The sequence below is a fragment of the Rhea pennata genome, chromosome 7, assembly GCF_028389875.1.
Source record: "Rhea pennata isolate bPtePen1 chromosome 7, bPtePen1.pri, whole genome shotgun sequence".
NCBI lineage: Eukaryota > Metazoa > Chordata > Aves > Rheiformes > Rheidae > Rhea > Rhea pennata.
The window spans coordinates 20,020,816-20,092,904 of record NC_084669.1 but is presented as its reverse complement, the minus strand read 5'-3'; the positions used below and the strand labels follow the sequence as shown (position 1 = coordinate 20,092,904).

General features: G+C 37.6%; 2 protein-coding genes across 8 annotated transcripts; both read right to left on the bottom strand.

The window, feature by feature from the left end:
* Positions 1-5,562: 5,562 nt before the first annotated feature.
* LOC134142881 (bone morphogenetic protein 2-like) lies at positions 5,563-13,305 on the bottom strand. Its single transcript, XM_062580447.1, has 7 exons — positions 13,298-13,305; positions 12,472-12,669; positions 11,852-12,093; positions 11,447-11,586; positions 9,865-9,981; positions 8,483-8,684; positions 5,563-7,272 (listed from the first exon to the last, which is right to left on the bottom strand). The coding sequence occupies exons 1-7, from the start codon at positions 13,303-13,305 to the stop codon at positions 6,821-6,823; spliced, it is 1,359 nt and encodes a 452-aa protein (XP_062436431.1). The 3' UTR covers positions 5,563-6,820.
* A 5,393-nt stretch (positions 13,306-18,698) lies between these two features.
* Positions 18,699-68,644, bottom strand: ERCC6 (ERCC excision repair 6, chromatin remodeling factor). Of its 7 annotated transcripts, XM_062580354.1 has the most exons (22): positions 68,599-68,644; positions 67,961-68,189; positions 66,606-67,039; positions 64,605-64,725; positions 62,289-62,397; positions 59,600-60,350; positions 49,596-49,712; positions 44,441-44,599; positions 42,109-42,244; positions 34,014-34,184; positions 33,435-33,611; positions 31,900-32,016; positions 30,374-30,469; positions 28,299-28,517; positions 27,345-27,455; positions 26,718-26,837; positions 25,733-25,827; positions 23,714-23,859; positions 22,900-23,625; positions 22,135-22,336; positions 21,726-21,804; positions 18,699-21,246 (listed from the first exon to the last, which is right to left on the bottom strand). In XM_062580354.1, the coding sequence occupies exons 3-22, from the start codon at positions 67,034-67,036 to the stop codon at positions 20,812-20,814; spliced, it is 4,518 nt and encodes a 1,505-aa protein (XP_062436338.1). In that variant the 5' UTR covers positions 67,037-67,039; positions 67,961-68,189; positions 68,599-68,644; the 3' UTR covers positions 18,699-20,811. The 7 variants fall into 7 exon arrangements, with proteins under 7 accessions (XP_062436338.1, XP_062436337.1, XP_062436340.1 ...); XM_062580353.1 differs by lacking the exon at positions 68,599-68,644 and having other exon boundaries at positions 67,961-68,301; XM_062580356.1 differs by lacking the exon at positions 68,599-68,644 and having other exon boundaries at positions 62,289-62,388; positions 67,961-68,301.
* Between the last annotated feature and the right edge of the window lie 3,445 nt (positions 68,645-72,089).

Here is a 72,089-nt window from a genome sequence, read left to right as displayed (position 1 = left end):
CAGAGGAAAAGCATTTCCTGCCAGTCCTGCCCAGTATCAAACAAACTGAAGAGCCTGCCACAGGTAGGTCAGCCTGGAGAAAGGAATCTAAGTGGGGACCAAATTACCGTCCATCCTCAGCGATGTAAAGAGTGGGAGTGGCTACAAAGAAGAAGAAGCCGGACTCTTCAGAGAGGTGCGCAGTGAAGGGGTGACTGACAACAGTCCCAAGCTGCAGTGAAGGAAATTCTGATTAGGCATACGGAAAGAAATTTTCACACTGGGAGCGGGTGAGCACTGGAACAGGGCTCCACAGAGGCTTTTGGGTCTCCACCCTTGGAGATTCATACTTCAGCCATTCAGGGCCCTGAGCATGACTTTGAAATCAACCCGGATTTGAGCAGAAAGTTGGGCTGGATGAGCTCCAGAGGTTCTTTCCAACCTTAATTTTTCTATGAATCCATTCCTGAGTAGTTTTTGATAAATCAAGCATAAGTGTATTTTATGAAAGTCAAACTAAATCAGTTCTTCCTTTCCCTAGACCTGCTGCATAATCCTGTTCTTTTTTGTGGTATATAAAGCAAAAGTTTCAATAAATAAATGGAAACAATTTCCAGAGAGGTATTGGCTTATCTAGTTAGTTTAGATATAAAGAATTGAGTATCTAACATGCTTAAAGCACAATTTTTTAAACAGAGGTGATGCCTTAGAAAATGTCTGTCCTCTTCTGTCAAGAAACCAGGATTTTAATGCCTATCCCTCCATCCTTTTTTCTCACATTGTCATCTATTTTAATACTGATTTTTGTCCTACTGGAATCTTGACACCTTTCACTGGTAAGCTTGGGTTCCAATAGTAAAATGGAAGTCTCAAAAGTGTCAGTGGAGACCTAGAATTCATTGCTTATTCTGAAAATTTTGATCTTTTGTTTCCAGTAGCTCTTTGGACTGTAGGTCTTTCTGCAATAGTTGTATGGGTAACATACATATGAGTAGTTTTTATTTCAAGTTTGAATTTGTGTCTTGAAGCCAGAAGCTTTTCCTGTCAGGAAAGCTGGACCAATGCTGAATTTGATGGGGAATCTTAGATACGTTTTTGGAAATCATATTGATATTTTTTTTTTGTCTATGTCTTTTGAGGACATAGTTTCATGACTACCAACATTGGCTTAGCAAATTCAGTAGCAAATTTGACGTGGACTAAGTATGGGCAAAGAATTGTACTTCTTTCAAGCTAGCTGAATCACACAGTACACAGTCTATATTGACTTTTAAGTTTATATACTGGTTTTATGCTGCCTGACAATTCTATCTAACTGAAAGCTCAAAGTTAAAAAACAAGATTTTTTTGAGCAGATCTGTAAAATCACTTTTTGCTAAAAGGCAGTTTTCCTAGTTGCAAGCAAAACTTGCAGCTCTTGTTTTTCACACAAGAAAACGCAGACTGTGATCTAGCTCTGAATTAGGGCAGTTAGTATCTGTATGAATCTATACCTGCACATATCCTTGTGACAACGGAAATTTAACAGACCCTCTTATTCTGTGAATGGCTTCTAGTAATAAACCTGGGAGGAAGAAAGAAAACGTTTAATCAGCTGCTTTAAGGCACAATTGTCTCATTCACCTAAGGTCAATTCACACCTGCTAACTACTCTGCCTGGAGGTGAACTGCACTCAACACCAGCAGGGGACAAACTGCCTAGGTGTGACTTATTTTTGCACAAAGCCATTGAAATGCATCCCCTGGATGTGGCAATGTTCTCAAATTAACCCTGAGTGCTCCACCTCACTTACAGGTAAGTGGCATCATCCTTCAGGAAGCAGTTTAGGATGAACCAAGAGGGAGGGTGCCTCTGTATCAACATGAATGTCTATGCCTATGTTCACATGCACGTATTTAAGAAAGGACAACATGCAAAAATATTTATGTGTACATATTTACAAATGGGTGCATGTAGGACCTTAAAGGAACTGGAGAGTTCAACGTCTGTGAGAAGGCCCTTGGACATATGATAGACACTCAGCTTCTCTCCTCTTTTCGGGAGACAAAGCTCCAGCACTATGAACCAAATATTACCTTCTGCAGTTCTTTCAAGTAAAGCACATACTTGCCACTTTTACTGCAAGGAGCATGAGGCTGTAACCATAATAACTACCTCAGTCTGCCTGGAAACAACTCAGATCCTTCCTGAGTGGATGCCTGATGCTGAACATCATTTTCAAGGCCCACAGAGTACAGAGAATAGAGCATAGGCCTGTCGGTTGGTTACAGCACTGCATGTACACCAGCTTCCTCAAGCAGCATGTTTAACCTAGCCTCCCCCTCACAAAGGAAATCACCCTTGACCAGTTCCCCCAGACCAATCTCTTCTGCCTTAGCAGCCACCAGGACATCCCCAGCATCCCAGGACACCCCTTTCCCCTCACTTCAGTGACAAGGAGCATGTTTCCATTATTTGCATTACAAGGAGTGCCACAAAAATCCCTTAAAACTAATGTCTCTACAAGCAGGAGACCTGTGGAAGTCTGATGTTTTGTGGATTTATGCCCCTTTTGCCTTTAGCTCTCCCTCACAACATACTCAGGTCCCACCTACATCCCACTGGAATACTGCCTTGGCTTATAGGTTTTGTGCTCTCCCCACTCCATGCATTAATTAGTATGATCACTCACACCTGACAAACCCAGCTCTCTCTACTCACAAATCTGGGCCAAAATCCGTACTACAGGATAGGGCATAGCCCTACAACTTTACCATATGGCTGGATTCTCTTGCTAGGCACTGACTGAGTCTTGCAGCCTCTGAAAGCCTGCTTTCCATGAGCCTGTGGGATTAAAGAGCAAAATGTGTGATTTACCAGAGGAAAATAGCAGAAATCACATTGATGCTGTGCAGCAGAGATGATGCAAAGACTCAGTCTGGGAGAGACCTGGTCAGCAGCCCCGAGCGTGCAGCTGAACGCATGCAGCATGCCACTCCCAGCCATGACTTTAATATGGAGATCTCCTCTGTTTACCTCTGAATTTCAGTCTCCTGGGTGTAGATAGCTCATGGTGGTCCCCTGTATATAAAATTTGTAGTTGTTCCCTTTATTTTCTACTATTTACAGGGTGAGATCTTCAGGACTGGGTATGTCCCTAATTGGCATCTGCACAGCATCTATCCCAATGGGGTTTTGCTATCGCTCTTGCTTTCTCTTGCTGCTGTTGTGATATAAAAAGGAACAATAATGGACAACCTGACTGCATCACTGGTCCTTTTCCAGACTGTCCATTCTGAAGACTATTCACTCCAAAACCCTAGCTGTTGTTTTTGCATGTCATCTGAATGTACGGTGCTGCAATTAAATCAAGACTCCAAAGTGCAGCATTTCTTATTTGTGTATTCTTATTTATTCTAGTTAAACAATAGCAAGAAAATGCACCTTCATCCTAAAAAGAAAGAAAAAGGAAAAAAGCAAGACCTGACTTGTGCTTAATCGTTATTCTAATTACAAGTCCTGGTGTAGTGTAAATTTTTTCCCTTGGCATTATTATGAACCTCATTTCCTTACAAAGTCCAGGATAAACAATTCCAATATATTTTGTTTTAATTATCAGAGTTTAATGGGGCATAATGAGACTATGTTGAGTGGCGCAGAAAAAAATAATAATTTAATGTGTGCAAAACTACTGAGTGCTTCTAGCTTCTAGCATATTTCACCTATTGTGGTGCAGCACTCTGTTAGCTAATATTCAATGTGCCCATTATTTATTTATTAATTATACCTGCTTTTCAATGGAAAAGTCTGCCTTTTTTCTGGCATCTGAAACAAGAGGAAATCTATTAAGATAGCTTGGAAAAAATGGGTAATTCTCTGAGCTGGGCAGTGAAGGATGTAGCAGATTCGTAGCTCACGGTGCTAGAAGAAGCATTTGTTGTGTGGCAGACATGAGACTGGAGCGTGTTGGATGCAGAAGCTGCAACAGCCAGGACCTTCCAAATACAGTCCTTCTCCCAACATTACTTCACAGAGAAAACTTCAGGCTTCAGTTCATAGGATCCCTACTAAAACAAGCATAGATAACATCAGTTGAAGTCACTATCCAGAAATTACCTTGCCTGGACTCTCACTGTAGACAAATTTTCCCAGTTTCAAGCTATGGTTCCTACAAACTTAAAATATCACAGACATTTTTTGCAGTAAAAGGGAAATACAGCAAACCAGCAACCTGGAAGATAAATCAGTAAGGTGAGATTATGACCGTTTACTCCTTTCAAGTCTCTTTGCCACCAGCACTGAATCCAGTGGCTAGGAGTGGCTGATGGCCCCATTAACTGAAGTATTTAGCACTACCCAGCAGCTACTAGGCTTGTATTTCACTAGGGTGGCTATATATTCTTTTTTTTTTTTTTTTTTTTCCTTCTTTCTACACTGAAATTTTACCAAGGCAAAGAAAGATTTTGGCTATTTGCCAGGGAATCCTGGCCACTAGGCAGTGTGGTCAGCACTGCAATGATGGGTTGCTCTGCAGGAAGGCTAAACGCTCTGGTCCTCTCGTGCAGGGCACATATAGCAGGTCTGAAACTTTCAGAAGCACTTCATTCTCTGTTCCCGTCTTGCATGGCTCACACACACACAGGTGCACCAGGGGTCAGCTGGATGGAAATACAGAAGCCCTATCACACAGTTTGATTTTTCTGGCTTGGAGGAATCAAGCCTTTTAGCTCTAACAGAGACAAGGTTTCTGAATGCTCCACTGTCTCTTCCAACCCGGACTGAGCCGAGCCCTTTGCCTTACCTGCTGTTCCTAATACCTTCAACCTGAGCAGTTGCAGTCCTCTTTGTCATTGACAGGGCTGTTCTGACTACTTAAAACAGCCTCTGTCACCTTTCAGAGAAGAAACTATGTGAGAGAAAACCCTTTTCTCCACATTCACTCATGCATATTTGCACACCATCCTTTATAACTCTTGTCTTGCTCAGGCTTCTCGACCTCGCACTGTTCCAGGCTGTATACCCAAGTAAGTACATCTGGCCTACTCATACAGGATACAGTTTTCCCATCCACATATTATCACCTGTGAATAACAGTATTTATTTTGTTCCTGCTTTCTAACTCACGGCATTTTTAATGAAAGCATCCCAAGATACCACAATATCTGTTCAAATGAGGCCTTACACACCAAGAAAATGGAAACAGTGTCAGGGATGTAAAGTTCACAAACACATCTGACCGTAGGTGGCTTAATCTCCATGCCTCATTCACATGACAGTTACAAGAAGCTTCAACGTGAATTTCACCTCAGGAATAATTACTGGATCCTGCCTGAAGTGAAGCTTATTTCACTCATCCATTATTTTCTGACATGGAGGTAGAAGGCTTGATTTAATGTTCACTGAAGCCATTGGGAATGACCTCTTCCGGAAAGAATTTGATCCACAACTTTAAGAAGAAAGTTCAAATACAGTGCGACAAAACAAACCAATGTTACATCATATATTTTTATTTGAAAATTAATATTTTATATTACAGATTAAGTTAATATACTCCTAATATTTGAGTTTTAAATAAAATAAATTTATTAATTACAGAAATCAGTATTTACAGAAAAACATTTACATAAATATTTTTCTGGTCCTTTTTCATCTCCTTGGAGTAAAAAATTCTCCATGAAGTTTCTACCCATGTGAGGTGTCACGTTCTGTCAGGTGTCAGCCTCCTTCAATGAGCAATGGAGGCAAGAAAGTTACAGCTTAAGTTACAGCTCAGTGAGTTGACTGAGAAACTGCTATGGGCTGGTTGCCTGCATTAAAATGTAGTAGGACATGAAGAGCTGAGGGATTCCCTGCCATGCCTGCGTCCTATGTGTCAAGGAACAATGAAAGGGAAGTATCAGTGAGTATCTCCCATCAAACTTTCCTTAGATACAGGACCAGGGCAGCATCCAGTATGTTCTCACGGACCTCCAAAGTTTGCTCTTTTTCTTCCTCCTTCTATACTATATGAGTTCCAAGCCAAGCTGAGGATCCCACTGTACAAATACACACTGAAGGATAGACTCTGCTGTCCCACGGACAACTGAACAACCACAGCAAAGCATGGTGGAAGAAAATGAATACAAGGAGGGGGACTGGTTGGCCCTTCATCACACAGAAGGACCTTCAGAAGTCAGGTTTCCTGATTCCCAGATAGCTACTAGTTGTGTGTTCCCTTGGATTTCTTAGTGATCAGGAAGTCCCACATGTACTTAAAGGGAGTAAGTCCCTCTGTATTTGGTAAGACTGCAGATAAAAAAAGTGGAACGAAGCGTGTTTCTGGCAAAAGCGTAAGTTTCAGATGGAAGAAGCCTCTGACCAGAGCTCTGTGCAAACACTCATCCTCAAAGCTCTGTGTAAGAGTATATAACCCCATTGGATCATGCAGCCAAAGCTGAATAAGGTTCTATTACTGAGAGACCTCTCGGTCTTGGCTTGCACTCCTGTCTTGGCTTAAGGCAGAAGGAGATGCCTGTTGAGATGTGTTGATATAATTAAACAAAACCTTAATTTAAATATTCACTTAATGTGTTTGGATTCTTAATAATTTCCATTTTCTCATGGCGTCCCCTGGCTCCTAGGCAGTCAAACTGCTTTCCATGCAGGTTCAGCACACCCGCTAGAGGCCTATGGCTCTTTGAAAGCCAGCCTTATATCTCTTTCACATGGCCACAGTGGCAGTAAAAGGATCTGAAGCACAGCTGAGCTTCTGGCTCTCCTGCTCCATAATCTGAAATGCCATTTCCCTCTTTATCTTCAACAGCAAATGGTGTACTCAATCCAGGTACATGTCAAATGCAGACATAAAAAAAGGACATCCTGCTAATGACATCCACACCTTGTTGCCACCATGTCTTTATAATTTTTGAGGACCACATTCTCTTTGTCATCAAAGTAGAGAAGATTGAGGGACTTCAATTCATCTGGCACACAGCAGGGTGTGCTAATATCTTGAGATAGCTTAAGTGTATGGACTATGGACTGCACTGTGGCATGGTTGGTTGCGTTTTGACTTTCCCCTAAGGGAAACAGACAGGTTCCTCTGCAATAAAATGCATTGTATCCACTTGGGTAAATAATCCATCCTGACCAGCCAATAGCACGGAAGTCAACGTAGAGTTCCCTTCGGTGACATGCTGCTATCTGGCTTTTGGTGGAAGGCAATGCAGCAGCCCGAGGTCTCCTGCTCATGCTTGTACTGCTTTTCTCACTGGTATGAGTTTGGCGAGGCACACGTAACAAAGCACTATTTCTGGCAGGGTTCAGCTCTGTTTCTGAAAGGGAGTTGTATGTTAACCTTTCTCAAAAGAAATCAATTTCTTTTCTATGCACAGTGAGTTAACTGTTCTACAAGAAAGTCTATTGCATGAATTCACATCAAAATCTTCAGAATGGATTCTAAAATGACAAACTATGAAAGTGCTGAAAGGCATGTGTATTCCATTACTATTTCAGCTGTACTTCAAACTGCCCATCCTCCCCAAAGGGGAATTCCTCTCCTTTGTGGCCAAAAAAGCTACAGCTCAGCAAAAACACAAAGCAAAAATCCCAGTACAGTATCTCGCACAGAGCTTTATACTGATTAAACCAGAATCTAGGATCACTGTAATAATTTTCATTTGAAATCAAAACTCAACAGGTCAGCCTAATTTTTTTAAAAAAATCTATTTCACCACCTAGCTCTCAATATCCATGCAAGTCTTACCTAGTTTCTTCCTGATATGCAAATGCAATCATTTACAAAAAAAAAAAAAAAAAAAAAAAAAAAAAAAAAAAAAGGAAGGAAAAAAAGCACCCAACCCCTGCCCCTCACATGAAACAGAATAGTTTTTGCCCCTCCTCTCAGCTCTTCCTCTGCATATATCAGGCTGTAAAATCCAGCCTTACTTGGTTTTATTGGAAGACCAGCAGGAGCAGTAAGAGACTGTTTTGTAATTTAAGGGATGAGGGCGTTGTCTTTGATGAAAACAGCCTCTAGTCACAATGCTAATTAGTCACTGAAGTTAAATAGGTGCTTAAAAACCAAGCCAAGGACAGAGAGGTTTAAACTGCTCATCTAACAGCCTCTTCCACTCTTGAAAACTGCACTTAATAACTCTACTTTTAGTTACATTAACAGTATTTTCACAAAGTTTTTCAGGTCACTGAGGTTTCTAGCCTAAACTGAAATTAAAATTTTCACAACAAATATATATAAAAAGATGCCTTTCCATGCCTTTCCTTTTACAACAAAATAAATCAAACTCAACTTTGAATACTTCCTGCAAATACCCCTTTTTTTGAGAGAGAGAGAGAGAGAAGCCTTAAAGGTGCTGAGTAACCTGCTAACAAGAACTGTATCAAAGAAAACTCTGGTCAGCGATGAAGCTAGACAGGGCAACACTACAAGTAAATACTGAGATGAAGTATATATCAGGTAGCAGAAGGTAACAGAAGATTAATACGTTTTTCATATTCTAAAACACAGCTGTGCTGTGAACCTACTTGTGGAAGAGGGTACAAAGCTGGAAGACCTCCGTTTGTGACTGTTTGTGAAGAGGACAAGAAGAGCATTCCTACTCTCCTGCAGAGTTCCCTGGCTCTTAGCAAACTTCACCAGGTTGTGTTCAATTCTGTTGTTGAATACATGTGTTGTAGTTATCAAAAAGCCATAGTTGGAGCTGCTGTTTCCAACCCATTTGGAAACCTGGTAATGAAAAGGAGATGAGAAAATATTGTTTCAATAATCGAATTACAGCATTAGAATTAAGGAACATTTACACTGAGAAAAGGGAACAGGCTATGAGACTTCAAGAACATACATATGTTATCACAGAAGTGAAGTGGTGGTATAGTGAAGACTGAATTAAGTTTAGTATTTAAGTCAATAATTCAACATTTAAAAATACATGTATATTTCCTGAAATTATATTTACAAAAAGAATTGTTTTTCTGATATTTTACAAATGAGTAGGAGCCTAGGAATTAAAATTAACATTTAAATTCAATCCTTCCCAGCTTTAGCCAGAACTTTATTTTCCCTGCAAATCTTAATTACAGGATAATATGAGCGGATTTTTTATACCACTAAAACTCACTTAAATCTCACACATACATGGCATTTAAAGAAATCAGATTGCAATCAAGCAAATTTACATTATCTAATTGTAATACTTGCAGGCTAATAGGTAAGGCCAGGCCATTCTCAAACAAGGCTACTGTGGCTTAAGATGCAACTCCGCCAATCAGTCAAACACTCGGATGAATCTGATCTTAAAACTTAAACAATTAAAAAACACTATCAGAGATTATATATTTAAACCTGAGATGTCATTAAAAAAAATCTGCCTGTTTGATATGAAAAGGAATTCAGATACTGATAGTTAAAGAGTTAAAGGACATCTACAAAACAAATCTTCAAACTAACAAATTATGAATTTTATGGCTGAAGTTAAAACGAAAAACAATTCAAACATGATAAATTCCCCAAACACAATGTTAAAGCACCAGAACAACCACACATCTGCTCTGTAATAATACCATGAGGATAAGAAAGAAAACCTAAAACCTACTCTTGCCCCGCAAACAATGTAATCTACTTTGGTACACACATGTTTTAATCACAGTGACATACTTGGCCTTATTTCCTTATTGACTGGGTTTTGGTTACTCAATTCGCCATGTCAGTGCTGCTAGCAACAAATAAACATTTATCTTTTAATTTAGGTAGCACCACGTGTATTTCCGAGCGTACAGAGAAAGTTTCTCTCTCTGCTGCTGCCCTGGGGCTTGGCTTGACCCAGCATAAAGGCAATGTTGGAGTTGTGAGCTGACCATTATCATAACAGATTTTGAACTAAAGGTAGAAGTCAAGTTTCTCCACTTACCGTCTGTGTGACATTGAACACTTCCCAGCCCTCTGCATACAAGGACAATAATCTTGATGCGATAAGGTGTTTTTTCTGTGGCTTGCTTCCACCCTCCAAGAGTTCATACACTTCCACCTTGAAAAGAGCAATACAACAAAACTGGAGATGAAAATAATTAGTTTTCTTTTTTTTTCCAGCAAAAAGATGAAAATCGAGATTGTACTTATTTACGCCACACCACAGCTGGAAAGTTATTCCAGAATCAAACCAGGCAAAAATCCCAACTAGGCAAAAAGTTGCTTTTAGATAGTTTAACAGAAAAATAAGTATGAGTACATACTGCTAGATATGTTCAGAGGTAGTATATTGGATCATATAAACACATGGTCTCACTCAGAATGACTACTTGTTTGCTACTATGTTACATATATTTATCTGTAAACAGTGGCCAATTTTATTACTAAGTAAGAGCTAAGCCAGCACCACAACCATGAGGAAAACTAACCCTGCCTTCTACCCATCCAGGGGACAAGCATTTATGCAACAGAGTAGTGAACTGCATCAGGAAACGGATCCAAGTAGAAATTTTAGATTTTTTTTTTCTTTTTTTTCCCTCCTCTTTGTGAGTTAGTTTTCAGGTGGATTAGGGAACTTTTGTGACTACTCAAATGCTTGTGCAAGTACAAGGGAAGAACACTGCAGGGTGGGAACAAGACACTGAGGGGTGGGGAAGGAAGAAGTATTTGTTTACTTCAATGGCTTTTACTGTCTGTGGAATGACAGCCTAATAAATAAGAGTGCATTTGTTTTCAGATTATAATGAAAATAGGAATTTTGCAGCACAGCATTTGTAGTTGCATATGGTTCCTAAACATTAAGAAAATAGTATCAAAAATAAGAATATGCCCATAGAAAAATATCCTAATCATCCTTTTCTCTTTTGAACAATTCACGCTATCTAAATGTCCTGTTACACCGTGCCTGTGCCCTCAAGTTTGCAAAAAGTCTGACTCCAGCTTTTGGCAATGGAAAAGATGAACTGAATTCCAGAGTCCTCATCCACCCTATTTTCCTAGGGATCCCTATTATTACAACTACATATATATATGTAGTTTTGTGTGTGTGTGTGTATACATACATATATATATATATATATATATGTATGTATACACACATATACACACACACACACACGCAAGTGGTGCAAGCAGACAGCATTGAATTTGGGTTTCAAAATCTCAACACTCAGAAAAGTATGGTTATGGCTTAAACTAGATTTTAGGCAAAAATGCCCTGTCAGCTTTACCAAGATAACTGTAGGTTGTGCAATGTCTTTGGTATCTTTAGGGATAGCTCACCACCACCAAATAGTGAAGAAGGACAGCATACCGCCTAACCCAAAACCTTGCATCTACTACTTTGTACGCTAGAGGCAAAGAAAGAAACTGCATTCTACTGTGAGGAGGGTAAGCAAGTAAACGAAAATACAGCAGGTTTATGTGGTAAGTGGTCGCACTCGCCACTTCCCTCATTTTCTTTCAGTATTATTAAGAATAAAAGCGCAACAAGTACTTAGTTGACAGATTATTTCTCCACTTACTTTGCAAAAGTGTTGCAAATCAGATCTCCTAACCCCGGCTTTCTTCTTCAGCTTGAAAACTCGGAATTCGGCTTTCAGCATCTGTTCGCCTTTCTCAATCGCGCTAATGTCGAAGTAAAAGTGATACTCATCTACGCGAACTGGGGGAAAAAAACATGCTTAAGGAACAATTTAAGTTCTCAGAAGATAAAATACGCTATTATGTTTTCCGCAGTAGTTATCAGATCTATTCAAAGGTGTGTTAAAACTGGCAAGAGTGGACACGAGGTGGGAAACGAGAACGGCTCCCCGCAGCGCGCCCGGGCAGATCGCTAAGCAAGCGCCACGGAGCACCTCCCCGCGTGGGAACCGCGAGGCACCGCGTTGCGGACACCGGGAACCGGCTCCCCGGCGCCCCCGGCCCACCTCGGTCCTCGAAGCTCCGCACCACGTTGCCCTGCAGCAGCCCGGGGGCGCGGGTGATGCCGTTGGCGTCCGCCACCTTGTTGAAGAGGTCCACCATGAACTGGGGCGGCTTCTTGCGGGGCAGCACGTCGGGCGGCAGCTCCTCGATGTCGAAGACCTCCCGCAGCCGCTGCAGGGCGGCCGCCAGCACCTCCTGCTGCGGGCCGGGGGCCAGCGGCAGCCCGGCCGCCGCCGGGGGCCGGCTCAGCGGCCGGGCCAGGGCCAGGGCCAGGGCCAGGGCCAGCGCCAGCCCGGGCCCCGGCCGGCGGGGCGCCATGGCCGGCTGCGGCCGCGGGGGCGCGGGGAGCCCGAGGCGCGGCCGCCGCGCTGCTGGCGCTGCCGCCGGCTGTCGGGGGCGGCGGCGGCGGCGGCGGCTCGGGCTGCCCCGCGGCCGCCCCTGCGCGCACACCCCGCGCCGGGCTCGCCCCCGGGGGGCGGCCGCGCCCCTCGCCCCGGCCATTAAGGCCCGCTAAAGGCTCGCCCGGGGTTATTTGCTTGTTTTATTTATTTATTTTTGCAAGCCTTTTGCTTTCGGCATTGCCGATGCCGGGCGCTGTTCTCTGCCACTGCCGCAATCGTACAAAACCCTCTCTGCAACTTCCAGCTTTGGGGCCTGAAGAATTCCTTCAAGGCGAGTCGTTCTTACAGCCCCGGCTACAAAGGCGGACACGGCCAGGCTGCAGGAACTGGAGTTTGTGGTTCTGCTGGAAGGCTCTACTTCAAGCCCTAAAGCTGGCCATGGCGAGGGTTTAGGAACAGAGTCCTGGTTTCTACTACCACTATGCAGCAAGAGCAGCCAAGTTTCAAAGTAATTAGAGATTGGGGGGGGGGGGGGAGAGAAAGGGAATGAGAGATAATGTGTGAACACATGCATTTTAAAAAGACTTTCAAAAGCTTAAATTATTCCCACAGTGAAACAAGCTTCCAGTAATTTATTTTTTTCCCTTGGTTGATGAAGAGATTTCTGTCGCTCCCCCCCGCCAGCATCCTGCACACTAGTCCTTTTAAGACAACCTGTCTCATAGAGAACGATTTAAAATTCTTGATCGCTCACGTGCCTTATCCCTCCGCTTGTGCTTGTGCTACATGACCCAGAGTTCCCTTTTCCCAAAGAAAGCAAAAGGAAAATAGGTTGTGTGTCAGGTAGAAATGTCTTTTAATTGGGCTCTTTTCCTTAGGCACACTATGTGAGACTAAGGAGCACTTGCACAGAGCAAGAAGCAGCTTGCGGGGAGGGAGCAAGATGGTGAAGAATTGGCTACAGCTGTTCTAATTGGCTATCTGACCCAATCTCAAATTAGCTATTTGAAGAAAAAAAAGGTGTAGTCTAGATCATTCAAACAATTCTGATGTAGGGAACTTCCTCACCTTTTGCTGCTTTAAGGCTGAAGTTCTTGGGGCACTCACTTAGCCATGGGGTTTTCAGCTCCAGACTCCCTCCTACTGCCACTCCTTCCAGCCTCCAGCTGTTGCTATAGCCTCATTGCTGAAAGAATTTTTGGATAGTTATTATTGCAGTGTTTTTTCCCCAGCACGTTAGTTTGCCATGAGGTGCAGTACAAGTGCTGGAGGAAAACAAGAAGCACCTTTGGGTTAATCAAACCACTTTAAAGAGCACTATTGCAGCGCATGAATCTGAAGTCAACTTTGATGCTCAAAAACTCAGTTGTCTTGTAAGGGTTGTAAGGTGTCTCAGGTAATGGCAGTGCTGGTTTAAGTAATGCCCATTAGTACTAGTTGCACCAGAGCATTGAAGGGGACTAGTAATATAAGGGAAATCATCACTAGACTGTTATTCAGTTATCTTAAAAGCTCTGTTTTCACTTCATATGCTCATCCTCACAATTCTACCCTGCCCTTGGGCCTCCTCATTTACTGCTAGTATCTTCCCTGCACGTATACTTCCATTCTTTCTCCCATGGTGCTGCTTCCAGACATTAATGTCTGGAAATACATAGCTAGGGTTCCCAAACAATCTTAAGTTTGCCCTCGAGGGAAAGATTTATGAAAATGTCCTCCCTGTTTAATATAAGTTGGGACCACAAACAATGAAATGCCTCAATTATACTAGTACAACTGCAGAAATTCCAGCTTACTGCTAGCCAAACATAACCCACTGAGTGCTGTGTTCTTTTATTTCATATTTCTGATTAGGCAAACAATACAATGAAAGCCTCGCTCTCTCTTTTTTCGTAAGTTTGCATGACTCACCACTTATGTAAGCCTTACACAGGAGCTGGTCTTGGCTCCAGTGATGATACTGCATGCTGATTTGCAACTAGTGCAAGGCTTCAACCTCCTTGTTCTGCACAAGCAAAAGAGAAGATTATCTCAACTTACACGTTACGAGCAGAGTAGTTCTGGGAACCCAGTAGAAGTATGGAATCTGTAGGAAACTATGATATTTAGTTAATGACGTAACTTATAGGTGAATTCTCTAAAATGTTCAGCACTGGTGTCATTTTTCTTTCTCTCAAATGAGTGTGTGGACAGGTTGGTCTATAGAATTCAAAATCATTTGGCTTTCAAGCATAGCTTATAGTTAGGAAATACACAATTCTTGCATGGTCTGTCACTTCATCTTTGATGCCATTATAATTAATACGGGACAGCAGTACTGAAATACCATGGCTATCACAAACTATTATTAGCAGACAGAGAAAAATTTATTTGGGAGCTACCATTGACCATTTCATAGCCTTAACAAATCTGGATTTAAATGAAAGTCCAACCTTGCCACACAGAGATAAAGAATATACTTCCCCTTAGTTCACTAGTGTTTGTTTCATTTTAGCACCAACAATAAAGAAACCAGTGGATAGAGGAGCCTGGAAGTTGCTTATTTCTCCCACAGCTGCCCTGACACTTCTCACACACTCGTTGCATCCAAGTTCTGTTATTCTTAGCTCAGTGACTCAGAATAGATGTCCTCTTTCCAGAAAGACTAGTTTTCTGCTCCCTCAACACAGCTTGACACACTGCAGTCTTCACTGTGGCTTTTGCAGGCTGGGAAGAAGAACACACTTGCGGCATAGCAGCTGTCTTGTTCCCATTTGAAAAAAGAAAAGACAAATGACCCATGTCAGATTTGACTTTGCTTTCAACCACAGTAGAGGCAGCAAGATTAGGATTGCCAACAAAATTTAGGAATTACTAGGGAAAGCATTATCTTCCCAGTCTCAGCTGAAGGAACACATCGTCGATACCATGTGAAGTAGGAGCGTTGACCTCACCCCAGAGCCTAGAATAGGAGTCCCTCGAGGGGCAGGTAGAGTGAGTGAGCTACTGAGTCTGTAAGAGTATATTCAGCATTTAGCTTGAACACTGGAACAGGAAAAATTATAAATGGCCCTAAGTAGCAAAGAGTGTTTTTACTATGTATCTAATATATAAATAACTTTCCCTGAGGAGATAAACTCCTGAGTGCAGACTTGCCAGCACATCCTGTCTCCAAAGCATGTGCCCTACTCAAGCCCTTCGAAAAAGTGGACTGTCAGCATTTTTTATGATAGTTTTGTGCAAAGTACGGTTGCTGAAATCATGATCCAGACAATAAGATGCTGTATTATCTCTGCTTTTCCAGCCAGTGCTTCTTTGCACTCTACCATCACTTCCTGAAGCATCTCCAAAGGCTTGAAAGCTTGCCAGCCTTCCCCAAAGACTGCGCCTTGGTTAGATGAGGAAACTGAGGGCGAACGTGGTGAAGTACCTCATCCAAGGTTACCCAGGAATTTGTAGCAGTAGAATCCATGTCTACTTTCTCTTAAAAGATCAAAATGGGTGATTACTCCACATTTTAATCCATCTCAGTGACTACGCTACCTAACTGAAAGCATAAGGAAAATTCAGGAATTAAGTATCATCTCTGCCAATACACTGAAGCCAAACTCAAATTTGGATAAAGCTGCCACGGAGTCTCTTTACATCTCATCTTCACATATCATGTGAGAAAGCACAGCCACTAGCACAAGAGAAGCTACATTGTGCTGGATTGTTTCCTCACAGATTTTATTATTATGTGCCCACTTCCTCCTTTTAAGGATGTAACAATTATGTCAGAGTAAAGTGTTAGCCTTTTGAAAGGGTATCAGTCTAAGTTACTATTTTCTCCAAGTTTGTTTTGTCAATGTAATTGGTTAAATTACCAATACCTGTGACAACTTTTCCCAAAAGATGCATTCTGTAACGGTAACTATCATGGTGCTCTTTCCAGTTACATGATGCCCACCTGGACATTTTGTTTCAATTGATAATGTCCAAAAGAGACAATGGATTTGTCTAGAAGTTATATCTTTATATTCAGGTTATTTTTTTGTGGCCGTTCTCAATGAGTAACATTTTAAGATCTAAAATTCCATCCCTCTCCATGAATGCTATCATGAAGCCTTCCCTCCTTCATTTTCACAATCGCACAAAATCTGTTCAGGAAACAGTAATACTATTGTGTATCTGCTCAGCCTTAGCAAATGCCAAACACTCTGCCTCTAGGAAGAGGCTACATACTAGTAATGGAGCATTACTGATCCTGGTAGCATGCATTCACTCCCAAACTAAGTTAGCTGGTAGATGAGGGAAAAGCCCTAGATTCAATTGCAGACTAGCATCAGTATAACCAAGAACTCATCATATATGCAACTTCCTTTACTGTTGTGATTACCAAGAACATGAAAAATTAAGACATAATCTTTTAAGATTGGCTCCTAAAGTCACTATCATTTTTTGCCGGTTTTGAAAAGCACATCTCAAAAACTCTGGAGTCTAGCCAACAGTGGAATCCACAAGGTCATTCTTTATGAAAAATCAACCAAAAGCCCATGCAACAGGCTACTTCTTTTCAATAGTACAACTCACTTGGAACTGTCCTTTCCATATAGCAATGCCAATAAACACATGGGAATTAGAGAAAATTCAGCAGTGATTGTTTCAATCATGTACATACAGCACCCCCCATTTCCATGTCCCAGAGACACATTTTTTGGTTTTGATGAAGGCTTCCATCAGAAAGCTAGTTCTTCAGGAAATAACCTAATAGGTCAGTCAGTATCAGTGGAGCTATGTTTTCAACAGCTGAGGACCTGGAAACTTCTTAGCCCTAATGACCTAGTGGCTCAAGGAAGTGAAGTGTTGAAGGGTTTTATGAACAACAACATTCCTATTGTGTTCTACTGAAAATTTTGTCCCTTCTGCTGTAGCTCCTTGTAAGGAGAATTGTACTACTAATATGACAATCAATATCAGCTGAAGTTTTAGCAAATTTGGAATCAGAAGTAGTGAAATAAAGGTGACATTAGAATGCAGGTGTCTATAGGTGACTCATCTAAAGCCAAGCCTTACAAATATAAAAGCCCCATTCTCCACATGGTATAGCCCTTTGTGAAGATGCTGAGCCACAGTTATGTTACAGATTTAGAAATGCTCCCTTCCATTTTTAATCACCATTTACCTTCATCTATCCAGTCAGCATCTTGTACTTCTTTTATGGAGGACCATTGTTTAGAAGAGTCAGATACACACATACAATCTTCAGCACAATCACTTTTCTCTAGGTTAGAATTTACACTAGGTTCTCCAGGTTAGTTATTACATCAGACATGAGTTTTATACAGCCAACCCACTCAGATGTTCAACAAATGGATGAACAAAGCAAAACAAAACATCACACACCTGGAAGAACGTGGAAGAAGGAAGGGACAGAGGGGAAAAAAAACAGAGTATCTTATTAAACAAAGCTGAAACTTGCTCCCCAACCCCTTAAAAAAAAAAGTTTATGCTTTGAAACCAGAAGAGCGAGCTATGTAAATTCTAACTTCACCTGTTGACGTAAATATCATGTTTAATTCAGCAAACAGCACCTCCAGCTGACACAACCATCTACAGAACAATCCAAGTTTTTGTTCTTTGGCACTCTAGATTTTTTTCAACCATGTTCATTTACTGAGCAGCATGGGTAATACAGTGTACTTTATACATCTGTGCACGAAATTTCCAGAGTACCATGGAGTTCTGTAGCTTTTAGTGTCTTTACAGAAAACAACATTTCAGTAGTTCTTTGTGGTATACATTTGTTTTGAAAGGCAATATGCACTGTTTCAGGCTGAAATGACTTTCCTTAATAAGATTTTGTGCATTTCTTCAACTAGATTCCTAAATTAATACCTTTATTTTGATCATCTTTATCCTCTTATTCCTAAGAAACTAAAATACAAAATACACACATTCCATGTGGAGTGATTTCTGGACTCACACACAAATTAAGTAACAACTGCTGACTATAGCACTGAATACCTGGAGATTGAGAAGGCTATAGTGAATATGTTTGTCTATGCAACATTATTAGCTGGGAATTGTTGTTTCAGACCTATTTCAAAGATATTGAGAGATATTCACTTTACACATAGGTAAAGCTGAACAAACAAATCAGATGAAGAGTGGGAGTATTCTGACTAAGAACAGGAATATTCCAGAGCAATAGAAGTAGTATTCTGGAACAAATTTTCTACTTTAAAATGTACTCCAGATATATTTCAGAATAAACACCATCTATAAATCAATCCACAAACCTTTGATCACACACACACACACACTTGAAATGAAATGCTTAAAAATATTTTCCAAGTATTATACTAACAGTTATTCAGTCTTTTCAATCTCCATGAATACTGGAAAAATCCAGTTGCTAGAATTCATAGTTTGAAGTTTCACGGAATAAAGAAAATATACTTAAACACAGGTCATAGAGCCACACCACACATGAAAAGACTGTTTCCCCAAACTACCCTATCTATTCCAGTAAGACTTCTAGAACAGATTTTTGGTTTTGTTATTTTAATAACTCCATAAAAGCCAAGGATTTATAGAAGCACATGCAAGTCCATTTACATCAAGAGACTAGTGAGAAGTTACAAACTTTCCTTAGGACAGGAACTGTATCTTTAAGACTGAAAATAGTAAATAAAAGAACACACATGAACCAACAGCTAAGGCGACAAGAACATCTTTGCTGACAGCTGAATTCCTGAATTGTTTTTTTGGGGAAAAAAAACTCAAAACCAAATAAAATTCCCTACAGCTCTGGAGAAAACCAGCAAAATGGGTTTTTTTACACTCTTCTACTGATCCATTTTAAGTCATATCAACAGATTTGCCATTTTCTAAGTATTTTTGTAATTGAAAGCTAGGTTTTTCATTTCATCTCTCTCCTGAAAGCCCTTACAAACATAAATTGGATCAGAAAAACAGATGTCAGAAAAAGGTGCAACAAATCCCATCTCCAAACTCCGCAAGGAAGAGAAGCACTCTTGGAGAGGTCTGCCCTCTCCAATTCCAGTCAGAAAAGCCAAATGCTGTGACCAGTTATTGAACCAGTGATGTATCACCTTCTGCAAATCTCTATGGATTCTTTAGCAGGAGTAAAAACAACAGGAAAAGCTCCTAGAAGAATCTTAAAGACCACTTTTCTTTAGCACGCAACACAGTTTGCATTCTTGCTTCACCACTCATCTTTCAAATTTTGTTCATACTTTCATTTGAAGTAAAAAAGAAGCTTTAATATTGAAAAAAAAAGTAGCAGCTCAGCTTTTCCCTGTAGCTTAGGGAGGAGAAGGACATTAGCCACATTTAACTGTTACTAGTTTAACTAGTTTAAGCCATACAGTAACTCATTGTTGCTGCAAATATGTGCAAGAACATCATTTTGTTCTCATCAGCTATTCTTTTTATTTATTTATTTTTGCATTTTTTTTTAACCTAGCACATCAACACCTTGAAGACAGACCCAAAAGAGTAGTCAATTTTGCTAAGTTAAGTGGATGCTTTCTTCCTTGGAAGGAAATGGGTATTAATTTACAACTTGTCTGACTGGTAGGGAGATAGAGATTTTTCCTATTTACAGAATACATATGATTTGTAACTTCTGAATGTGTTCCCATTATGCCTGTCTTGTCAGAAGTGATTATGTTCAGTGACGTATAGGGAACTCATCCCCCCTCTAACAAACTAACACCTCAGTCTTTGTCAAGGTAAAAGACTTAAGTGCTAACAGGGAATGCAGAGGTTTTCATGTCAGTTACAATGAGATCCACAAATAAATTTCACAGGATCCCACTATCAGTCCACAATGTGCAAACATCACAGTTATTGCTAGCTCAATGGTAAAAAAAGTATCGGGCAACTGCCAATGGTGTACAGGACTATAACTGAATCAATGATTATGGCTAAAATGGGTTTTCCACCATCCAGTCATTTTTCCATAATTATCCAACTTCAGAGTCATCTCAATACTCTGCCAGGCTCTCAATTTTTTGTTATTAAACTTCCATGGTAGTAAAATTATTTCCAAGCAAATTAGTCATATATGTCACACTGCATATACTAGCTTCTGGCAAAAATGAAAGCAGCAATATCAAAAGCAAATTCCCACTACCAATGCAATCTTCTTACAATGATTTTGTAATGTCAGTACAAGTGAATTTCTCTTACATAGACCACCTCTATCTTCTTATTATTCATGTTTCTTTTGGTTGTGTTGTATGCCCCATGACTATTCAAGTACCATATAGCAAATTAAGAAAAAGTTCTTGGAATTTCACAGAAATCAAGTAAGTCTTACAACCCATGGAAACATCCATGGCTCTTATTGCAATGAAAAGTCAGTACATGTGTTCATCATCCATTTATATTTTCTTTTAAAGAAAAGGCGGTGATACTTTGTATTGTTTTCACCTTGTGAGGTAGACGGCATTTTCATATAAATAGTGTAAAACGAAGTCAGCCCTGAGCCTGCAATGAGTGCTGTACCACAGACTGTTCAAGTCAATTATTAAATCATGACCATGAAATAATTCATTTTGAAAGATAAATAGTAAGTCTTTGAAAGCAGAATGTTGGCTGAGTACACGTGTAGGTCCCTTCCCTTAGCAAAGTCAGCGGAAATCTGGCTTCAGTCTCCAGACACCTTCACCACTTGGGTTCCTATGGAAGGTGCAGAGATTGCGGAGAAGTTCTCGGAAGACACAAGACTGTGCTGCCGGCAGTTTGGCCTCAAATTCCTGCAGTATTTCCTGAGTGCTAGCCTCGCCATCCACACGAGCCTGGAATGCTATGAAGTTCCGTACATCCACTAGCAATTCATCGTATTCTGTTGAAACTGGGGCTGGAGCTGGGGCTTGCTGAAGGTTCTCATCTCCCTCATTCCCTGTTCTTTGTGGTAAAATAAGGTGGTTTCTTGCCCTCATCTTTGCTAACAAAGTTGAAGAATCTAGTGCACTTGATGATGATTCTCCAGTCTCTGATTTCCCATCAAAGTGCCCATTAGAATTACTCCTCCTGTCATTTTCTTTCTTTATTGTACCTGTATCCTGCAAATAAACATATGGACTATGGAAAAAGTTGGATTTTGAGACTCACAGAATCTGTTCAGTGGAATCTACCCATGATTTTGGCTTAAACAACAAATGAGAACATACAGGAGCTACCCATCTGAAATATGTAATGAACAGGTAATATGCTCTTATCTCAGTTTGATTATACACTTTAACCCCGAGGAAGCCAAAAAAAGAAAAAAGAGGAAGAAAAAAAAAAAAAAAAAAAAAAAAAGCATGGGCTTGAAACAGGGCAAGCAGAGAATGTTGTAATTTGTGACTGCTGCATCTGATTAGATTTTATCAAGATGCCACATCAAAATAAGAAAAATCAAGTTGATGGGTTGACTAAGATTCTGGATTCTAAGGCAAGTAGGTATGGGACACATGCTCTTATTGTATAAATCAGATTTCTTGTGTATATCAAAACATTTAATTCATCAAATAGAAGAGAAATGCTAGCTCCTTTGTCTTACCTTGCACTTGCTTCCAGGTGATGCACAAGCAGAACGTGGAGAAAGCAGCATAGGGTTTCTTTTCTGACCAAACCGACTCCTAAAAACACGCAACAGAAACTTATTAAAACATCCATCAAAAAGATTAGGATATGTTTAGCAAAGACTCTGATTGGATTCTGGTTTGAGAGTTCTCAAGAACCCTCTGCCAACCTTTTCTCCTCTACTGTGCAACAGTAAAGCTTTCTTTGTATGTCAGGATGGACTAGCTGCTGGTCTTGTATGTCTTTACGTGATTATAAAATGTAAAGCACAAAACCCCACTTTGATATTTGCTACTGCAAATACCAAGTGCAAAAAAAAAAAATACAGATTTATAGCATCCTAAGGAATTTTTCTCTCTGGAAAAGCAGTGCAAAAACTGACTTACTTTATTCCTGATGGTGCACCTGAAAGACCACTTGTGCCTGTCCAGGTTGGCACACCAGAAGCAGCTCCTAAACATCGCTGTCGAGAGACTTTTAAGGCTCTTAAGGCATCCTGGGCCACTCTGTTTGCTTCCGCTTCCAACAGCACATAATCTGCACTAGCAGCTTCCATAATGGCATCATGCTTCATAACACTGTGTACCCCTAACAAAACACACAAAAAGTGAGGGGAAAAAAATACGTTAATTTACAGGACAAGGTGTAAAAATAAGTATTCACTATTTAAGTGAATGCAACAAGCACCCCTCCGAATTGTTTATATACTGCACTTCAGTACAGTCATTTCTAGTAAGAGATACTTCTTGCATCAAATGAGGAACCAACCGATAGCAAACTATTTCTAGTGTGCTGATGAGGTCATTATTCACAATAGACTTCACAATTATGCATGTAAACTGATCATTTCTATTGTCATGGATAAGAAGTGAAGCCCTCGTGTAAATAAAGTTTGATTACATCCTTATTTCCAGAAGAAACGTATTACTTCTATATCCAAAAGTGTTTCTAGAATGGTATACGTTTCTTGAACACTTTTAACAATGAACTTTTAAACTTTTCATTACAGTAACTGAAGAGATGGGTTCTATCTTTTGTACTGTAGTTTTAACCATCAAAATAAGAGAACTGTTCCTTCCCTCACCTGCTTAGTTTTATCACCTCAATTGAAATAGCCTGGCACTGTTGAATAACTGAATAACAAAGGCTACCTGATTTTTTGAAAAGTTTCTCTAAGACATAATCTTCATTTTTCTTTAGCTCTTCCTCCTTCTCTTCACTGTCCTCCTTTCTATATTGCTTTTGTTTTACTAGATGAGGAATACGCTCTCCTTCAAATTTGGCATCTTTGTGACGTTTCCTCCTCTTAGACTTATCTTTGTGGCTCTCATGTGGCAGCATATCCACCCTGTGCTTTGTTTTTGAGGTGCATTTATAATGATTTTTATCTAATCGGCCATCTTCAGGTTTAGCATCCTGCTCTTCCCAACAGACAGCTGTACCAGATGCAAGATGAAAACGTTCCTCAAAATTTACATTAGCTGCTCCATGTACTTCATCAGTTACCATGGTGCCCAGACATTCTGCATTCTCCGAAGACCCTACATTATCTGACAATGACTGGGACATAGATTTCTCAGCTTTTTCCAAGCTCTCCTCCTTGCTTTTACTCCATGAATTTATATTAGTAGTAGCTTGCGCATTATCTTTTGCATAGCTATTTTGGTCAAAGGTTTCCAAATCTCCTTTCATTTCTTCACTTGACTCTATTGCTTCAGAAGAATTTGCCATGTGCCTGGTTGAACTGGATGGCTTGCTGTACTTTCGTGAGCTGCCTTCTGTTAGATGGAGACCACCTCTGGAAGTATCATTATCAGGTGGCTTTTCAAGTTTCCGTTTCAATTGGTGTTTTGGGACTTGAACATCTGAACCAGTACCTGAGAAACGAATGAAATCAATGTCAATTTCTCAAACACTTCAAGCATTTTTGCTTTTAACAGATGGGGGAAAAAGAAACAAAAGTACCTGCAAAAATTGCACTAGTTTCTGTCCCCTGAGACACATCCGGGCTGCTCAGAGTAAAAAGTTCATAAAGATCATTGGATTTGAAAAAGCGCCTTTGCTTAGGGTCTTTCAGCACTCTGTTCGTTAAAAACTGCTTGAAGATTTGTCTAAAGATGAAAAAAAAATGTACTTTGTGTATGAAACAATGTCTATGTTTAAGTATTGAATAGGTTACTTAAACAGAAAACTGTATCAGCACAAATTTTACCCTGCAGAACAATTAAAGCAGTGGGAAGATGATGATAGTTTTCAAAAGATAATCTTGAGTTAGTAACTTTCAAACAACCCACTGAATTGTTAAACACGGGGATTTATTGCATAGCAACAATCCCTTAACACAACAGGTAACCACCATTCTGAAATGTCCTATGGGGCATCCCTTATCTACGTAATAAATAACTCCACAGCTAGAGATTCTTTTTGTCCATTAAAATTGAAATGCCTGCATAAATTACAACAAAACCATCAAAAAGCTCTTCTGAAAAAAAAAAAAAAAAAGATCTGGTTAAAATGACAACATTTAAATAGTTCAGTTGGCTGGAGAAAGGAAAAGCAGCAGAGGAGCTCAGTCTGATAGTGAGGAATATATGTCAACCATTGAAAAGAGAAATCCAAGTTAGGGTGAGAGAAAGGGGAAAACAGATTCCATCTACAGAAGGGAACAAATCTGGGGGAGAAGTAAGCTGCCAAAAGTCTGTTGGTATTGGTAAATCTATTTTTATGCCAAGCTTACACTAGATAGCTTTTGATTGCAAGTTTTCAGCACCATTTTCCTGTCCAAAAAATGTATCTTCAAATAAAGATGTAACGCAGTTCCAGGCTATTGGTCTACTGGCACCAAGCAGGAAAACTACATCCAAATCCAGCTGACAACAATTTATGTTCAAAAATAGTTTCCAGCTACCGTAATACATCCATCAGAAAACTTATAATCTGTAAGAATTAACTGAGCTTCATAGCTTCCCTGCAAGGCTGATCTCACACTTGCAGGAGGAGAACAGAGACAAAAATAGAAGACAACTTGCTTGAAGCTCAAAGTCCACTGAACTACTCTGGTAATTAACTGAATTTCTGATGTCTGTCCTGACCCTTTGAGTCCATTTCCTTGATGTGGTCAGTGTTTTTCAAATGAACATATGCCAGAGGTAATCAAGACAACTAACAGCGGATGCTCTGTGTCCATGTGGTAAAACAGATTAAAAAAAATATTCACTAAGTAAGTGCAGGTATTTCATTATTTAGAGCTTTTCATTCATCTGCATCTTCAAAGAGGCTATCCCAGTTCTAAAGAGTAATGCCTAGCCAGAGGATTCCCAGCTACATTCATTTGGAATTCATGTGAATGAAGCTAACTACTCAAAGAGTGGAATGGGAAAGCAAACAAAAAGATTTAATTGATTTAGAAATGCAAACACTTTAAGGCTTTAGCTACAGTCTAGAATAAATAACCTGACTACAAACAGCCAGCTCTTAAGGGCTTAATTCTTGCACTTCAGAACAATCTTGGAACAGAATCAAACTCTGTTGCAGAGTAGCAAATGCATGTACGTACCACTTACATCTTTATATATTCTAAGAGCAGCATAAAGAACTTGTTGATTTCAAACTGCATCTCATTGCCAAGACTCATATTCTAAACAAGAGTGTCATTCTTCTGGTCTCGGCCTCACGCTTTCCCATTTACAGTGAATTCTGGATGTGCGGGACACAAGTGCAGCTGCAGGGATTGATGAAATATGGTTGGCATGTCTGGCATTCTCAGAGCTAGAGAGGCAGCAGCACAGTCCTGTAGCTAAGAATGTAATACTAGAAGGCTGACTTCCCAACAGAAATTTTGTATTCTTTCTCTGTCATGTGCCCCATCATGACCAAAGCTGGGGTTACATACCATGTGAGCACATGTACAGGTGTGCCACTGTTATTAGACCACAAAAATTTTATTGAGCATAGGGTTGTATCCAAAGAATCAGTCCAACTGACCTGTGGTATATCTTCTCTTCAATAGTACCTGCAGTGAGAAGCCTGTACACAGTCACCTGTTTCTTTTGGCCTATTCTCCAAGCACGTTCCCGAGCCTAGAACAAAAAAGGTTGACAAGGAGCTACTGATACTATTGTTTTATATCTAGTTTGGCATTTAACAAATAGTTCAAGAAGTTACATTTGTTGTATTTCTATAGCATTAGGAAAATGAATTCAGAAACAGAGGAAAAAATATTTATTTATATTTATGTATGTAGAAAGATAAAGCTCCAATTGTACCAAAAAATCAACACAATCTCAAAGACCAAGTTGGTTTGTTAGAATTCATATCTAGGATGCTGTACTTCATACAGACTTGTTCCAAAAGAGATCTATCTCAGAAGTCACTTTTATTTAATGTGTATACTTCCTATACACTTTTCTCCCTTTTTCTTAACTGAAAACTTTCGTAGAAACATCTTGAATCAACAACTAAAATGGACCAGTGCAGTGAGACCGCACACTTGCGGATTACAAACTTGTGTAGGCCGTCTTAAGGAAATTGTTTTTTCCTCTCAAACACTTAAGCCCCATAAACTCCTAAGTGATCTGATAACCCAGAGTCCATCACACATCATCAGATAAAGAACAATTCCTCTAAGATATGTTTCCTTCTTTGGAAACATGTAGTTTATCTATTTAAAAAAATTAGACCATGTTGACTGCTTGTCTGACTGCACTCTAAACTGCATATATGAATCAACAATATTGAAGAGTGGTAAGGATAGCGTAAAAAGGATGTGGTGAGAATCGCTTATGACTGGCTTTACCATGCAAACAATCATAATGTTGAACTGCACCATAAGCGACCACTTCTGGCAACAGCAACTTAAAAGAAGATCAACATACTGCTTTAACACATAATTTATAGAGAAAAATGTCACTCTATTTTCAGTTTTATTTTTAACTTAGCCAGTAAATGGAATGTAATAACCCGAACACACCTGTGTGTCTGTACTGGGATTCCAGTCAGGATCATAAATAATAACCCGGTCAGCACCTGTCAAATTAATTCCAATGCCACCAACACGAGTTGTCAGAAGAAAGATAAATATGGACTTGTCCTATAACACAAGAGAAAACTTAATAAAACAGGAATTACCAAAGCACAAATCTGTTCTTGTTATTTCCTGGCTTCTTTTATTAAAATGTTTTAAATTTAATAAAAGAAAGGGAAAAAAGTTAATCTTCATTTACCAGTATTATTTGTAAAAATGCAACAGGAGTCAAGAGGAACATTAAGTTTCTGTGTTTACCTAACAACTCTTTTGACAAATAAAAATACTTTAGTCTAAATTTCTTTTACTGTTTTCCAGTTAAAGCTTCTTCTCATCTTGTTCAATTGTGCATTTCTTTTCTTAGCACAAAATCTAACTTAAGTATGAAGAAAAATGGTGGCTTCTTTTCCTCAAACAAGGCAAGTGGTTTCATTTCATTAAACTTCCCAGATTCATTTGTGAAAACTGAAATAACATATTTAAAAACAGGCCAAAAAGGAATGCCAAGAACCCTGAACTAAGCCCAGGTACTTTACTCATTAATAGACATGTTTGTAGGATACAACATCTCACCTCATTGTATCTTGTTATAAGGGGCTGTCTGGAAACTATTGTTGTGGTGCCATCCATCCTGAGGTAGGAATAGTTTCTATTTCTCACAAAGACTTCAAGGATCTGCAACATCTGTTATGACACAAAGAAAAAAAAATAATGAAAGAGATATAAAGACTAAGTGACTATCTGACCAAGTCATAAGAATTTCTGGTACCAACTGCACTGCCAATCGAGCAAATGAGGAAAAAAACTACAGAAAAGAAACCACAATTTGTGAAACCTCAGCAAATTAACTGATAACTGAGTTAACTGCATTAGCTTATGCAATTTAGAGAAGGAAAAAAAAAAAACTGTAGCTATTTTGCTGCTGGAGTGCAAAAGTGGAATTTTTTTATTGGGAACATGCAAGTGTTGGTAATGTTGGTGCGGGAGGTCAGGAGCTATGGTCTCAACAGTTTAACCAGGTAAGTGGTGCAGCAGTCCACAGAACCCACAGAAACAAGGTAAAGTAATGAATATTTAGGAAAGACAAAGGAAGGTCAGTGGCTGTGCTACTCACTTAAAGTACATAATTCTGAAGTCTAGCTGTGCAGTTCTATCCTTTAACGATAAAGTAGGGATAATAAATATACCAACACTGCTTCAGCCTACTATTATAAGGCTGTAACTAATACAATCTTTGAACCAGTATACTGAATGGAGACAACATATATCATAGTACAAGCGTTGTTATAATAAAGCTTACTGAACTGGCGTATTGGTCTCTAACTACTAATTACTCCAATTATTCCAAACAAAAACATTACACATTTTGGTATTTTCAGAGACACGTTATTTTTACCAGAAAGACACCACAAAGGAGCAACTGTTTCTAATTACAAATCTTTTGGGACACACACACACACACACACACACACACACACACACTCATTACTTTTAGTAACAACTAAAACTAAAACCAGTTCATCTCACCTGTCTTGACTGACTAAATAGCAATACTCTATGACCTTGCTTATGCCATATTTTTAGCAAGGACTCTACCACTATCATTTTTCCAGAACGTTTCCAATATCCAAACTGATCCGTTTCTTCCACTTCGGCATCTGGCACACCCTTTGAAGTCTTGGGACCACCAGAGAAGAGATCAGGGTGGTTGCAAATCTTTCTCAGGGCTACCAGTCCTGAGAAAATCTAAAGGACATAGGAGAAAAAAAAAATATATATATATTTTTAGACAAGAACTATCTTATCTATATGGGTTGTGGTTAAGGAAAGGAAACAGCAATGGATTAATCTAATCATCAACAAGGAGGGTGGTTTTAAGAAGAGCCAGACACTAATACTTATTTCACTGAATATTTTGGGAAAAAATCAGTACAAGACACAGTCAATGAAATTCTACATTATTTGGAATTCTATTATGACAATAAGATTAAGAGAATTCTGCAACAATTTGCAAAATTAGCAAAGGCAGTCCTTTATTGTACCTCAGTATCAAACTTTCTATTCTAAAGAATCCTCCCCCCTTAAGCATGTTATTTGAAATTAGGTTCTCCCCCCAACACACACATGCTGGTAGACAGAATCTGAGTGAAGAAATAGCTTCTGGATGGCAAGCATTCCCACTAGAATGCACAGTAACATGAGGAAAAGGTAAGTCAGCTTATTTAAACAACACATGGAGCTGAAATTGACCACTTTTAATGCCATGTTACAAGGGTTCTTTTCAATTATTCCTTAAATAGAAGTGTTATTCATTTTTCTGATATAATGGAAACTCATAGCAAGAGAACCAGTTTGAAAGAAGCAACCCTGTAATCTTCCACTGCTAGAAGCTAGATGAGTCAGCACAATTTATGGTTTAGTGCAACACATCATACAGTTCTGTTTTTTTTTTCAACTGGGATTCACTAACGCCATCATAAAACATCTAATAAAAGCATTCACATTTACTGTCCAAAATTTCCAGAACTCTAGCAAATTTGAAAGCCATCTTAGAGGAATCTCTGCAGATAGTCTTGTACAAACTGCCTTCTGAAGTTCAAGCTCCTGAAAATCATCTTCATTGGGATAACTAAAATTGCTGGCCACTTTTGAAAAATTTGACCACCATATCTGTGCAACATCAGTGTGTACGGGGGAAGAGCGTCGAAAGAGTGGTCGAGTCACCTCCTGCTCTGCATAGCACTGCAATACACATGGCTTACTAACCATAGAGCTAGCTGGAGCCACTGGGGATGGGAGAAGAGGGGAGGGAGAAGGAGGCACAGGTTAACTGGCATTCTACCATTTTTACTGCGCAACTTTCGTAAGCGTTTCAGTTCATAGTTCACAGGACATGGAAATGTGTAGTAAATGATGCATTACAATCAAGAAATATTACTTCTCCTCTTACAAGGGATCTGTATCTTGCAGCTAAAATGTGAGTGGAAAATGTCCACGAGGTCAAATGGACCAGATGAGTGAAAGGTAGGAGCCACGGAAAACAACAGGCGTTTTAGAATGTATTTCACATTACTGCTGGCACCTGGCCACAGTCATTTCAACACTTGCATCGTGAGGAGGGATACAAGAGATGTTGAAGTGACTACCCAGACAATAACAAGCAAGCCTGCTATTTGCTTTGCTATATCATGAGAATCTGTGAAATCATCTGTCACATGAAGAAGTTACCATCTCTCAGCCATCTCTCGTCATCTCTCATCATAAGAAGTTACTCTAATTCACATTTGGAGTTTGTTAAAAGCACACATACAGTAAACTACAGCAGGCCATCTAACAAGCTGTAATTTGTTCCAAGGACCACAGACATTTCAAAACCCATTCCACTTCTACTTTTGTCACCCCACTACATAGGGAATATTAACAACAAGAATTCCATAAAACAGTTTTGAGATAAAAAAGAGCACACATTCACAAGACTAGAATTGATATCAATGTGTTTGGTTCCCTTTCTGCTCAGAAACCAGCTAGAAGTATGTGAAGGTCAATTCATGACTTCATACATCGAACTCCACTTGTCATCATTGACCTTAATTAATGCCAACCTGCATGTCTCCATTGAGAATCTGGTAAACTTCTTTAGAGTCGATGAAATTTTGATAGACTTGACGTTGCTCATCTGTCAAACGACAAAACAGGACCTACCAAAAAACATAAAAACATCAAGCTGTAAACACCCGACATGGTAAGCTTTAAACTTTCACAACATGGAATATGTTGCAATGAAACTTCACAGACAGGTCTGACACACTGAAATATTAAATTAAAAGATACTACACAGAGATTATTGCAGATAAAAAAATACTGTTAGAATTTTTAGAGAATGAGCACAGTCATTAAGATCAGTTTCAGCATCTTTTCTATGTTCTTTTCCAGTTGTTAATATTTCCCTCAAATTCCTTTAATTCTGGAAGTGCTGCTATTTTCTAGTTTCAATTAAGTAACTGTGCAGTGTTTTTCTCAAAGCTTTGCTAGCAGACGCACAGGAAAGCATGTTCTGTAATGTCCCTTATAAACTGCAAATTCTCTTAGTACCTCATGGAGAAACATTAGGTTAGTACACACAATCTGTGTCATTAGCCTTTGAGCATGAGCAAATAATGATTTTTCAGACAGTCTGATGGGCTAAAATGGAACAAAATCACTTCCTCACATCCTGCAAGACACCCAACATTATGTCGTAAGTTGAACATATATAACCCTGTGACTGACAAGAAAAATCAAATTCTTTTAGTCTGCTTATGATTGCCCACTTTAGAGTAAGTAGCACAGAATCTTTCAAGTAAACTGAAATGAGATTTTGATTTAAAAAAGCACATGAGACTGCAGAGCAGAAACACAGAATCTATCCTATTTACTTACTGTCTGCCTTCAGTACCCAAGAAGAATCATTAATATGTCTACCTCTCTTTTAAAGGGAGGGTCAAAGAAGAAAAAGTGTCAGGACAGGACAAGAAAGCCTGAAGCACCTGAAAAGAATAAAAATCTAACCCTTATTACAAGTCAGTATTTGTAGGAGCTTCAGTTGCTTAGAATCATCCTCTTTTAAGTCATCCTCTCCAACTCCAACTTGAGTTGAAATATATCTTAAAAACATCTATAAATTTCAGATCAAATGACTAACATTTTGGAATCTTATTAGAATATGCAACCGAGCTAGCTTGTAATATGAACTACTGTCATGAAGTATTTTTCTACTTTTTGCTGCTCAAGTTAACCTTTTACCAGCAAACAACTCTGAAGCATCCAACAAGAGACACTCTATAGGAAACACCCCACAGACAGCTCACTTAGATGTTTATGGCCTGTGAGGGCAGCATTGTCAGGTCTATTTTATGCTTCTGCCTGCACTTTATTGTACACTTCGTTTTTAGATGGAAGCATAGCTGTATAGGCCCTACAGGACTAGAGCCATTGCTTGCTCAGAAAACAGGTGAAAAGAATAAGCAACTTAGAAGTTCTCCATCTTTTGTTAAGCAGCATTTAATCTGCTATTTGTCTGCTAAAGTCCATGAAAGATGATGGTTTGAGGAGGAAAACAGCTCAAATCTAGTAGCAAAGATAAGCAAACCTGTTCATTTTTATCTGGAAGTGAAAGGCTCATTTTTACATCAGCCTTCATTCTTCGCAGCAAGTAGGGGTTTATGGTATCTCGTAACACACATGCACATTTGTATGCGGTTTTTACCTGAAAAAGGAAGAAAAAGCACAAAATTTTATTTTGGTTCTTGGTATCAATTTCAGCAGCAGAAAAAATTCACTAATTAGCAACAGGAAAAGTCTCATAAAATGAGATACTATAAACATTTATGATTTGTGCTGATACATATTTAGTTGTTCAATACAACATAAATTGCAATAAATCTCATGTTAGCAACAACAACATTGAATATTACTCAGATACTACTAATTTACCTTTTGTAATTCAGCAGAATTTATGAAGAGAGAACAGAAATAAGAGATCTCTTGGATAGCAAGAGCTAGCCTTTTAGAGCTCCCCCTTTAAGAAACCAACCTATGAATATAAACCAAAATTCACATGGAAAGAATACTAATACATATACTGAAGATCAAAAGGAAACCTAGAGCAATGGTAGTTACTAGACAATAAGTGAAGATTAGTACCCACTTGAGACTATTAAAATATATATATATTGGTACAAGAAAATCCCCACGATCACAGAAACAAAAGGTCACTCTGGCCTTAAATGGATCATATGGTTCCATAATGGGTAATGGATGTGTGAGATGGGTATTAACTGCGCGTAATGGCTAAAAATACCTTCATTTCTCCTAACACAAAACAAAGAATACAATAAATTATTGATATGTAAAAACCAGATTGGCTATTCAATTTAGTAAATTACTAAGCCTTCAACAAGGGAAGCACTTAAATTCAAAGAGAAAATAAAACTTTAGAAATTTACATGCATAAAACATTAAAAAGAATGTTAAAATGGAAACAACTATTAGCGTTTATACAGAACTTTTAATATATATAGGCTATCACTACACAGACAATTTCTCTATCAGCTAATATGAGAAATGTTAAGGAGTAATAAATATTGAGAATCAAAACTACAAAGATGAACACACTTATTCAAAAAATATTCTAAACAATTTTTGCTTTTGAATAGTTTTTAAATAGTTTAAATATTTCTAGGCTTCTAGCTGTTATTTTAGTCTTTTTAATGGAATGGTTTCAATTTGGATTTCAGCATTACTCTACAGTATCTAAAATAATTTACTAAAGCTTGAAATTAAATAGGAATTATTCTATTTAATGGCATCAAAATATAAGATTAATCACATTTCACTACACATGCTTATTTTTACTTTAAGTCAGAGAATACTTCTAATGACTTAAATTTAAGGTTCTTGACAGGCAACAGTTGTGTATATGCTATGCCTGCAAGAAATGGTCTCATTTAGTTAGCAGTCCTCCTCACACATATGGAGGTAAATACACATGAAACTATTTATTGGATCAGTGTCTAAAACATACAATATGTGGTATATATAAAAGTCAATTTTGAAACAACATAGCAAACAGTTTCCTTTAAACAAAGTATTATCAAGTACTTAAGGCATTTTGGTCACATTTACCTGTACAGGAGAGGCATTGGAATATCCTCCCATGGTTATTGGAACAGAAAATTGTTCCATGAACACAGGCAGCGTTCCCAGTTTCCCTGGGAATACAAAGTCAAAGAGGGACCAGAGCTCCTTTAGGTTATTTTGCATTGGGGAGCCAGACAAGATGATTCGATGGGGTGTGCGAAACTATTAATAATAATAAAAAAAAAAATTTAAGTTCAATTTCATTACCAATTAATTTTCTAATTTTAAAATATGTAGCTCGATATTTCTGAAATAAGCAAGAGCTTTCAGCAGGATATTGTCCATAAACTGTTAGCAGAAACTGCACTTATTTTGCAGAACATGAACACTAACAAGCAATTTCACATTTATCCCTAATGCCAAATTATTAAACAATGTAACATTTCTGACTTTTCTCTCTATCTTAACTCTGTACATTCATACATCATAGTGATCTATGCTTCTGTTCTTTATTAAGAGTCAAACTTGGACTTTTATGATAAAGCAATACAAAGCTATTAGATCTTGAATGCCATCCCAACCCCCAAGCACTGAAAACCTTCCATTTGTTTTATGATAAAGTACCTGCTTGCATGCAAGTGTGACTGCAGCATTTGGATTTCGGATTTTGTGACCCTCATCCAAAATCACATAATGCCAATCATAGCTGTGGATGTTATCCTGCATCAGTCGAATGTATGAATAGGACGTAATTAAAATTCCATGGCATGAAGCAATTTCACGAATTAGTTTCACCTAAAATCAAAAGGTGCATATTGTCAGTAACACATTGAGATAAAAAAGAAAAATCTGTCCTAAAGAACTACAGGTTTGCTATCCAAGATATAAACAAAAACTTTGGAAAAGCAGATAATTTACTTTGCCAAGAACACAGGTCTAGACAAGACCTCTGGGACTTCGGGCTCATCCTATATTTACAGTTTCATAAACTTCATGCCTGTTTGTGTAGGAATTCACCACGGGAATGCATTAACAGTTACACAGTGATTTTTCTAAGAGTTGCATAAATTAGTTCCTGACATAGGACCTGATCCTAAACTGGCAAAATGAATGGCAGTATTAAGACCGATTTAGTGGATGCCATGTTAGAACACTTGGGCAAAATCAGAAAAGATGATGGGCTGTGAGGCAGCTTTTAGTTATATAAACATCCAACTGGAGGAAAGAAAAAAAAAGGGGGGGGGAGGTTGCTAAAGGAAGGACAGAAGCGTAGGACAACAATCATGTTTTTAAGAGATCTGCACAGTCTAAATCATCAAGAACACTTATTAGAAGTGTCTTAAAAAAAAGAGAAAAAAATCACATCAATTTCCTTCTTGTAATACTTCTTGCTATATAAAAAAACCCAGTTCTTTTGCACTTAACTGTTCTAGAATTTTTACTCTCTGATCATCACTTCCTGACAAAATCATAGCACATAATTTAAAACTGGCATCATCTTTATTTTCTCAAAAGGATACACAATCTTTACAATAATCTGTATTACAGAAGCAGTAGGATTCCTAGACAGGAACAAGCCTCCAGAGCTTAATTTTACCTGGTGCATTCCCCATAGTCTGCAAATGTGTCCTAGAGTCTCAGCAATGGTCTATCATAGAATATCATAGACACCTCTACCCAAACATTTAAGACAAATCATCTCGGGTGATTTCAAATTAAAGGCTTGTGAAATATGTAACCTCTCCTAGTTTTTGCAATTAATAGGGTATGTCTGCAATTAGACTGACTTACAGAATGCTACACTGTTGTCATTAAAAGATGTTTTGTGAAAGTGCTGCTGTTATTACAGAGACTCAAGAGACCAATCCCTCCTAGAGGGCAAACAGTGGACTAGCAGAAAACAACAGCCATAAATCACACTGTCAGGTAGCAGAGAGAACAGGAGTGAAACACAGGCACATGAAGGCCATTCACTGTAAACACACCACAGAAGAATCCTGGTCAGGATTTACTGAATCTGTAATTAATTAAAACTTCCTTCCAGCTAAATCTTTAATAAGCAAGGATTTGTGCTGACAATGAAGAAATACAACACAATTTTAACAACTAACTCTACAACATTTATTAACTATCATTTTACTGTTACAAGTTACACAGCTTTAGTTGCAGCCCTTGGAATACTTTAAATCTTTTAAAATATGGTAATAAATTTAAAGCTAAACTGGATGCACACTGTTTTGATGTTATGGCATTTCAGAACTTATGCTATTTTATCATTTATTTAGTTCACAGCGTCTATTTGGTTAGATTAAAACATGTTTTATTAGGTGTGTTGAGTACCTATCTGTAACTAGTTCTTCTCCTTTTGAAGCTACATAAATACAGTTGCTTTGAATGAAACCTACAGAAATAAGGTTTTAATTTATCCTTTTAGCAGTTAAAGTAGCTTTTTAAAGAGAATTCAAACTCTTCAATGACATTATGTATTAAAAAGGTAATATTATTAAACAAAAATGTATACATAAAAAGTGAATGTCAAGAAGTATCAGTTATCACTAGTGTACTCTCTAAACACATTTTTATCTATTTATAAAGCAAGCCTGAATCCACCAAGATATCTAGTTATTTACACAAGCACATATTACTTGTCAATCAAAAATGCATTCTTCAGCAGTCTTTTCACTATCTCAAAAACAACCATTAAGCCCAGAGAATCATAAATTCAACTTATAAAACCTCTTTACTATTTCCCCACCCTATATAAAACAATTTAAATCGCATCATGAAGAGGTTACTAAAGAACATACCACAATGTTTCATACGCAAAAGTTGCAATAAATACACAGCAAGCCCTCTAACTCTTTTTAACAGTAATGTTATTCACTGCAGCATGATAGTAAGTTTATCAGAGTTTGGTCCTTAAGACAGAAATACAGTCTTTGACTAAAATACAAGTTCTATATCCAGTTACGCCAATAATAGTAACCTTTGTAGTTATTTTCCTTATATGTAGATTAGGTAATCTACCGTGGAGGTAGAGGGCTTAAATTTCTACAAAGAAGCATGCAAAGTTATTCTCAAATAGATGGTGCTACAGATACAGTTATGAAGCAACAATTATTTCTGAAAGTTGTATTTTGCATCCAGCATTTGACCAGAATAAAGCAGCGTGAAGTTATGGCTTTATGGCTTTACAGATTGTTTCTAAACACCACCATAGAGAATCATTAGGTTCAGCAACAGTTCTTCTGAAGATGAAGAAATTAGAAGTTCAGCACTGACCTTAAAGACAAAGCCTCCCTCCATATTTTGGATGTTAAACATAGATAGCTAGTATGCTGCCTCTTAGATTCTACAGTCTATAAACTGTAATACGCAGTCAAAAATCTTGAAGTAACAGGACAAACTGTACAGAAGGCTTTTTTTCCCCCTCTACTCTTGGAGGGCTTTTTCTCTTTATCTTATGTTCTACATAAATGAAACATCATTTATGACATGCTATATTCATGTACTACTTTATTCTCTCTCATCATCAGGGGTCTTGGAGTACTTTGTAGTCGCAAGTCCCTTTAAACTAGATAAAGATTTGGGTGTAAACCGCTGTAGGGTATTAATAGCATACAATGCACCACAGGACACATTTTGACTTTGAACAAGGTTCAGCATTTGTAGGTAAGTTGACTTCATGGAGGAGAACTACCACAAATCTGATTCTTTCTACTACTTCTAGCTTAAGCATTTTTTTCATAAAAGCAGCAAATTATCTTCTCTAAACACAAAAAGGGGGAAAAAAAAGCTTGATATTTCTCACACAGCCTCAGATCTAGCTCCAAACTCTTGGAAACTTACCCAACTTGCTGTTTTATCTTCTTTCCATCACCTAAAATACCACCTATCTTTGCTTGTGGAAAGCTGGAAACCTTTAAACTACTAATCATACTTTAAGGGCTGAAATTGGAACTTAAGTGTTTATCTCCCATATTACTACATTGTCTACTAGCACTACTTCAGCAAAGGAATGAAGTAGTCTGTCTTCTGAAGCATCACATATGCTAAAAACATAGTCAAATACTATGGCAGCAGAGGTATTTATCTAAGTAGGATGCTTCAAAGACTCATCTGAAGTAGCTGACCAGACTGGTGGTCAGCCAATTCGGTGCTTACAATTTAGGGTGTTATTTCATACTATTATTGTGGAAAATCCTAAAGCTGCTTGTAAAGAAAACCAAAAATAGACTGGGAAGAAGAGGATACACTGAAGGAATGATGGCTCAGTCTTTCACTTATCACCCTGCTCAGAAATCTTTTAGTGACTTTAAAGAAATGGTAGGTGCTAGCTGATTCATATTAAAGAAGTAACTTAGCTTCCACTGTGAATCACCAATCCAGAAAAGGATGCCTACTTCAACACTGGAACATGAAGTGTGTATGGGGAGGAGAGCACAATCTCATACAAATTAATATTAAAGTATTTTTGCTTTTCTACTGCAGAGTTGAGACAGTTTGAAGGATCCAAAGCTGTGCATTTAATCAACATAATTAGTGTTTTTGAATATATAATTATCTGTAACTGCTCTTCTCTTATTTTGAGCAAAGCTACAGAAATAGTTCAGACTTCCGTTCTTTAAAATTTAGCCTTGAGTGTTACTGGTGTATAGTGGGTTTTTTTTTCATAACTGTTTCTTCTGTTTCAAAACCCTTCTCAGCCCATAGTTGCTCTGTGAATCCAGTATACATTTAAGTCACATATCAGATATTATAGCTGCAGTTTAGTTTTTCTTGTCTGAAAGCTGAGGGGGATTCAAAATTCTGCTGAGAAACAAATCAGGGTTAAATTTAGCCAGAAAATCAGATTCAGCACTCTTCAAATAGGTAAAACTATTTATCAATAACAGACTGATAACTGAATAATGCACACTGCAGGGACTTGTAATTGATACGCAGCCATATTCCCGAGGGAATAAAACAAATCTGGTTACATGTGAAGACAGAGTGCTCCATTGCAGATGAGAATGCAGACAACTCGCACTGCATGTAAAACTGAGTAATTTTATACTTAATTTCCACTAGCAAGTATCTGTGCTCTGATATTTGGTTCTCATCTTTGAAACTTAGATAATCAAGCAAGCAATAATATCAATAAATGGACAACAATTTAGAGCACCACATGAAATATTTTCTTAAAAAAAAAAAGCTAGAGTTCTGACCAGTTCTGACAAAAGAACGCTGTAGGAAAAATAAAATAAAATAAAATAAAAAAAATAGAAACACAAACGTTTTTTAAAAGAGGTGACAGAATCAAAAAACCCTGCTCTGTTCTTCCACATTTATTTTCTGAGCCACAGGCTCAGTATCACTAACTGAAATGAAGCATAAGGCTTTGGCCAGTATTAATTTATAAGAAAACAATTAGCTCAGAAGAGATGCTTTTCACACTCTTCTCTGTGAAGAAATAAATTCATGGACAAGTTCAAAGAACTGAGAGGTAGGATTAATCACGTCAGTTTAATAACTGACACTTCGGCATCTTAGAAGATGCAATTTCTAAAACAGAAAACACTTATCCATAAAGATCATAATTTTACCAGTGTGGCGATAGTGAAAGATTTAGGATTTGCAAATACTTCAGGATTCCTGACAAAGTAGTCATAAGTATTTAGAAACAACTCAGGTAGGTGAGAAATCTAAGTTTTATCAATTGGAACACCAGTTGCTGCCTCTTGCTGCTATGAAATAATGTCTGCTCAGTAGGACATCTGTCATTGCTTAACGTTTTTCTGCATGAATCTCTTTTGTCAGTTTTAAGATTAACCTTTCTTTGTTTCTTAGAAATCATTTGTCCCCTTCATTCATAGGTCTGTACAGATCAAGTTGCCCTACTGTGTTTTAACCATGAACACTCTGCTGTCCAGCAAGTATAGGATAAAACTTTTCTAAAAATCCATGAAGACCTTTCACTCTCCAACATCCAGTTGCTTTAAGTAACAATTAAATCCTCTCCTGATCCAGACCGGTCTAATCTCTGCTAGCCCAGAGGCTGATGTAATCTTTTTGACTCCAAAACAGGGAACAACATTCAGTTTCCAGACCCTATCTGCTTTCAAGTCAGCTGTCAAGCACAAAACCCTTCTCATTTATGTGTTAACAAATGACAATACACTAACAGAACAACAGGCCAATACTGGAACTATCAGTTTAATTCCAAGAGACAACAGGTGCACAGTGACTTGGCTACCAGCCATGTAGAATTAATCCCTATTGAAGAACATATATATATTCTTATGCAATCTAATGGCAATTTTCTTATTTATTTCTTAAACTTATTGTTAGCCAAAGCATAAAGCCAGCGTGGTCTCTGGATGAATATTATATAATCTGAACAGATGCAAAGCAGCCTCCTCTAATGCCACAGGTAATCAGAAGATGGAACCATCATAACATGGTTAGATCAGCACTAACATATTGAAAAAAGAGTGGAGGTTGAAAATAAATTCTAGGTAAGAATAAAATTCATGTAACAAAATTTCTGTGTACAAGTGGTATTTATGCTAGTAAATTAGTAGCAAATTCCTTTCTTCCAAGTATAAGGACATCTAGAATGAGGAAGTATTTTCTTAAATTTACTCTAGTCGCAAGTTCGTACTCTTTTGATTAGGTAGTAACTTGGGAAAAATGTACATGAGTTGAAGACCACATCAGCTGCAATGCTTTTGTTTAAAGCATCCTCTTTCAGCTATCAAAAGATGAGCGATGAGGGTAAAACGGAAGGACTGAACCTATTTAAAGTCACCAGCCGGTATCCAAATTCCTTAAGCTGTTGAGAACAGGTTTTGGGATGACAACAGAAAGATGAAGACCTGAAAACTTGACTATTCCTCTATTCCTGTAGATGGAAAGATTTGAGCCAGTCTGACAAGCTCATTAATTAACAAATATCCCAAAATAAGCATACATGATTTAATTTAGGAAGACATGCAAAAGTGTTATTGAGGTCAGCAGACTTTTAGGGCTTGAAGACATACCAAGTTAATTGAACTACAGGAAGTTATTAGCACATTAGAGTGTTCTATTCTTTTTTTTTTGCTGTGTACTGTAACTGTATCGATTATCTCACAATACATTTAATCAAGTGCAATTAAGTACCATATAATTTTAACATTATTACAAGAAACTCAATAAATATTTAAAGAGAAATTTAAAAATGGTTTTTGGAATCCTGCAAATCCATTTAAATATCTGAAATATGAGACCAAGGGAAAAAAAAAAATCTAAGTTTTCCTTGCTGTGCTCCTTCAAGCTATCAAGGATTGAAGCTTTACATAAGTCAGGCTTATCAATTTAAGAAAAGGAATAAAAACACACACAAGACATTGGTCAAACAAATATAAAAGCAGAAAAGACAGCACTTGAAGAGCAAAGAAAAAAAAAATCTAAAAAAACACAAAACAGACAAAAGCAAAAATGAAGTTACACTGTCTTTAAAGAAAGTGAGATTAAGTGATATCAACTGACATGCTGACCAACCAATGAGAACTTAACATGCCTGTGCAAATTAAATGAATTAAATAGTAAATCAACGATATTTTGACGCACAAAAATGCAAGGAAAAGATTAACCTGTACCAGAAGTAGGTATGCCAATATGTTCTTAGACTGATCAGCAAAAAAAGCTGATAATAACACAGACTGTTTCATAATTGTAAAGCAGACAGCGGAAAGAGATGGATCATGAATTTGAATGACAGTGAGGCACTTACTGACTTACTGAAAAGACTCTATGGAAAATTATAGGGAAGCTCTGAAAATTCATCAAAAATATAGAAGACTTTCCATAATGAATCCAGAGAATGGAGGATACTCTCAGCATCTTTCTTTTTTGAATATCTTAACTACAGATTGCAAACTTTTTTTTTTTCCTCCACAGGATGCATATATTTGTGCTTAAGTTTTCACTGCACTGTAAAAGTGACTAGAGGAAACTATGCACACTTAAAAATTGACATGGGTGGCCTTACAGAAATTGAGACAGAGAAAAAAGTTCACATTAAATTCAACATGGGAGACTTTTTTTTGAAGTTTTTCTAGTTCTTTTCTAGTCAGTGATCAACCTTCAGACACATCTACCTTCAGCAAAGACAATTTCAGTGAAAACATTCAAGAAAATTAGCTAGTATAACATGAACACCACTTGAAGACCAAGGCAAAAAAAAAACCCATTACGTATCATAATATGTTGTTTAGTGTACATACATACACATACTTTTCAAGGAAAAGAACATGTTAACATTAAAAACATTGTACATTTTGTGTTTCCACGATAAACTGAGGTATATCTAACACTGCAGAGGCATGATAGCGAGTTTTAAATACATTAGATCAGTTCAAAAGTCTAGTCACGACAACATGGACTTCCACACAAGCACAGCTCTCTGAACAAGAAATCTACTATGTCTGATTTGTTCAAGCAACTCTATCCTACACCAAACTGCAAGTGCACTCCTTGTCATCTTTTTGTGCAGTTTCCAAAAAAAAAAAAAAAAAAAAAAAAATTATACACATAGTGAATGTTTTACACTTTTAAAACGAGAAAGTTCTATCCTTTTAAAAAGAAAAAGAGCATGAACTTGCACAAAGACATTCAGGAACAGAGGATAATTTTTCTTTAGCTAACACACACACACACACATGCACAGACAAGCTTTTGGAATGCCAATCATTACCTTTTTGTTGGTGTAAGAACCAGTTTCATGCAGAATGGCAACTCTAAACGGAGGCCACCAAGTATGGAATTCTTTTACCCACTGATGCATCACAGTGGCTGGACAAACAATCACTGTTGGGCCTAACCCCTGGTACCTAAAATAAAATATTCAAGAATAAATCTTCAATGTGAAATAAATGCTCAACATTAAGAGGCCCATTAAAATAATCCGACACAATAGTTCTAGTGGAATGAGCGAGCTATGGAAATTGATTGGCATTTTCTAGAAGTCTGTTTTTTTAAAGATGAAGGGAGCATAGCTATAAAAATCTATCCGTTGAAGAACTAATGTGTGCATCTATCAATATAGGCATATAAATCATAAAATTCCAAACAATATGGTCTCAGGGAACTTCCTTCTGTGATAATACAAATCAGGTTTGGAGTGACTGCTGTTTCTTTAAGAGAAATGAACTCATTAATGAACAAGCATTTTCTCACTTCTACTCCTAGAAAACGTGTAGATACAGTCTTGTAAATGGACTTCTTATTACACAGGCGTGTTCTACTTTAGGTTGTTAATACACTAGTATTATAACCTTAATTTACAGACAGCAAGATAAGATAGACTAAAGCAGCAAAATATACCATCCATAGAAGTTGATAGTAGAGCTAGGCTAAAACTTCATCTCCATCTTTGTTCAGAATCAGATGATTCTCTCTGAGAATTACTGAGGAGACATTAGATACAAAGCCTTTCTGTATGATACAATCAGTTCAGAACTACTCTTACAATTAAAAAAGAAAAACAAGATCTCTTGTAAAACAGTGAAACAAGAAATATTACTGTTAAAAACAAAGAGCAACAATCATACAGGAAATATGATCTGTAGGAAAAAAACCCCAAAGATTGTTTGTCAATTCTTCACATATATTTGCTGTTAAGAATCAGAACAAAATAAGTTTGCCAACAAAGGCAATAGCTACAGTTATCATGTACTGATCTCTGTTTTTACATCAGGCAAGAGGTCATGGATAATCATGTACACTTCAAGTGGCAACACATAAGCGATTCTAAAGATCACACTATATATTCAAGATCACAAGCATACAGCAATAAAGAACAGCAGAAAGATCCTGCTTTAAAAAACAAACAAACAAACAAACAAAATCTCCAGACACACACACACAATGATCTTCAGAAACTGATAATACTTAGAAATAAGTATTTCTTTTTTACTAAAAGCTTATACATTTGCAGAATGCAACCCGGATGTTGCTCATCTTTCCAACAAGGGCAGAGATTACAACTGCACAGCACAAGCTGTAGAATAGCATCTTCAACCAGACAGGTTCGTCAAAGAAATCAACTGTCTTGAGTGATGAAGGACAGAGCAGTTGTTTTGTACATAAAGATTACGGTAGAAACAAAATTTAAGCAGCTGGAAAAAAAATGCTTCTGAAAAACATCAAAATTTGCTATTTAAAGCATTATTTTACATTTTATGTCCCTGATGAGCATAATTTAAATACGCCTCTACATAAAGCTAGGTAAAACTTATTTTTCATATATTACAACTGTATTTCCTAAATTGTACGTAGTAATTTACATCAGGAAAACAGGTTAACAGAACTAGAACGCATCTGCAAATCCAACACCAAGTATCTTTTCTCATAATTTCACCTATGAAGAAGGAATTTTTACATATTATTCAGAAACATAATATGAAAGATCCTTGGAAGAAATATCAGTCATTCTAACACAGTTTTCGAAAAGCAAGAAAAAAAAAAAGCAGATGGGAATTCCTCTAAGTTACAGTTGTTACTATTATTACCGGTCTTTTTTGGCATGAATGATCTCACCCACCGATCAGAAGCTCTAACTTTCATCGCAAATCAGCTTGCTACTTCCTGTAAAGCATTCACTTGGTGTCTTGCCAGAGCAAATATTTTAATGTAAAATTTAATAAATGGAACTAAAGGTATTGTATCTAATTTAAAATTCCATATTGTGTAAACTATTGATATTAGTGTAATTGAGTTTGTAAACAATCCATTTGTGGAAGCTAACCTTAGACACTGTATTGACCCAAAATATCTAGTGCGGCTCATCTGCAAAATGAAGCATCAATGCCTGGAATTCATTAAAAGTGTTACATGTTTAATTTTTCCTGCCCTACAGCTCCATTGTCTCGTAAAATTTTTCCTTTGATGTCCCCCACTAAAAGAATTAAAGGAATATTGTAATTGAAATGTCATTAATAATTCACAGGACCCTCCTCCACCAGCAATACATCTGATGAAATATTAATTGAGCTCCACAGACTGACAGTCTGCAGAGGAGCACTTGCCTGTAATTTGAACCACGAGTCCTGATCTTGCTGTAGCTCAGACCTGCCAAGAAGGCAATTATCTGGATGGTCTTGCCCAATCCCATCTCATCTCCCAGAATTCCTCCTGCCTGCTGGCAGTGCAATTCCCAGAGCCACCTAACACCTGTCTGCTGGTACCTAAAACAAGGAAAAAGATGGCAAATGTTTGATAATACAGATCATAACAGAAAGTACTCATGAATTAGTCATTCGGTAAGGTTCTTATACTAGTTCCAGTAACATGCTGGATGTGTGTTTTACATGAGTGCTGTATTTACTAGCTCATGCATTTTTGATGCATTTAGACATTACATGTGACATTCACTCTTTATGCAATGCTAAAACATTTCTAATTAAACTGATAGTCACAGTAATTAGAGAGTATTTTATTTCATGTATATTTTAAGTGTTAAAAGTAGCTTGAGAAGCTACTCTAACAGAGCATTATCATTTCAGAAAAGGAGTCATGTAAGGGTCTAATAAGCTGTATTATTTAGAACGTATAACTTGAATTGAAGGAAAAGTTAAGACGTCTATGAGGTAGGGACATTACGCACCACTGTGAAAACAGATCTCACATGTCAAAGCATGCTTTTTTGTTTTTAAACAAATTAATAACATTAATTTCTTTCAATAACAAAAAAAGCCAACAAGAAAAAAACATTCTGTAAGGCAAAACAAAGCTTATTCAAGTGAATGGGATGTTAAAAAGCATTACTATGTGAGAATATCAGGGTAGTTACAGTCTCCAGTGAAAGACTGGGAATAGAATAAACAACGATGCAAAACTCAATTTCCAGTTAGAAGCAGATTTGAAAACAATTATTTATGATGACAAGCAAAAAAGGTGCAGATAGGGAGATAGGGTGCTGGACTGAGGACCATTCTGGGACACGCTTTTTTATAATGATATGAAATAGTGACAGCAGTAGGAACAATACCCATCTTGAAAATATGCATTTCAAACTGAAAATAGAACAAAAGGAAAAGAAGCAACAGCAGATTTAAAGAACAATATCAAAGATAACTAATGTGTTGCAGCATTTCTGTGTCTTGTAACTTAAGAGAAAAAAACAGGTTACTGATTGTATTTTCTTGATGGTATGCATTCCTGGATTGGAAAACACGGAATTGTAGCTTTCTATAAAATAAAGATTGCTCATTTTAGGGCTTTCTCTTGCATGCACTTCAAAATAATGTTTCATTCTTTGAAAAAAGAATATTTAGAAGTACTGACAGCTACAAAGTTGTCTACGAAGTACCCTTAAAATCAATTTATGATGTGAGCTGTCTGTATTTAGATGGATGTTGACACAGAAAAAATGGTCTGATTAGTTAGAAAAAGATGATCAAAGAATACATCTAACGGTTCAGACACCATCACACAATATGCTGGTACCTCAAGTGTTCTATAGCACTAAGGCCTTAAAGCAAGAACAAACAAAAAACGCCACCTTTTTATTAGGGTGGAGTTCACCTTAAAAATGAAAGAATCTAAACACAAATATGAAATATTTTGCAGGATTAGCTGTGATTGGGATAAGAGGCTCCTGTTACTATATTTTTCTGAAGGCCAGAATATTTTCCAATGGAAATACTGAAGAACTAGAGAAAATCTTAATTCCAGTCAGAAGCTGCTCCCCTAGATTAATGCCCAGCATGTACCTTCAAAAAAAAAAAAAAAAAAAAAACAACCACTCAAAATTCCCTGATACAATTTTGTATTTTTTCTTAGGATTATATCCAGTTTTGATAGCTAGTTGTATTCATAAGCGTCTCTCTCCTGCTTCCCCTCTCTCTGCACAAAGTTTCATGATAGACAATAAAATTTGAGAGAAATTCTGCTCTAAGGGGAGGAATCTAAGGGGAATGGGGAAAAAAAGCACATACTTTCACCAAATACACTCTTTATATATTGTTCATCAGAATGTTTGAGTAGCTACTACTAATCATAACAGGTCTAAATAAGCATATCAGTAGATGATAATTTACCAGAAAAAAGTTTTGAAACATTTAACTAAAAAAAAAAAAAAAAAAAAAAAAAAAAAAAAAAAAAATCAGAAATAATTTTTAAGATGGAAAGAGAATAGCAAGAGTCATGCTACCTTCTATAAACTCTGTTTTTTTAAAAAAAACAGAAAACAAAAATGTCAAAAGTATTTTGGGTCACAAAACACTTCCTTTTCTAAGGTTGGGTGCACTATTCTAAACCTGTGGAAGCTTTCCAAACAGGCCTGAATAGTAATTAAGACTTTTATATCTTTCATACTTCAAGAGTTCTGAATGTTATTCATCATTAAGGAAATAAAGCATCCATCTGCAGCATCTCTCCATTCCCTATGCAGAAAATACGCTCCACCCAAGATTTCAAGACTATTTAAATATAGGGCTTTAATTAACTACATAGATTTTTATTCTCCCTTTTCTGGATGCAATATTAAAGAACATTCATGAAGTTGGATAGGAGGATTTGAGAGTTAAAATCATCTAACACAGGAATGCTGTATATCAGTCCAGAGATGAGTATCCTAGAACATACCAAACAAAACTAAAACCACATTTTTAGAGAATGTCTTGTAAACACAGTTCCAAAGCTCTGGGTAGACAGAGCCCATCTATATGGCCCTAGATAATTTTTGATGATGTTACGCTTCACCTTTTCTGAAGGCTGATAGCATTTGCACCCATTGTGCCAAAGTAGTTTTTATACAAAATTCCACCCTGAAATAATCCTATTGAAGTACTCTTCCTATCTAAAAAGAATCTTGCTAGTTGCATAGCCTTTTTTTTTCCTTTTCTTTTTTTTTTTTTTTTTTAAGGCACGTTTTCCTATTATGCACAGGAAGGATGGAAATGATTCTACATAATGTCCGTTTTCAAATTCTTTCAGTTATAAGCACCTCCCAAAATGAATATAAAGTATATTTTTCTCAAGGACATAGTATTAGTTCAACTGACTTAACAGAGAAAAACATTAGCTTGTGAGAACACATGAATTAAGGTGCTTTGTTATACCAATTCTTTGTTTAATCATCCAGGCTTGCAATAACTGCAACTTTACAAAAGTTTAAAAAAGTCAAAAAAAAAAAAATCATTCCATGTCACTTTTTCAAGAAATGGTTATACAGGGAGATAATCAAGACTAACTCCTTAATCTTGTGCTTTTGTTGCACCAACTCTTATTTTTTCATTCTAAAGATACTGTGCAAGTTCAATAAAAATGCTGCTTGATCTTCCAAATAGTTATTTTGAATTGCATTTTTCATGAGTAACCATGCTATGATTCATACCTTAAAGTTCACTGCTGTTGCTAGCAGAGTTTAGTTATGCTGTAACTAAGACAAAACTGCATTTCCGTTGTATCAGGGAAATCAATTACTGAGAGAAAAATGCTGATTTTGTGTTTATGCACAACTTCTCTTAGGCTACGTACAGATAGTGCAAGGCAAGGCTAGTAAGTTTAATTTTGTTCCACAGTAACACCAGTGTATTAGCTTAGTACATCTTGCTGAGTATTTTTCAGAGCAGACAAACATACAAGTAAGAAAACAGATTATCCACTTAAAACAGGCTTACCAGGAAAAAAAGAAAAAAGAAAAAAGAAAAAAAAAGAACTTAAGAATCCACTCTTTCTGGAAGTGCAGGCTAACTTCTTCGGAATTCAATTCAACAGTGCAGAAAGATCGCTTACAGTATAGTGATGCACACCTCCTTGGGTCAATATAATTCCTTCTTTTCTACTGGACTTATTCAGAACTCTAAATTTAATGTCTATTGACTGTGAGCCTTCCTACATTGGAGATTTCAGCATTTAACTTACAAGTCCGACAAATAATTCAACTCAATTGATCTTTCTAACCACTTAGGAAGTTTTGCCAACTGACTCTTCTTTGCAGGGATATCCTTCATTAGTGAAGCTGAAAACTAAAAATTAATCTTAGAGATGTGTCTGCCTCATTTCAATTCCCTTCAGATTGCTCAGAGCATGCATCTGTTCTCAGGAGGATTATTTCTGCAGTACCTTTACACAAACAACTGTAGATCACACTGGCTGCGTAGGATCCTGGCAATGCAGCCATTAATTCAATTCTATTTCAGAAGCAGTGCTTTGCTTCTGAAGAATTACAAGACAACAATAATAATTTCCCTGAGGTTAAGACTAAGTGGCCCTGTTGAAAGGGATACCACACAAGCCTGTTCGAAACCATGGCTACCTACAACACTAATTCTAAAGTTTTAGAGTTACCTTTTGAAAGAGAAAATGGTTTTCCTGCTATATGAAATGCTTCCAAAAATGAATTCAAGTAAATGTTGTATCAAAGTTAGAGAGAGATTATGTAATAAATTGTCTTGTCAACTGCAAGCTTGTTTGAACCATCTTTTGTACATAGCTTACTGAGATGAAGTTGAGCTGCTTGATAGTGCCCCTGAACACCGATTTCTCTCTCTCAAACAGAAAAAAAACCCAGACAGCAGTCCTGTCCAAATCAATGATGCATCATTAAGTAACCAAAGAATGAATCTCACAGTAGTTGTCCATTTACTACAGGTAACAAGAATCCACTCTGTTTTTGAATACTTTGCCCAGTGCAATTTTAAAGAAAAAGTATTTTATAATGACCCATAAATTTTTTTCTGAAAAAATTTCCTTTTTTTTTTCCCCCTCAATCTATCCAGGCGCAGAAACATTTATATTACTTGCTTTCGTTTATCACTTGTCAGCTCCTTACCTTAAAGTTATTCTCTCTCCTCTCCACATCTGAATTAAAAGAAAACTCACCAATAAAAGAAAGCATTTCCAGAAACAAACAAGAGCAGCTTCTCAATCCTTAGTTTACTAACATGTATTTCACAGTATTTTCACAAGTCAATTATTAATTGCATTTTTATATAGTTGCATTTAACTATCAATTTCATTCAGCTCTTTTTGTGCTTGTAATAAATGAGTTTGAGGTTTGTTTCTGCAGCTTTTTTTTTTTTTTTAATACAAATAATCCTACTGAAACCTGAATAATCATTCTCTGAATGAAAGCTGTAGCAAAGCGCATCTGAAAATCATCACCATTGTGACTCTAATATTAATAGCATATAGCAGTGCCTGCATAACATTAAAATAAAAGTGTCCAATACATACTTAAAAAGCTTTTTGAAGAGAAATCCTGGTACCTTGAAACCCTCTTCAAATTCAGTATCGCTTTCATCGGAAAGTTCCTCAGTCATGTGACGTTCTTTACCTTCTTTTTGCCATCTCCTGAAGTGACACAAGGAGTCAACATTCAATTATTGCATTTAAAAGATACTACATGAAAACTAAACTGAATCTTAAACCAAGCAGAAGACAACAAACAAACATTCTGGGAAGATGGCATGCATTTAAATAGTAACACGCTGAGGAGAGTTATAATTATACAATTACACGTTCAAAAAGATTGACATGCTAAAAACAGCATGCGCTCTTGACCATTAAGTTATAAGCCTTCAGAGTTCTGTAGCTAGTTACAATTTTCTACAGATAGAAATACTAATACAATGGAATGAAAGGTTAACACCATTAAAAGAAATTGGACGTTTTAAACCTTTTAAATCATTACCATTAAAATTAGTATCTTTATCTTGGTATTCCCAAGATAAAGACACATTTTTAATGAATTTAACAAAATACTTAGTTTTCTTCATCAAGAGAATTGTTACAGTACTATATACTCTTTCCAGAGGGTTCACTCAGCAATATCACTGGCTTTGGGGTGATGTCCTTCTCTACAGCTGTTAAGCAGCCACTGTTAAGGGAGTGAGTATTCAGAGCTTTCGAAATTACACAGTGATTTCTGGTATGCGGTCTAATTGTTGTATTCGGAAATTAGGTAGTCTGTAGAATTACCTCCCCCCCCCCTTCAGAAAAAGTACTGGAGGACTCTCAACACCAAGGAAATTATGCCTCATTTTTGTTTTAGTGAAACAAAACCATCTACTTGCAATAGTAAAGTCTGTATTTACTGCCAGCTGGAGGAACAGACTCGGTATTGGCCAAATAAGTACAAAAAAATCAATATGAACAATTTGGGTTTTGACAGAATGCCCCTACATAAGTGCTATGCGCTCCAGCCAAGCTGAATTTGTTTAGTATGACAAAATCCCTACGTAAACAGTTGTTAAACTACAGAATAGATTGAAAATTCACCCTCATGCTACTGCTTTGGGTGCAACAAAAAAGCAGCCATATTTCATCTAATAAAAGGTTGCCATGTTTGTATGGACTAAATTGATTTGAGTACTTTCTTAGAGACATTGTAGGTAAATATATCTTCCTACCAAAATCTTCTCCTCTCTTCAAAAAGCAGTCTCTCCTTCCCCAAACAGGCCAGTAAACTAAGTGTACGCTGTTGTCTAAGCCACTGTAGATATTATTACCTGAATACATATTCCTTACTCATAATTAAAGATGTTAACTTGAATGATGCTTGGAAGGAGGAGACCTGTTGGTCTACAGGCATCCAAAATACAAGACATGAAGAGTGAAATTATGTGAGAAAGCCATAAGTAGTAGTAATGGGATGAAAAGCAGCAAGTGAAAATGTAGGTCATGAACCTCTTAGCATTGAAATTTACTGTATTAAGTAAAAACAAAACAAAACAAAACCCATGCCCCCTTGAGGTGACACACTGCAAAACTCAGTTGTTTAATCATTCAATTCTGTATTGAAGAAACAGCTCTCTACTCTCTAAGACAATCTTGCAGTGGCTAGATAGAGGAGGACTTAGCAGGCTGCAACAGTTTTCCAGTGTATCTGTAATTTCTGAATGACAGTCCCTACAAGTGAGTGAATGAACCTGTTTTCCCCTTGGGAAACTCTACCCCTCCACCTTACCCACTATGCAAACAGCTCCCTGTCGGCTGGACAGCTATGATAGCAAAAAAATCCCCCAAAGCAGAATAAATGATGATAGGTTTCTTAAAAAAAACAAACAAACTCTCCCCATCCTGGGGGAAAAAATATTTAAGTTATTCATCCTTCTTTTCCTGTAAAGCTCTCCATACAAAGTATAATGCATTGCCAGCCTTGCTATAACCAATCCTAAGTGCTTTAAGTTTACAGTCTAAGTGAGTCCTTAGATTTTCAAAGCTACTAGTCCAATTTTATCTATGCCTGGAAAAAGAAGCATCATCATAAAAACGTCAGTTAACTTACAGCACAAAGTTGACAGTACCAGCTACAGAAACAATTTAAAAACCATTTTATTGTCTTATGTCTTGACTTAACCAGCCAAAATAGAGAGATGTAAGTAACTGTTTAAACATTTCTCAATCAACTGTCTGTAAACTACCTACTATCCTTGACACACTACACTTTCAACTACATAAACACAAAAAACACTATAAAACATTTTAATCGTTACTCTTAAGTCCTGTGCCATCTAGCTAAACCAAGTTAAGAAGGGATACCACTGGTGCAGTGACACATACAGCACTGTAACTGTTTCCAGCCCAACGAGTGCCTTCGCTAGTTAAAAATCCTTTCAGTTAAAACAGTTTAAAATAAAACATGATTAAAGTTTTCTATCTTGAACACATTCCTGAGGGGAGAACAAGGGGAATGAAGCTCTAGTGTTTTCCCTCATATTTTTAACCAAATAAGCAGTGCTGCAGGCAATTAAACCAATGAAACCTTCTTCCTAAGGACATATATCCTATGTTTGCATTTTGTGGTAGGAGATAAGATGAAAACTCAAAAACAGACTGCCCCTACTATTATTCAAAATATATTTTTGTATTCAAATATTTTTGTATTCAAAATATATCTGTACTATCTATATACAGATAGATAACATGTATAGATATACTGTATTCAAAATCACCTCCCTCAAGGAACTGAAAATTCTCAGTACAACTAAGCTAAAGCTGTGTTTTCCCCAATGGCAGTATTAATACAGTCTCTCTTCCTTTCCTGACCACCTACTTTGGCAAGACTTGTAGGAACTTCATTTATAGGCTTGTCTGTCTGTCGCTTTTCTCTTATTCCCAATTCAAGGGATATTCAAGAAAAAAGAAAAACTCACTGGATACACAAATAACAGAATTATACATATATATTAATACTAATTATGGCAGTTTTTCAAATTTGCCCTTTACTTATTTTTACTTACAATCTGCTTTTATGAATTCAGCCACAAATGAAGTACTTGGTCCCGCTTTATTTAGTGAAAATAAGCACTACCATCTCCAAATATGTGCAAGTTACAATAATTGTCAAACTTGGCTACACTGAAAAAACAAATAACCAGGAACACACAATACTGGGCAGGTTTAGAGAGCTTCATCTGAAAAAAAAATTGTTGTTCTTGCTTAAGTCACTCTACCTTCAGAAGCAGAAAAATCACAATGAAGAGAAATAAAACCATACAAGGGTGTGTGTGTGGGGAGGTGGGGAGGGGGGAAAGCAGGGGAGACAAAGTTCAGTTTTCTTATGAATATTAGCAACCTATCAATTTTAATATGTGAGCACTCAGATTGCTATAATTTCATTCAGTTAAATCCATTTTCTAGTTAAAAAATAAAAAAGAACTTCCCTGATCTTAGGCTAGCAGTCTGTTAAATGTTTGCTTTAGGAAAATAACATTCATGTTCTAGAGGCTAACTTGTCCAAAAAGGCAGATATGAAGAGGGTATGATATAAAGGGATACAGTGAAAATTCATTCGTTTTGTTCTGTACTACAATGTTGTGTCATCAGGCACAAGTGATTAGTTATTCTAAATTCCAGAAAAAGATGATTCAAACTCACAAATGTTGACAGCGATTGCTTCAGACTTTATCATTACTGGAATTAAGACATGTCTGAAATTGACAATTATATTATCTGACTGGGTTAAGACAAGATTGAAAACAAGAAAAGAAACACCTGTTATCACGCTGTAGTCAAACAATTGCAAATTACAAAGGTTCTGAAGTGACAGCTAGGTGAAGAATCCATATTAAAATCAAATTAAATAAGTACAGGTGACAAACGGGGCAGGAATTTGTGCAAGAATCAGCCTCTAATTCTATATTCCAGAATGAGTCACCACTAGCCAACAGTGAAACTTCAGTCTCCCCTGGGAAGCAACAGATTGCCCTCTAGTGTACAGTAGAAAAAGTGATCCAAAACCAAAGAAACTTTCAGTGCGATTAACAAAGGCTGACAGTCGCCCTGTGTTTAGCTGCCAATCATCATTGGCAGCATTTAGTTACTTCACTTTAATTTAGCCAATATAGCTCTCACTTTAATTTAGCCAATATAGCTCTTAGAATTATTATGCGCCTAGAAAATCAGTACATTTAAAATCTGAGTTAAGTTACGCTCTTAACTTTCCTAAACAAATGTTTCTCTGACACATATTATATCTGTTATTTTACTGATGTGCATATTTACGAGAACCATAGAATTGAAGGTTCTGATGTTATGTCTCTAGCAAAGACCTGTTCTCACCACCAAAAAAAGAATGAGTTAAAATGAAGTAGCAGCAACTTGTTGTTAAAGTCACAATAAAAAAGGGGAAGAAGTTACCTGGTTTTTGAAAAGCTATGACCTTGATGTAAACCACTGTATTAAGGTAAGAATCTTCAGCAAAACTTAATTATCTTCTTTAAAAAAGGGAAAATATTCCTAATGGATGAAGCAATGGGAGGACAATCACTATTTCCTAGAGAGATCAGATAGTTGGCCAGTCTGGTCCTCCATGCTTCCACAGATGTCACACTTTGGAGGGAGGAATAGCAGTAGCAGTTATTTTACTTAATTATAGAGTAACATATTGACCTAATAAGAAAATTCTGTACTAATCTCACTTAAACTTTATGGGCATGCTGAAAAAAAACACAAGAAATACAGGTTTTTACTGTAACAAGTTTTCTTGAAAAATACAAGCATGACCTTTAAGAAATCTACTTTTATATTGCCCATGGTCACTAACATGGGTATGATTTCATCCTGAAAATGCAGTATGAAAGCCATATATCACACAATTAAATCTTTCTTAATGTAGTATTGTGCTCAGATACTAATCTCATTTCCCACTTACTGCAATACCCAAGAAAGAAATTCTACATTCAAAACACAGTAGTGAGCACAATTTGATTTTTTTTTAAAAAAAATACAGTCAGGAACCAAGCTGAGTGTTTAATATAGTTTGCATTTTTGAAGCACAATATGTTTTCTATTTTAGACAGCTAAGAATCCCTTACAGATTATTCTAATTTGCTAAACTGAGGTATTCAGCATTACTTTTCTGATTTAACTTTTTATGGTCTATATGGGGTGGATTTAATTGGTACATCCTAACAGATGAAATACATGCAGTTAGTAGCACTAGTCTCTGCAAGTAAATTGAGACTGATGTAGACAATTACACACTTGAGCTTAGAATGAAAGGTGTACTCAGTAAGTGAGCCAAAATGCATCTTAATTTGTGTCTTGGCTCTGTCATTTTAAAGAGCAGTTAGATGCTCTAAGAAAATGTCTTCCAGAAAAGGTAATATTTAATCTTTTTTTAATTTATAACTCTGAAACATTGAAAGATTCAGTGACTCAGACACTTCAAAGACAGTTAGCACATGAAAATTGATCTAATTAGGAGAAAATGCAACTTATTTTTTTGGCCGATCTTTGTTTTTGGTTTGATTCTTCGTATCAACTACTCTGTGTACTGATAGTCACAACTTTCAGCAACTCAGTCTCTTGGATGTCACTTGAGAGGCATGGAAACAAGTTTTTTGAGTCTCATGTGCAAGCATTTGACAGCAACTGAATGAAGAGCTAGCCAAGTAACTGCACTCCACAAACTATACAAAATAAACAAAAAAAATACAGAGTCAGCACTTATCTCCCACAACCTGGCATGTAATTTTTTCCCCAAAGCAGTCAGCATACACATACTGGCAGCTGCCAGGAGGACAGTGACTATAAGATCTCTAAAAATTTTTTTTTAAATGCCAAGCTATTACTTCATATAGACATTGTATTAGTAATGTCTATATTATAACACATTGATTAAGTGCATTTATTATGAGCAACAAAAATTATTTAGTCATATTTTTATTAAATGCACAGGAAATTTGATAAGTATGTTGGGGTGATGGAGAAAGAAGCTTGACATAGTCTTGATAGATTGCAGCTTCCACATCTGCAAAATCTTCAAAGAGAGTGACGTAATAAAACCATGCAGTTGTCTTGTTGCAAATCTGGCAAAGATTTATTTCCTGTGCATTTAACTTGCGTAAGTTACTTGTATCTTTTGATTACAGCACAAGTAGCCGAAAAGCGCAGTTCCACTCATTCAACAATCTTCAAAGAAATTTGTTCTACCATGACCCGACAGTTCCACCAGACAAGAGGCAACATTCCATTAGCCCCAACTTTGAGCACTTCTAGACCGAAACAGTCACTGCTGCACACAACAAAATATGCAACTGATATCTGGCTGCCAACAGGGATCAAGTCTGAGACACTTAGCTTCAATCTGGAGACTGCTTACCTAATCCAGGCGTCCAGATTCAGCTGGTAACAGCCAGCATGAAGGAGAGTTGAGAATGACAATCTAACTTACTGAATCTGACAATCTAACTTACTGAATCCTAAATTTAAATGCTTGAGAGTCTCCTACTTATTTATCTCTCCATAACCCTGATTTTCCTTGCTACTATTCATTATTCTTGCTTGATATAACTTATCTTAGATGTTAACCTCTTCAGAACAGAGTATTTCCCCTGTATGTCTGCATACTAAATGCTACTCCAATTACAGCAACTAGAGAAAGGCAAGATCATGCAATCTACACAAGGACCCGCACGAGGAAAATGAACTAAAAATTCTTAGAGTGTAAGCTGAATTCTGTACAGCTAACTTTCTCTTTACTATCTCTTGATGACATCTCGCTTTGAGTTACTATGCTTACTGTTGCTGAATAACCTTTGGAATGAAAGGAAAGCGCACAGTGCTCCCACCTGACTGCCCGGTTTACTGTGGGAACAACAGCTTCTATTCCAAAAAGTCTCATGTTCTAGAGATTCTTAGCAGTCCCACAGTTAGCTAATTATCATGCTTTAACAACATCACAGTATTTTTCCCTTGACACAAACTGGTCTCTTCAAGTCCCATCCCTGAAAAGTTTTAAGGAAACTAATTTTCAATTTTTAAAAGTGTAGGACTTCATTCACCACCCAGCACAAGACTAAATGTTCAGAAGACTAAAGCAATCCTAAAGAAAATCCTAAAGGATTTTCTCCTACTCTCTCTGGAGTAAAATATACTATAATCTCACCCATTCATTCACATTCAGAATGAAAATTGACATGAAACAAGACATAAATGTAAGCAAATGACAGCATTTCTATAGCATTCTTAATATGTTTCTTAATTCACTACATTTTATTTTCTCGTGGCATTTCCCATAATGACAATTACCTGGGGGTGTCAGTATAAAAACGTCAATGTGGACAGCTGCAACATAACAGCTACAATAACTGCAGCTATGAAATTTTTAAGAGATGTAGTGTTTTGGTGGCAATTACAGTTATTGATATTTCTAAAATTCATTTAGGCTTTTATTGTAACTTTAGTAACCAAAAGAAGTGTAGTCTATGATATGACTTTGCTAAGGATAAATTGTCACAATCTTAACGTTATTAAAAAACGCATTTGAATGAATTTAAACCGTGAGTCTTATTAAAACTTTCAATCAAAATAAATTACTCTTGATGAAAACACTGAATTAAAAATGATTTAATATTGGTCTAACTTAAATGTGAGAAGAGTTTTATTCAGTAAAATAGTAAATATTTTATCAATTAATAGAATTAATTTTTGTTAATGCATCCCATAAAAAAAAAAAAATTCTTTTTAAGCCTATGGACCTTGTTCAGATTAACCTCCTGCTCAAATCTCTCTGCTCTCAAGAGCAGTAAGCTATGCCCAACTTCGAAAAGCAGGATCCTGGAATTGCAAGCCCGATTGCCTCAATCAGCTCCAGATCTACCTTCATAATCAGAGATCCAAAAGCAAAGTGTACCTCTGCTTTCAAGAGAAACCTCTTCTTCCACAGCAGTTCATGTTCTCACCGTGGAAGAGATGACTGTTAATACCTTTTCTTTTTGTCTCCTTCTCTTATACCACTTCATTTAAATTCACAAGCTTTTTACATCTGTGAAAACTAGTTTGATTCTCCCAAGCATTAATGGAGTTATGGCCTTACCACTACATCAATCAGCCCTTCACTAACAGCCCTTATGTATACTGTTCCTTTTACTCTAAAGTAGTGTTTTTTAAATGGGAACCTATGAATTTCTGGAGGACTGTGAACTAGTTGAAACACATTCACAAAAGGTAATTAAAAGTAAGCAAGCTGAAGGCTATTACATGAAGTTCAACACCTACACTAGAAGAGATGCAAGATGCCACTGGTTACAGAACAAATGAAACAATCATTTTAGTGAACTTGATCTTTTGGTTCCCACTGCGGCCAGAAATACCTCTTAACTTTGCTGGCATGTCTAATTAGCACTTAACAGCAGAACAAATTAGATACCAGTTCCTTGTCCCTTAGAATGTTTTTTAGGCAGTTGTGAAAATGGAAACATTGCACAGTCTTTTTGTTAGGAGCTCAACTGCTATGGAAAGATCTCAAGAGCACATGGTAGCTACAGAGATACCATTAATATCCAGGTTATACAGCTTTCACAAATCACTGGATTAGCAACAAGTCTTTCAGCTGCCATTTTTAAAAGTAACTTGTGTTCTTGTCAACTTAGTTGTATTTTCCCACTTAACTATATTAGTTTATTTAATAAAAAAATGCTGTCTCTTCTTAGAAATCTTACTAAGTTTACAACTTTAGGTCAGCAGAGTAGCAAAAGACACTACTACTACCATCATCACCACTACCTTTTCAAATAAGGACTTTTTCGTTACCATTCTCATCAAAAACAAGAGAGAAAAAACACTGACAAAAAGGACAGCTCTTTTTAGGCTTGAATAATAGCAACACAATTGTCCAGTCCTCACTACCTGCATCATCCACCATAATTTATGCAAGAAATGTAATAATCAAATAATCAAACAATATAGGCTTTAAGTCTTTCCAATATAATTTAAAATTTTGAATCTGAGATCCATTTTATACTGATTGTCAAGTAAATGTGTTATCAAGGCACATTTTAAGCACTTAGGAAATCCATTCTGTGTCTGAAGAGAAAGCTATGAGTTTTGTGGGAGGACATGCTTTCCTTACAAAAGGAAGTTGTTGAAAGCATACACCTATAAATTCGACTATGAAAGTACAGCTAGCTTTCCACAACAATACTGGGAACAGTATGTGATCACTGTAACTTTCACTTATACAAAAAAGTAAGAAACAGTTCTACCCAATATTGATCATATTATGATGAGCATAGGTACGCAATTAAACAATATTTGATTAAAGAGTACACACATTTGACATTAAATTCTTCTCTCTGTCTTTATACAAAAGGAAATGGAAGATGCTATGAAATAAACTTTTAAGACAGGTTCCACTACAAACAATAACTTCCTGTGCCTTAGATTTCAATAAACTAACATTCTACAAAAATAGTATTGTAGAATACCTACCATTTGTTCTAGTTATTCTTCTTGATTAGCACAGTTAACTAATTAAAGGCGAAAACTAAGCAACTCATCTCAATCTAAACTACACCTCTCACATTGTGTAAAAGCGACCTCCCCTGAAGAGTCACAGTTTGTTTATACTGCAGTTTTTCCTATCAATTGGATATGTCAAAAGGACATATACTACGTTTCAAAACTATATGATCTGCAGATGAAAGCTCTACTTAAGTAAATGCTAATTCAGCCAATATATTGTTTTCTAAACTCTGCTTTGGGCATAGTCACAATTTTACAAACAAAACCCACCAATATTATAGCATATTATTGGAAGACACAATAATAAACAAAAATGAAATAGCCAAGTCTTATAATTAAAGAGGTATGTCTGATTCCTATCAGAGGGCTGTGATCATTCTGACTGCCTCATTTACCTTATTTCAGTTCCTAGCAGTGTATTACAGACATTGCCTTTGTACGTGCAACATCATCTGTTAAAGTTACTAATAAAAATTTATAGAACTAACCTTAGTCTCTGTTTATAATAGTCTTCATCTCCATCATCTCTCCATCTCTTTACTTTGCGCTTCCCTACTGTATGGTCTTCTTCCTCCTCAGAGCTTGGAAAGAAGTCAGCATCATCTTCAACTTTTTTAAAATCTCTCTTCACCAAATACTTTCCTTTTCCTGATGAAGTCTTAAGTTCATAATCAGAATCATTCTCAGCATGAGAAGATGCTAGTTGTCCCTCCTCTTCTGCTGTTTCTGGATCAAAGAGCTCCTCATCAGGCACATGCTCAGACCCTCCACTATCATCATGCTGTTCATGCCTCAGCTTCTCCTTGGTATCAAAGTATTTCTTTTCTTTTGGAATCCCCGCCTTTGACTGAATCTGCAGGGCACGCTTCTGAAGTTTGTTCATGTGTTCTTTTAAGCGCTTATCTGTTTTTGATAGAGTTCTGACTTTACTCCTTTTCTCCTTTGCGATGGATGTGGGAGTTGTGCGCTGAACATTTTTGGCTTGTGCTTTCTTCTTTGCTCCTTTCAGAAGTGATAACTTCTTCCTTTCAGATGACAGCTGAGCTTGATCTGCTAAATACTTCTCAAAATCAGATGTTTCATTTAGCATTAACTGCCGTGGCTTCCTCTTTGGCTTCTGAGGTATTTTAGTTCCAAAAGGAGTCATCTGGCCAGTACGAATAAGCTCTTCCCACTCCGTTTCCTGAACTGGCATAAGCATGCTGCCAAGATGCAGTGGATCTGACGATGGCCCAGGTACTACAATAAAAATCGGAACATCCAGCATCCTGTTAACACCTTTTCAGCAGGTCAAACATAGCAACAAGTTTGTCTGCAAGCTTCAAATGCATGCAGTTCAGTTTTTATATACAAAATAAAACTCAAAATTAACATCACACAGTATACAAGAAAAGAAATTCACAAAAGGGGAAAAACAACAGAACAGAAGGCTGAAATAGATTGCAACTTTAATTTCAAACTACTTCTCAAACTTCACATAGGAAACATTACACCCTTTATCAAAATACAAATGCTTCTGAAGCAATACGTACCAGCAAGAACTACCATGAAATAACAACCCTTAATGCCATATGCGCTATTCTAATGCACTCCTTATGCTTTCAGTTCAACCCATGTCAGTGTTCAGAAAAAAAAACCCATTGAATTCCTATATGCAGTAACACTATTCATTTTTATTATTGATTTTCAGTCTTACTTGTAGGCTTAAAATATTGCATTTTCAATAACCACACAAATCCTAAGAAACACATAGAAGATGTCTTCCCAGACACTTAAGAAAAAGTAACCTCAAAAAAGTAAACAAAAAACCCACCCCCCACCTCCCCATAAAAAACACATAACCAAAACCAAACTCACCTTCCTACCATACTAGTTTTTATATTATGAGTTTAAAAGCCAGATTGGGTGCACAGTACATTGCCATACAAGAGCATTTCAGTCAAACTGCATACAGTCGTTAAATGTATAAATACATACTTAATGTGAAATATAATTAGTGAAACTCAAGAGAGGAGAAAGTTCTGGAATGCAGGGAATTGAAGAGAAGCTCCAGCTTGAAATCATTATCAGGGTCCCAAACTTCAGAATAGCTATACCAGAATCACCAGTATGTCATACTACTGTATATTGACCAATTTCATGCACTGTATTTATCATCAAAATAAGTTTAAAGAGAAATGATGACACATCAGACATGAAACTCCTGCCTGCCTACCCCTCACTTGCTCTCTGCCAAATTCTGCAACCACTGGAATTACTAAACTCCATTTCTTCTTTCTGGGACTCCATTCACATCTTAGCTACATTTCATCATCATAAGAGGTGTCTGAATTTTATTGCATGAACCTGTGTAAAAACAAAATGCCTCAAGACGCTTTTCTACTAAGAAAAGTTTACAGGGGTCCCTGTAACTTCGCTGAGCTAGGAGAAAACAAGAGCACCATGATGAGATCTGGAACCCACTCCAGCCATATGTCAGGAACTACTGGCAGCTCACTGAGGTTACACCTCTGCAAGTAACATAGCCTAAGTGGGGAGGCACAGACATCAACAGGGTCCAAACTTGGCCTTTGGAATACTGCAGATCAGTGACGATGGACAAGATATGGTCAAGCTGGAGTCACAAAATCCAAGCTGAGTTTACAGATGGCAGCAAGAGAGAACACAAACTGAAATATGTTTGAGCAGGAAAACACTGAGACAACACACACTCGTATCAAGCCTTTCCTTAAAAAGTACAGCCTGACAAAGAAAAAGCACTTCCCCTCTCCATTTCTAGTGATGTTTCCCAACAATAAGAAAAAACAGTTTTGTTAATGCTGATTAATAACATTCAGCATATAAAATGCAATTCAATCACAATGCTAGTCATCTTTATCAAATTAGCTGTGAAAATTGTTAAGAATTCCAATTTATTAAGCCCAATACTCTAATGTGCATCAGCCATCCCTGAGCTCACAATGGATTAACTTCCATTTTTTAAAACTTCCCATGTGAATATGACAAGATTTGCAACTCTGCAGGTGCAGAGAATTAAGTGTTCTTAAATGTCTCTTCGAAAACAAACCACTGAAATTTATTTCCTTATTGGCAAAGATCTCGCCAATTAGCTTCAAACTACAAAAGGTATTACATCAAAGGAGGGCAGAATACACTAATTTCAACTTTCCCCCATACCTTCATCATCCTCAATTTCAACATCATTAATTTCATCAAGAATCCCTGTTCCACCAAGAATTGCTTGGAGTCGCTTCTGCTTTGCTTTGATCTTCTTTAACTGTTGCTCCTTGAATGACAAGTGAGTATATCATTTAATTTTTAATCTGATTTATATATGTACTATCTTTTTAAACAATTCAAGTTATGTTTGCAGTATTTTCCACCAGAAAGTCAAATTCAAATGTTAGCATTACCTCTTTTGGAAAAAAAAAGAAAAGAAAAAAAGAAAAAAAAAGAAGAAAAGAGGTCACCACATTATTCATAGGGCACTCTGCCCCACAGAATGCATAAATTTGTGTGTATGATCATCCTTAAACATGCACACAGTAAGGTCAGATTGCTCACACACACAAACTTGAATTTCATACATACATTAGGTATTTTGATATCCATCTTGTGAAAATCTAGATTTACAATCATAAAAGTTTTCAAGTGCTTTGTTAGAAAGAAACTGATAGTGTAAATCCGCCATCTTAATAACCATTTGTTAACTCAGGAGTAGTCACAGATAATTTAATTGCAAAAGCTACAAAGTTAAATGCCTTTGAAAAATAAAAGTGAAAAAAAAAAAAAAAAAAAAAGAACAACCTTACAGCTGCTGTAACAATCACAGCTCATTATTGTTATGGAAATGAATTCCTTAGGGTTGGATAAAAGGTGTAGCAGAAATGCTATTACCCTCAACTGCTATTTACCAGCAATGTTTTGATTCTTTGGTGGTGTTCCAAACCCATAGAGGTTAAAAATCAAGTTTATGTCAAAAATGAACATTTTTGTGGAAGAAAGATTTACTAGCCAGCCCATGCCTTCATGTAGTGCTTTTTAAAATACAAAAAGTAAGTGTACTTGTATATGGTATAACTTACACTCCTGCATACGCACTATTATTCTTGCTATCACAGTATTTATGTTATGAAACACTCCCTGCAGGACAGTTCTAAGAAAATAGCTGTGTTGTAATAGTCATTAATTTCCAATTTGTCTCAGTAACAAAAGATCTCAACTTTCCTTCAACAGTTTTTTAAATATTGCAAAAGAAAGAGTACTTAAAGGAACTTTTACACGCAAAACGTAGCCCAAGAGGTCCATAGCCATAGCATACATCACCTGACTCCAAACACACTGTATCACGTAACCAGACTCTTGAGGTTATTGGGACCACTCTTGCAACGTTATAGAATCTACATGGAGATAAATTCTTACACTTAAGGACTGTTAGAGACTGCTAACAATGGACTCCCAATCAAGTCTGAATTTCATCTGCAACTAAAACTTGAGTAAGTTACTTCAAGTAATATGAACATAAAATATAAAAGGTTCAATTACACAATCACTCTTCACTGTAAGTCTGGTTAAATGCATCTTTACCTACTATTTCCAGCTACTTGTTCCCAGGACAATGCTGTAGCTCAGTACCTTCCCTCCTCACTCTCTTAATTGGCCAAATTGGAAGCACAAAGTTAGAGTTGCTGATATGACCAAAATTAGAAAGAATTAACAGGTCAGTGGCAAACGGCCTAAGACCAGGAGGAAGTGTCTGGGGGCAAAGGACAGTAACTTTTTCAATCAGGTTGAGCATTAGAGAAAATATTAAGGTGCATTTCTCTGAAACAATGAGCTGTTCTAAAAGCTCCATTTCTGACAATGAGAGGTTCCCCTTTCCTCAAATCTCCATTTTCCTATTCACAGCTGTGTATGCCCATTGCTTACATGATACTGACATCTACTAGATTCCTCTACAAGCTCCTTTAACTTATTGCTTTGATAGAAAAAGCTGGAGAAGTTTCTGCCAAATCAGTGAGTTAAAGTGGCTTACAGAAGGGAATGATGAACACTTGTACAAGAAGAATACAGCAATGACAGAGGATTAGGGAAAGACAGGTGGGGACTGAAGGCTGAGAGCTGAGACTTAGATGACCTATTAAATCATGCCCTAACAATGTTTTGCTCTAACTACCACCAGGAGGGATTTAATTAAATTAACACAAAGTAGTTTTCCAAGCAGGTCATGGAAATTCAGTTGCAGAGCATGTTCTGAAGCTCAGAATAAAAACAAACATCCAAAGCTGACCCTCCCTCCAAACTTCACATCTTTAAATTAGATATTAAGATTTTTGGTAGAAAACTGAACTATTTTAAAAAAAAAAAAGAGAGAGGGAACAGTAAGTTTAGACTGACTCTAGACTAGATTATTAAGTATGAGCTAGGTCATGTAATCCAAATCTTAAACCAAAGTACAAGTTAAACAATGCCAGCAGAAAATAATCCGATCACCTTGTTGTATTTTTGCCGTTTTACAGAATCTAGTTTTCTGTTTACATCTTTGTTTGTGGTAGCTTGAGGTGAAAGTTGTTCAATAATTTTATTTATTTGTTTCAGAGATATTGTACATGACCTGAAAAACAAAAAGATTGCAATTCACTATTCAGCTCTAGTAAAGAAAAAATTATTTAAAATAATTTTAAACAAATTAGGTAAAAAGAGTTCTTTCTTTATATCATCTACAAAGCAGCCGTTACACACACACACACACACACCCGTATGCAAAACCTAGTACTGCACAGTCTCTTCAGCTGTTAGGGGGAATATCATTTGACCACATCTATCTCTGCAAATTTCTGCAAAAGTGTAGTTTACAAACTTTTCCTCAGTTTTGCTCTCTGCAAATCTGCTCCTAATTTTCTTTAATCTGGACTCTACCACTCTGATGGTGAGAGGTATTGTAACCAACTTCCCAGGTATCACAAGGCTGTTCCTTGATTTATGCATTCTCTTTCAACACTTCTGAAACGCTTTTCAACATTCCAATCTCATCCCCTTTCTCAGGCTTCTTTTTTTGCTCTTTAAAGTACACCATCCTCTTGAAAGTCTCTTACCTTTTTAGCTGTTGTCTCCTTGGCCCTACAGTCCCTTACCATGTTGCTACTGTCCTCTCTCACAATGCTTTATTTAACTTCAATTGTTTTTACTTCTCTTCAACTTTGTGTGGATGTCATCCAATCATGTACCTTTTACTACAAACTCAGTGCTAGCTACGCAGAAAAACACACTTCACACCTGGTTTTATCCGCAGTCATTCATTCACTACATTCTAGGACTCTGATCAAACTCCATCATACTCTACTCTCATATCTTTAGTTTTGCTGGTCCCTCTGCTCAACAAATCAACTAAATCTTTGTGGGTTTTCTCCAAACTGATCTTTCAGACTTGCACATTGTATCCCAGATAGAAGAGGTTCAACAGGTTTGCTCAAACCATTGGCATCTCCATATGTATATCCTTTATTAAGGCTGTATGTGGACAATGAAAATAGAGGTAAGAAAGATCACAGGAAATTTTTAAAATCAAAACAGGAAAAATATCAACTAATTCAAAATGCTGTGCACCTCTTTCGAGTAATCTAATTACAATGGCTACACTGCTCTATTATTCCTCTCAGTAACTATCTACTCCTCACCTCCTTGCAGTTACATAGCATCCAAAATTAGTTTTGCAAACTTACTTAATCTCATATCTCCTCATGCAAACTGGAAAAATAATCAAGTGCATAAAATTAAGTATATGCATAAGAAGAGAACTATGCAGGAGCTGTCATAGGTACTGGAGGTGTACAGTATTCTTGAGCACTAAAAGAGCAACATGAATGCAGTACAGTGAAACAGAAGCACAAGTAGAATTATTTACCTGTATTAGTTCATACACTAATTCTAAAATGAAATTTGAAACCGAAAGAAGTATTAAGATCCAAATTCAAAGACTTGTGACTGCTATTCCTTGAAGTCTTCTACTGACAATATACCCAGTTAAAAATTTGCTTAAGTACTTTGTATATGCACTTGCGATTAGATTGTTTTGGTTATAGTACACTGATGATATGGAGCCATCCAAGTCATATAAAGCACATAACTAGAAGCAGATAATCACATGAAGCCTACAGAACAGGAAAAAATGGCACTTTTTCTGAATATAACTTTGAATGATGGAGTCTTAACTGCCCAGAAAATAGACATGAATCTTAGTAAGATAGTAGACAAAGCAGAGAAAGACATGCTCTATTCCTTATGTCTCTATTGTCCTGTTGCATGACTGAATCAAATAATACTAATGCTCCACTGATTTTTTTTTTCTTTTAACAAGGCAGGTGACTCAGGACAAGAAACATGATCTAGCAGTTGCAGAACATCTTTCCCTTCAGCTTCTAAAAACATGAGGCACTAAACATGACTAGATACCAGTTAACAAAATGGAACAGTAAGAAAGTATATAAAATTTACCTTAAGTCATCCAGAACTGACTGATATTCTTTCTCTGCATCAGCTATTTTGGTTGCTTTGTTAGCTTCATTAATTGCATGATCTACTTGCTGAAGGACTCCTTGCTCCAATACATCCTGATCATAGACATCAACTCCTAAACCTTTGAGCTCTGCAGCCTGAGCACTATCTGAAACAGACTGAATCTGCTGCCTGTTGATATGTAAGAAGGGTTGTCCTCTTCTGGGCACTTCCAAAGGAGCAGCCATAGAAGTGGATGGCTGATTAGCAGAGTTGGGAATACAAAGACTATTACCCTGGTCATCACTACAAAAGCCATTTTCTTGTTCAGCTCCCAAATCTTCAGTATTTAGTAGGCAATTATTGCTTGCAGTGGTATCAAGATCTTGTTCTTGGATATTGCCTGGGAGTCGGCTGTTGTCTGTTGGCATCCTCTGCTCAAACACAAGAAAGAATGATAAAAATCAAGTCATCGTGAGAATATTCACGTACACAAAATTCCACAGGGAGACTATGCCCAAATAAAAGCAAGCAAAGCAAAGAGCATGTTTCTTTATGAACAAATTCTTATTTCTAAATACCTAGTAGTCTGTTCCTCCATACGTCCTCCTTCTCTCAAAGTCTTCTCCAAACTTATTTCCACAATCAAAAAGAAAAAGTAGCAAAGTACCTTGAAGACAACTATAAAGAATATTCCTGGTATCATCACAAATAAAATAGCCAGTAACAATTGTTCTCCTTGCCAGGAAGTGATGTGGATCATACAGCTGTACAGTCAAACTCCAAGAAAATACTGCTAAATGCAGCACAATATATCCAAAACTGAAAAATACAAGCTCGAAATACAATATGAAGCTCTAACTTAGAAAACACCGATATTTACTGCTTACTGTAAAGAGCTCAACACAAGTTTTCAGAGGAATGGTATGTTATAGCAAAATGGTCAAAAAGACTCTGAGATGCAGAAAAAAGGCAAAAGTCAGGCCTAAACAGGGAAGTGGTTTTGCTTCTGTATTCAGCATTGGTACGAATACACCTAAGAAACCATATTCAATTCAGATATTCACCTTCTTCCCTTTTGTCAAGACAGGAAAACATGAGATAGACATATGAAAGAGCTACTAGAGATCTCCAGTGTTGCAGTGCAAAGGTTACCAGGAAGCTGAAAGGAATCTGTATCAGTTAACAAACAAACAAACAAAAAAAAAAGGCAAGATATTTGAAAACGGGACCAGTGAACTTGTCAGCAAAAGCACAGCCAAGATCCACTGGCTGTAGGCTAAAGTTTCATAAATTCAGCCTCGAAGCAGAACATAAAGCATCTTTGTTTGGAAATTAACACAGAAATGACTTACCAAGGCAAGCAATGAGCTCGTTCTGCTTGGAACCTTTAGAGTGAGGCTGCTTTTTAAAAGGATGTATTTTTAATCAGCTTCAGGAAGAAACTGGGTTTATTAGTTTGCAGGAAAACATTAATTAGGCAGGTGGGCTGCAGTAACCTTTCCTAGCATAGCAGCCAGAGGATCTGAGCCCCAGTTCACCCCTTTCTTCCATCAGCTCCAAACCCACGCAGCAAGTTTGGCCCTGCATTCAGACAACAGACACCATTAAACCCTCGCGCAGCCGGCAGCTTCCCGCGAGGGACCCGGGACCACATCTCCCTCCCGGGGCCATGACTGATTTCCAAGTTAACGTGTTTCATCCTCTCTCGGGAAGCCCGGAGCTGGTCGGCGCTGTACGGGACAGGCCCGCCGGCCAGGGGGTTTCCACGCCACCGCCAGGCGACGGCGAGGCCCGCTCGGGACGGAAACGCGAGGGGCTCCCGGGGCGCCGCTTGCCGCCGCGGGAAGGGGGGGCGGCTGACCGGCCGCCCAGGCTCGGCCCGAGACGAGCGCGCGCGCTGACGGGCGGCGGCGCCGTTGGCGGGACCGCGCGCGCGCGGGGCAGCGGGGCAGCGGCGCGAGCCGCCCGCCGGGCCCGCCGCGGGACTCACCTCAGCGGGGCCGCACCCGGGACGCCACTGCGCACGCGCGCCGCCCGCCACCAGCGCGTGCCGACTCACAGCCCGCCCACGTCTAGCGCCTCGCTGCTCCTCCAGCGCGCCTGCGTCACTTCCTCAGCGCGTCACACGTGGTGGTGACGGAGCCGGCGGCGGCACTTGCGCATGCGCCGCCCAGCGGGCGGGCGGACATGTTGTGGCCTGGGCGGGTTGCCGCCCGTCGTGGGTGGTTGCCTTGCGTGGGGGCCTGGCTGGCTCCGGTGCGAGTGGTGAAGCCTCGCCAGGCTTCCTGTGTGCCTGGGGCCCTGTTCAGCGTGGTCCCCCTTGCTGTGTGACTTGTGAGGCCTTGCGTGTTGCTTGCTCTGATGCTGCAAATGGTGTGGTGCTCGGCCTCAGGCCGGGAGGAGGGCACAGGCCCCGATGGCAGCAGGGAGAGGGTTTCTGGGGAGCAGCAGTGCTGTGCTGTCTCTGGGGACACTTTTCACAGGCTACCAGGCCTCATTGTTGGTGTGGTTTCACCACACAGCTCATGGGCCCAGGTGAAGGCCGCTTGATTTGATGCCCTGGCCCACAGATCACCTTAGGCAACTGGTGGAGAGGTGTTGCTTGTTGGTAGATATGTCTGCAAGGCCAGAGCCACAGGAGAACTGCTTAATGGGGCTTATTTGAGTAGTTCGTTCTTCCCTGTCGCATGTTAGAAATCATGTTCCTGTGCTTTGACAAGCGGATAACTCAGGAGATGCGATCTCATGGTTGCAAGATTAGCCCAGGACTCAAAAAATCAGTGACATTGAACTAATCATATGACTTCATTGCACCAAGATTCTTCCTGGGTAAAACGAGAGTAAAGGATGCTACACCAGTTTATGGGAGTTAGCAGAGGAATTAGTTATAGATGAAGTAAAAAGTTGTCTAGTGAAGTTGACTTTTATGGGACAGGAAAAGGGTAATAGCTCTGCTGCGTGCTGGCCTCTGTTGCAGCAGCAGATGCTGTGTTGCCCTCATTCTATTTTTCCAGGCCTTCACTTGCTTTCTACTGCTCATTTCTCCTTCCTTCTTCTCCATTCTAATGACAGAGAGTCCTGGACACACTGCATCCTCCTCTGGACAGCAGAAACGAATTTTATTGGCTGAGAACTTTGTGCCATCTCTGAGAGGATAAATACAGATTAGATTTGAAAGTTTTTTTGCTAATACAGTGCTGAGGCAGCTAGATTTGAACTCTTGTCTTCAAGGGAGAATTTATGCAATTCAATTTGACCACAGAGTTGCTGTCTTACACAACTTGCTTTTATTTGCCCTGTTTTGTGTGGTCTTATTGATGGTTATTATCATCTCTTTGCAGTGAGTATCTTGAAACAAGAGGCAGATTTAAAAAATGTGCTACTGTTTTGTAAATTGTTCAGGGATGAAGACAAAAGATATGAAAATAAGTTACAGAATGATGATACTCTATCCTCACACTCCCTATCAACAGAACAGTACCGATAAAGAAAGAAAGAAATCTTATTCCAGTAATGATGATGCATTTATGGTGCACCTTTGATTGAAAGAAATCCCAAATCTAACTAATTATTCAGCCTGATACAGAAGATGTGATCATAACTATGCAGAAATGCCACAGCTGTTTAGTAGAGAAATAGTAAAGATCGTGCTTGTGTGTGGCCAGAGGTAATGTCATTTTAGTCATGCAAGTTTGAGGATATAGGTTAGGGTGTATATGTAGAGAAGAATTATTTATTAAATTGGTAGTAGAGATGGGGAAAAAATTACTCTTTTCAGCAGCAAGTTTCAGACTAGTATATGATTTGTGATTTTTTTTGTTTTCTTACCTATGCTCCACAGAGGCATTGTTTGGTAATTGTACTTTGCATTCTGTCCTTACAGCTCTAACAGGACAAGTTTACTGACAAATCTTTTAGAGTTTGATAGCATTTTACAATTTGATAGTACTTTCTCTCTGAGACTTCTGCTTTTTCCTGCTATTCCCGTCCTAGTGCAGCAATGAGGTGTGATTTACTTAATGTACTCACTCTTCTAGTTGAATGTTGACCTATCCGAATCCAGTTTATTGGCACTGAGATATATAATTTCCTGAGTTGTATTTATGTAGAAGTAGCTTGGGAACAGGTGAGCTCTCAGAAACCTGTTGGCTGGGCATCCTGAAGCAGAAAGGAACAAGGGGTTTTCTAGGAGCCAGTAAAAGGATGGAGTGGCCAACCCTAAACTGAATATAAAAATCTTGGCTTGGTCTCAGTGACTATTTCCACAAGGAATCTTTTGGGCATTTCACAGCTTCACTCTCCAGTACTTCCATTAACCTAAGATTTAAGGTTTGGGTTTTTTTTTCATTGTCTAGCTCATCCTGGGCTCCCCTTACTCTTCATAATGGACAGGTGACTAAATTCTGGATACCGCAGTCTCTAGGACAGTGGTTGTCTGATATTTTCTCAACTATGTCTCTGCAGAGCATCAGTGGAGCCCACACTGCTGTAGTAAAGCTTTGTTAGTAAATGAAACACCAGTGATTCAAGCATTTCATGTGTTATTGAAACTTTTACCCAATTTGTGGCATATATAACACACTTAGAGAGTCCCTACACACTTGGTCTAAGACTGAAAGTTCTGTTGTATTTTCTCATAAATCACCAGCACAGATAGTTGCATAAAATTTTATATCCTATTGACTTTTTTGTATTGCCAGCTCTCCGTGAGAAATTACATCATTAACACCTATTGGTGTTAATACCCACAGCCTGAATGAATAACTCACAAACATGTTGGTGACATTTATTCTGAACTACAATCAAAAATCCTTGGCTAAAGATGCTGCTTTCCCTTCCTTTCATTTCCTTTCTGCCTCCTGCCCCCAATCTCTGGAAGTCTCAAGGAAACACAGAACTGTTCCTCTAAAGTCCATAAGGCCAAGGCCTTAAAGGTCAGCAGACAGATAAGACACTACTTAGAAGATAATTCTTGTTTGTTTCCCTTGCTTTGAAGTAGGCTATTACTGGAAATTGCCTTTACTTAGTATTTAATGACTAGAATGAAGGGGCTTATTTTTAACCTTTGTTGCCATCTTTTAAGTAGAAGGAATGATGCTTTATAATTGCTGAAACAATTGAAAATGTGGAGCAGCAAGCCTTCCAGCAGAGCGAGAAAGGCAGTAACCAGGGAGCATTTAAGGACAGAGCAGCATCAAGCTCTTGTCAAAACTAATCTGCTGTTTGAAGGGGTAGACTGTTTTCCAGAAACTGATTAATGAGTAGGAACAGATAGCTTGTCCTGGAAGAAGAAGAAAAGAGCTTTGTATTATTTGCCAGGAGAGGAGTTTTTAAATGAAAAGCTATTTCTTTCCTGTGCTTGAATGGAAAATGAATAAGGATTTTCTTATACGTTAACAGATTTCTAATGTGGGAGGTGGTTAGTACTAAGTCCAGAATAAGAGGCTATATGCCAACATAAAATACTCTTGCTAAGAGGCA

What these genes read in the sequence shown, in the direction of transcription:
- LOC134142881 (XM_062580447.1), bottom strand. An exon ending in GAAGTTGCAGAGAGGGTTTT is followed by an intron (nt 12,094 to 12,471) that starts GTACGATTGCGG and finishes CCGGCCGCTGAG; the next exon opens with CCGGCCCCCGGCGGCGGCCG. An exon ending in ATTTGCAACACTTTTGCAAA is followed by an intron (nt 9,982 to 11,446) that starts GTAAGTGGAGAA and finishes GCTCTTTTCAAG; the next exon opens with GTGGAAGTGTATGAACTCTT.
- ERCC6 (XM_062580354.1), bottom strand. Translation starts at nt 67,036, where the DNA reads ATGCCAACAGACAACAGCCGACTCCCAGGCAATATCCAAGAACAAGAT. An exon ending in TATTATAAACAGAGACTAAG is followed by an intron (nt 49,713 to 59,599) that starts GTTAGTTCTATA and finishes GTGTCACTTCAG; the next exon opens with GAGATGGCAAAAAGAAGGTA. An exon ending in AACTAGTGCAATTTTTGCAG is followed by an intron (nt 23,626 to 23,713) that starts GTACTTTTGTTT and finishes TTCGTTTCTCAG; the next exon opens with GTACTGGTTCAGATGTTCAA.